This window comes from Elgaria multicarinata, chromosome 10 (genome assembly GCF_023053635.1).
Source record: "Elgaria multicarinata webbii isolate HBS135686 ecotype San Diego chromosome 10, rElgMul1.1.pri, whole genome shotgun sequence".
Taxonomy (NCBI): Eukaryota; Metazoa; Chordata; class Lepidosauria; order Squamata; family Anguidae; genus Elgaria; species Elgaria multicarinata.
In genome coordinates this window covers 4,348,746-4,409,693 of record NC_086180.1, presented here as the reverse complement: position 1 = coordinate 4,409,693, position 60,948 = coordinate 4,348,746, and the positions used below count along the sequence as shown (strand labels likewise).

At 48.9% G+C, this 60,948-nt stretch overlaps 1 protein-coding gene across 1 annotated transcript; it reads right to left on the bottom strand.

Annotated features, from left to right (window-relative positions):
• Positions 1 to 1,229: 1,229 nt before the first annotated feature.
• On the bottom strand, positions 1,230 to 45,986 carry CPXM1 (carboxypeptidase X, M14 family member 1). Its single transcript, XM_063135222.1, has 14 exons — positions 45,568 to 45,986; positions 33,819 to 33,917; positions 26,566 to 26,675; positions 25,966 to 26,105; positions 25,057 to 25,141; positions 18,094 to 18,244; positions 15,519 to 15,607; positions 14,577 to 14,700; positions 13,719 to 13,915; positions 9,735 to 9,914; positions 9,225 to 9,522; positions 5,345 to 5,484; positions 3,241 to 3,343; positions 1,230 to 1,879 (listed from the first exon to the last, which is right to left on the bottom strand). Exons 1-14 carry the CDS (start codon positions 45,899 to 45,901, stop codon positions 1,617 to 1,619), a joined length of 2,313 nt encoding a protein of 770 aa, XP_062991292.1. The 5' UTR covers positions 45,902 to 45,986; the 3' UTR covers positions 1,230 to 1,616.
• Positions 45,987 to 60,948: the final 14,962 nt, after the last annotated feature.

The following is a 60,948-nucleotide window of genomic DNA, read 5'->3' as shown; positions in this document are numbered from 1 at the left end:
ACCTTCCCTCATCTCTAAGCTCCCAAACCTTGTGTGTGGGTGCCACCATTTTGAAATGGGTGTTGGTGCCATCTTGGATTTCCCCCCACTGGTGGATTGTCAGCGTTTCCTCTCTCTTCTGGGATGCTTAACAGAGAAATACTGTAGCACTGAGTTAGAAGGACCCCCGGGCTGTAGCCTGGGTCGAGCAGACGTTTTGCATGCAGAAGGTGCCTGGTTCAGTTCTTGGCATCTCTACGTAGGGCTGGGAAGGACCCCCTGCCTGAAGCTCTGGAGAGCCCCTGTCAGTCAGTGTAGCCAATACTGACCTAGCTGGAGCGTGTTCAGAGGAGGGCAACCAGGATGATCAGGGATCTGGAAACAAAGCCCTAGGAAGAGAGACTGAAAGAACTGGGCATGTTTAGCCTGGAGAAGAGAACATTGAGGGGAGACATGAGAGCACTCTTCCAATACTTGAAAGGTTGTCCCACAGAGGAGGGCCAGGATCTCTTCTCGATCCTCCCAGAGTTCAGGACATGGAATAATGGGCTCAAGTTACAGGAAGCCAGATTCCGGCTGGACCTCAGGAAAAACTTCCTGACTGTTAGAGCAGTACGGCAATGGAACCAGTTACCTAAGGAGGTTTTGGGCTCTCCCACCCTAGAGGCGTTCAAGAGGCAGCTGGACAATGTCAGGGATGCTTTAGGGTGGATTCCTGCACTGAGCGGCGGGTTGGACTCGATGGCCTACTAGGCCCCTTCCAACTCTACTATTCTATGATTCTAGGCTGACCCTTGCATTTGGCGCAATCTAGACGTTTGGGGCGAAATCTAGACGTTTCCCCTGGCCTGTTCACTTTCTGTTTAACTGACCCCCACTCCTGGTAACTCACTGAAAACCCACATACAGACTAGTCTTTGGTAATTCAGTGCATTTGTTAAATATCGGCCGATCATCAGGAACTCGGCTGTTGTTGTTTTGTTGTTTTTAAATCAGAATTTCATATGACTTCAAGGGTCACTCAGCCTAGAATCGGTTTTCAATGCCGGAGCTCAACCCCTGGGATATGTGAAGCAATAATGAAGGGAGTTTCTCTGCGCCCAAGCAGAGTTCTTTGTAGTAGTCACCGAGGGACTACAGCCATCTCCCCACAACTCCAGAGAGAAGGGCCTCTGGGGAAATCACATCTGTGTGTGTGTGTGTGTGTGTGAAATATGAATTCATAGAGATGCTTAAACCCCAAACAAGTTTCTTGAGAAACTCAACACTGTTTTGGGCATGTTGATAATATGTCTAACTTTTACAGTGTTCAGATCTTTGTGGGCACCAACCACCAAACCAGCCAAGTAGGCAAATCCAGGACCAAATCCTATCAATAATATTTGCTTCAGGTGCTTAGGATGCTGGAAACAAAATCTCTGGACAAATACTGGGGGCTGATAGAGCTATACCCATACCTTATTCTCCCCTGAAGCCCAGAAATCACTCATTGGGTTTTGGCCAACGATGCGTCTCTCAACATATAACCTGAAACGCTCGGGTCGAGGAAGGAAACTGCTAACTGGGAAGAAGGGAACCGGGCTTTGACGTCACCTTCCTCCTTTGGGAGAAGCGTGGAGGGGAGGCCGTGGTCCCCCTCACTGGGCCCGTTTCTGGGCCTGCAGTTTGCGTTGCCTCAGCTGGCGGAGGCGCAAGACCAGGTCTTTGGGCACCTTCCCTCCTTTGGCCAGGATTTCCCTCAGCCGTTGCTTGGGCGTCTTTGTCAGGCGGAAGTCACAGATGGTGGGGTTGTCCTCGTAAGAAACGTGGCAGGTCCGGGTGACGGGATGGTAGCCCTCAGCGGCAGCGGTGACCTCGTATTCCCCGGGGTTTAGCAGGCGCCAGTAGTCCCCGTCGAAGGCTACCGGGAGACGCGGAAAAGCGGAGTTAAGGGCCGCTACACGGATCAGGTGCCTCAAGTCTTGGAACACAACACAAGGCCGTCTCTGAGATCCTGTTATGTGACCACGTGCAACAGAGGACAGAGTTCCTCCTATAATGCGCACACTTTATTTATTCTTTTATTTACAATATTTATATACTGCTCCATATCTAAAATAGATTCTGGAGCAGTAAACGTAAGAAATAGAAGAGTAAATAAAACAGTTGTGTGAGAACTCATTTTGGCAGGATGGGTTTGTTATTTCAGATATGAGAAAAGAAGCACAAGCTAAAATGAAAGCTGCAGGAACTCTGTTGACTCTGGTGTCCTTTGGGTAGGGGGTAGGGTGACCATATGAAAAGGAGGACCGGGCTTCTGTATCTTTAACAGTCGTATAGAAAAAGGAATTTCAGTGGGGTCATTTGTATGCATGCATGTGAAATTTGCTCTTCATCACAACAGTTAAAGCTACAGGAACCCTCTTGTATTTGGTCATGCTAGGCAGGGCTCCTGCAGCTTTAACCGTTGTGATGAAGAGGGAATTTCACCAGGTGCTGCATGCACCTTGGATTACTGTTATTGCTTCTTTTAAATTTTGTTTTAACTGTTTTCATTCTGTTTTTATTTTCATTTTACCTTGTACACCGCTCCGAAATTTTTCAATGGGGAGCGGTATATAAATATTCTAAATAAATAAATAAATAAATAAATTCCCTTTTCTATCCAACTGTGAAAGATACGGGAGCCCTGTCCTCCTTTTCATATGGACACCCTAAGTAGGGGGACAACCCTCTATTTTGGGAAGGTGGGGGGACGCTCTCCTTTTTCCTTGCTTTGAGCTCTGATGCTCCCAGCTTTAGGTGCAATCCCCCCCAAAAAAATTTCTGTTCCATTAAAAGGAACAGGGCCTGTGCAAGAGCATGTCTGGAGATCAGCCATATGTTTCCCAAAATGCATTGCTAGGGTTAATTGACACCTGCAACAACTTGCCCTTGGCCAATTCATTCAGACTGCAAATCTCCGTTTTGAGACTGGACCTCTCTATAACAACACAAGAGGAGCCCTGCTGGACCAGGCCGAGGGTCCAGCTAGTCCAGCACTCTGTTCACGCAGGGGTCGACCAGCTGCCTGTGGGAAACGCCTAAGCAGGACAGGAGCATAATAGCAGACGTCAAGGCCATAACATCTGACGAATTGGTTTGGACTTCGTTTCTTCCCCCATCCCCTCCTCTTTTGCCTGATGAAGAATTCGGGGGAACTCGAAAGGTTTGCACGTTTTTCTGGAATTATGGGTGGTCCTAATGAAGGTACTGCTTGGCTCTCTTTGGGGGTTCCTGTACCTGTTCTGATGTCGTGGTTGATGCCATCTACCGAAATGATGGCGTCCGCAATGCCTTCTTCTGTGTCTTTGTCTCGGATGATGCCTTTGATGCCTCTGCGGGTCTGTAATGATATATCTGGTTAGCTAGGGTGACCCTATGAAAAGGAGGACCGGGCTCCTGTATCTTTAACAGTTGTATTGAAAAGGGAATTTCAGCAGGTGTCATTTGTATATATGGAGAACCTGGTGAAATTCCCTCTTCATCACAACAGTTAAAGCTGCAGGAACTATACTAGAATGAACCGATTTAAAAGAGGGCAGGGCTCCTGCAGCTTTAACTGCTGTGATGAAGAGGGAATTTCACCAGGTTCCCCATATATACAAATGACACCTGCTGAAATTCCCTTTTCAATACAACTGTTAAAGATACAGGAGCCTTGTCCTCCTTTTCATATGGTCACCCGACCTAAAACCCTGCGCCCACTCATCTGCCCTGCTAATCTGACATAGGGAAAAGGTTACATAGGGTGACCATATGAAAAGGAGGACAGGGTTACTGTAACTTAACAGTTGCACTGAAAAGGGAATTTCAGCAGGTGTCATCGGTATGCATGCAGCACCTGGTGAAATTCCCTCTTCATCACAACAGTTAAAGCTGCAGGAGCCTTGCCCCCTTTAGCTAAAGTGACCAGATACAGAAGAAGGCCAGACTCCTACAACTTTAAATGTTGTGATGAAGAGGGAATTTCACCAGGTGCTGTAGGCATACAAAATGACACCTGCTGAAATTCCTTTTCTGTGCAACTGTTAAAGATACAGGAGACCTTCCAACTTTTCATATGGTCACCCTAATATACTCTTCCCCCAAAACCGTACTGTTCCAACTTTGAAGAAAATAAACCTAACTGGAGAAATTAAACTTAACCAGGGAATGAATTTTAACTGGAGAAATGAAAAACCCCAGAACTCCTTTATTACCTTGCTTCAGAAAGTCTCAAACCTTCACATACCCAAATAACCCTAATGGATATGATGGCTTGAATTTTCCTCCTATGTTCTGTTCAAGAGCTAATGTTAACACATGTCCCATTCTTGCTCTGATCTTACTCCCTTTTACCTTTGATTTTTATGTATTAAAATGTATTACTAATGATACGTTTTATATGCTTAGGTTATCTTATTGACCTTTTGCTTGCAATAACCGTACCTTTCTTTTTCTGGTCTATTGACTGTAAATAAAGGATTGATTGATTGAACCCTGATGGATTAACAAGTCACCCTTGATGTGAGGCATTTATTTCTTACATTTCTCTCTCACCCAAGAACTGAAGGTCTCTGGGCTGCTCACAACATGTGGGGTGCTCATTTGGAAACGAAAAACAGAATGTAAGGCAGGCAGTAATAATAATTAGGGCTGTGCACAGACCCCCCCTGATCTGCTCCGGTTCCCGATCCACAACTTCCGGATCAGGTCTGCTCTGCCCCGCGTCAATCTGCCTATGGTTCGCTCTGCTCTGCTGCAGAACTCCGGATCCGAATCGGAGCTCCGTGGCGCCGCTGCTGCTGCCAGTTAAGGCCCCCCTACCCCCTCACAACTTACCTGCCTCCATCGTGGTCCGGCGGCAGCTTCAACTGAGGCCGAGGACTCAAATTGGAAGACCAGGCCACAGCTGCGGCCAGGACTTCCGGTTTGAATCCTCGGCCTCAGTTGAAGCCGCCGCTGGATCGTGATGGAGCCAGGTAAGCCACCCTGCCCCTTACCTGGCTCTGCCGCCGTCGCCACACGGACTGCAGCAGCGCCAGGTAAGCCCCCACTTACCTTTTTTTCGGAGCTCCGGATCGAGGCGAAGGATCTGCTTGGTCTCGATCCGCAGCTCCCCTGACCCGATCTGTCTCCGCCTTTGTCAGAGGCGAATCAGGCCGCCTCGCTATCGCTTCTCCGATCTGAAGTGAAGCGGAGCACAGCCCTAATGATAATAAAAAGCACTATGAAGTCCTCAGTGTAACAGCCCCTAATCTTTCCACTGCTGCCAGGATCCACCCCCTTAAGACCTTGATGCTAGTTCATTAACTTTGGTTGAGTTGTAATAATGGAGGTCCCTGGTCCACCAGTCCGCTCTTACCTGCTCCATGAAGAGCAGCAAGGATTCTCTGTTGTTCTCCCATTCCTGGGGCAGCTCTGATTCATGTGGGAACTTGTCGCAGGACAATTCCACCGTGACCTCAAAGCAGTTTGTATGAAGGTAGCTGAAGTCATTCATACCTGCGGGTGTGGAGAGACAGACCAGAGGTAGCCACTAGGGGGCGGTTTCATCACAATACAGACCTTCCATCGACACCTGATGGAGAATATGTGTGTGTGTGTGTGTGTGTGTGTGTGTGTACGTACGCGCTCCTATTTGATCAGTTGAATACGGGGTTTGACATGGAGAGGGCCATAACAGATGCATCATTATTGGTATAAAGAAAGTCATTGGTTCAATGCAGTGATTACTAGAAGCCAACATGGATTTGTCAGGAACAACTCCTGTCAGACTAATTTGATCTCATTTTTTGATCGGGTAACCTCCCTTGTGGACTGTGGAAACGCTGTGGACATCATATATCTTGACTTCAGCAAAGCTTTTGACAAAGTACCACATGACATTCTGATTAACAAACTAGCTAAAAGTGGGCTAGATGGAACAACTATTAGGTGGATTCACAGTTGGCTACAGAATCGGACTCAAAGAGTACTTATCAATGGAACCTTCTCAAACTGGGGAGAGGCAACGAGTGGGGTGCCGCAGGGCTCAGTCCTGGGCCCAGTGCTCTTCAACATTTTTATTAATGATTTGGACAAGGAGGTGCAGGGAACACTGATCAAATTTGCAGATGACACAAAATTGGGTTGGAGAGCTAATACCCTGGAAGGCAGAAACAAACTTCAAAGTCATCTTGATAGGCTGGAGTGCTGGGCTGAAAACAACAGAATGAAATTTAATAGGGATAAATGCCGAGTTCTACATTTAGGGAATAGAAACCAAATGCACAGTTACAAGATGGGGGACACTTGGCTCAGCAATACTACAAACGAGAAGGATCTTGGAATTGTTGTAGATCACAAGCTGAATATGAGCCAACAGTGCGATATGGCTGCAAGAAAGGCAAATGCTCTTTTGGGCTGCATTAATAGAAGTATAGCTTCCAAATCATGTGAGGTACTGGTTCCTCCCTATTTGGCCCTGGTTAGGCCTCATCTAGAGTATTGTGTCCAGTTCTGGGCTCCACAATTCAAGAAGGATGCAGACAAGCTGGAGCGTGTTCAGAGGAGGGCAACCAGGATGATCAGGGGTCTAGAAACAAAGCCCTATGAAGAGAGACTGAAAGAACTGGGCATGTTTAGCCTGGAGAAGAGAAGATTGAGGGGAGACATGATAGCACTCTTCAAATACTTAAAAGGTTGTCACACAGAGGAGGGCCAGGATCTCTTCTCGATCCTTCCAGAGTGCAGGACACGGAATAACGGGCTCAAGTTAAAGGAAGCCAGATTCCAGCTGGACATCAGGAAAAACTTCCTGACTGTGAGAGCAGTACGACAATGGAATCAGTTGCCTGGTGAGGTTGTGGGCTCTCCCACACTAGAGGCCTTCAAGAGGCAGCTGGACAAGCATCTGTCAGGGATGCTTTAGGGTGGATTCCTGCATTGAGCAGGGGGTTGGACTAGATGGCCTTGTAGGCCCCTTCCAACTCTGCTATTCTATGTTGAATTAAATGTCTGCTTCCAGTTTAACCCTCGAGAGGGGCAGTTTCAAATGGCTACTTGGCCACAAAGCTTTTAGAACCTAACAATGTATTTGCCTGCACCCAATCTTGTATGAGGCTTTTAGTCCTTCCTGATGAGTTTGCTGGGAATTGTTACATTTTTATGGCCTTGTGGTTTCCCTTTTTCTGTTTGTAAGCCATTTTGGAAAGTTCTATTTAAAAGTGAGATAACATTTTAAAAAATTAATTAACAATGAAACAAATTTAGACAAGATTGTGGCAATGTGCAGTTGGATCACCTATCTCTGTCTTTCTTTTTCAATCACCCTCCCTCCCTCCTGCTCTGCAGTGCGGGACTTCGTCACTTTCCTCTTTTCCTGATGTAAATCACTACACAGTCACACGCAAACAACTAGAGCTGCTCTTTGCCTACTTAGGGGAAACCTGTGATGACCCATCTACTCTAGTTTGGTCTTTATCTGCCCACATTTGATACTGGAAAGTAATTCTGCTTGGAAAACGCTAAATGTTTTTATAGCACAGTAATGAGCGAGAAAATATATATACTTCTGTGGAACCTGCTTACATCAAAGTTCACATCTTACAAAATTCTGACAGACATCCGTGTGGCATCCCTGTCTAGGTGTTTATCAGGTATGATTACATGCAGATGTTTCCTTGGAGTGCAGATATGTTAAAACAAGATTCTCTATGAGAGGCAGATGAATATGTATCAGAGACCATCAGCTTGTATGGCTCCATGCCTACACAGGTTGGGACCACACCTGACGGAACGCCTCTCCCGACATGAACCTACCCGTACACTACGCTCAATATCTAAGGTCTTCCTCCGAGGAAAGCTTGGAGGATGTCAACAAGGGAGAGGGCCTTTCAGTGGTGGCCCCCCAATTATGGAATGATCTCCCTGATGAGGCTCACCTGGCGCCAACATTATTATCTTTTCGGTGCCAGGTCAAGACTTTTCTCTTTTCCCAGGCATTTAACAACGCTAAGTTTGTTTGTTTTTTAATGGACCCCAGAACTGTTGTTTTAAATGGATACTGTTGTTTTGGATGGTTTAAAATTTTGTATACTTTTTAATGTTCACTGTTTTTAACTTTTGTAAACCGCCCAGAGAGCTTCGGCTATGGAGCGGTATATAAATGTAATAAATCAAATCAACTGTGAAATACTCCATCCATCGTAAGAACAGGAGAAGAGCCCTGATGCTGGATCAGACAAAGGTCCATCTAGTCCAGCATTCTGTTCACACAGTTGACCATGGACCCACAAGCAGGACATGAGTGCAACAGCACCCTCCCAACCATGTTCTCCAGCAGCTGGTATACGGAGACATGATTTTGTACACCTCTATCCCCTCTTTTCTAGGCTAAATAGTCCCAGGTCTTTTAACCTTTCCTTGTAGGGGAGTTGCTCCAGCCCCTTGATCATTTCGCTTGCCCTTTTCTCCACTTCTTCCAACTCTACAATAACCGTTTTTGGGTGTAGTGACCAGAATTGTACACACTATTCTAAGTTTGGTCGCACCATAGGTTTGTATAAAGGGAGTTTTATTTTTCACTTCCTTTCCTCATTATGCTTAACATGGAATTTGCCTCTTTCGCAGTCGCCGCACACTGGGTTGCTATTTTCATTGAGACGTCCACCACAAACCCAAGATCTCTTCCTGGATCAATCATCACCAACTGAGATCCCATCGGCATCAACATAGCTAACCCTGTAATGAGGGCAGAGGGCAGTGATGCAGTTAGGCTCTGGACATAATGGTTTTATGGGAGGCCCCCTCATTAGATTCTCTGCATTTGAGGGCCCCTCCTTCTCATCCTAGAGCCTCGTGTGGCGCAGAGTGGTAAACAGCAGTTACTGCAGCCGAAACTCTCCCCACGGCCTGAGTTCGATCCCAGCGGAAGCTGGTTCTCAGGCAGCCGGCTCAGGTCGACTCAGCCTTCCATCCTTCCAAGGTCAGTAAAATGAGTACCCAGCTAGCTGGGGGAAAGGTAACCACGACTGGGGAAGGCAATGGCAAACCACCCCCCTACAAAGTCTGCCAAGAAAACGTCAGCGAAAGTCAACGTCCCTCTAGGAGTCAGCAATGACTCAAGTGCTTGCACGAGAGGTTCCTTTCCTTCTCATCCTACTGAGTAGGGCCCGGGACATCTGCCCAGAAGTCCTACCTTGGCACCACCATGGACAGCAGGGTTCCGAAAAGAAATCCCGGGGCCTCCCCAATTCACTTACTCCCAGGCACGGTGTGCCAGTCAGCCCCATTGATGATGTTGCCACCCTTCATGAAGTCATCGTAGTGACAGCGGCGCCGGTCGTCGTCCACCATGGCCAGGTTGGAGGTGGCGTAGACGGTGGCAAGCCAGCGGAAGACGGCGTCGTCGGCCGTGGGCGTGAGCTCCTGGGCTTTCCAGTAGGTGCGTGTCATGTCGAAGGGGTACGTCACCACCAGTTCGCCTCCGTGCAGGTTGGCGCTCAGCATGAAAGGGTAGCGTTGCATCCAGCTGATGACGGCCCGGGTTTCGGGGGCGACCTGTGGCAGCGGGCAGGAGGGAGGGGGCAGGCTGAGCACTTCTGGGGATCAGAAGGAGGCATCAGCGCTGGAGCCAAACGAGACCGCCAGCTAATGGAAGACCCCCGGGGGCTGGCTGGAATCTCCTGGCTTTGCTACTGCTTGTCATGCCTCCCCCAGAGTCCTCCTCTTCATCAAAAGGGGAAGGGGAAACTCCAGGCATGGGCACTCACCGTGGCATTGGGATACGTGTAGATCTCTGGAATGGGGATGTAGTGGTTGGGGAACTTATGGGGCACCATTTCGTTGTCCTCTGCATCCCACAGGGGCGTGTTGAGGTCGGCAAAGTTGTGGTTGAGGTCAAAGCCTTCGTAGGTCCATCGGCCCAGCGCCCAGCCGGACAGCTCGGAGCCCTGCACAGGGATGAGACGAGCCACATAAACAGAGGGAGCACCCTGCCCTCCCGATCACCCCGTCCCGACTCTCCTCGGCTCCTCCTCACTGGCCTCCTGGGAATGCATTTCTGGCTCAAGCTACGGCTGTTTGCACAAGTAATGAGGATGGTGCAATTTCGTCTCTGACGAAGTGTCTTTTCTTTCGAACTGTGAACCCGGATCATAGAATCATAGAATCATAGAATAGCAGAGTTAGAAGGGGCCTACAAGGCCACTGAGTCCAACCCCCTGCTCAATGCAAGAATCCACCCTGAAGCATCCCTGACAGAGGGTTGTCCAGCTGCCTCTTGAAGGCCTCTAGGGTGGGAGAGCCCACAACCTCCCTAGGTAACTGATTCTATTGTCGTACTGCTCTAACAGTCAGGAAGTTTTTCCTGATGTCCAGCCGGAATCTGGCTTCCTTTAACTTGAGCCCATTATTCTGTGTCCTGCACTCTGGGAGGATCGAGAAGAGATCCTGGCCTTCCTCTGTGTGACAAACTTTTAAGTATTTGAAGAGTGCTATCATGTCTCCCCTCAATCTTCTCTTCTCCAGGCTAAACATGCCCAGTTCTTTCAGTCTCTCTTCATAGGGCTTTGTTTCCAGACCCCTGATCCTCCTGGTTGCCCTCCTCTGAACACGCGTCCTCCTTGAATTGTGGAGCCCAGAACTGGATGCAATACTCTAGATGACGGGAGATGACCGCCTTGAGTGAAATTCCTTTGAAATAGGCCTTCCATCCCAGTGATCTTGATAAACCTTTGTTTTTCTGTTCTTGCTAACAGTCAGTACAGATTTTTAAAATTATTAATATTATTATTATTAGCCAGATAAAAACGTCAGCCTGCTGAGATGTGGATTCTCTGGTATTAGGAACTTGTGGAGGGCATGGTATCGTTAGTAGGGTAAAGTTTCCCAGAATAGACACTGCGTATCTGTTGACACAGCATTTGTAAGGCATCAGAATTTGTAAGGGCGGGATAAATGCAGAGGAACGAGAGAGAGAGAGAAAAGTATTGAGCCAATGGATGAAGAAGAGGAAGCCGCAGAGATTTAAGAACTCATTGCGATCAGTGCTGGGTAAGACACTCTCCATGGGACCCCTTCTCTCAGTGACTGGACCTTCTCACCATTATTGTTATCACCTGCTCCAGCTCCTCCTCCTCCCTCTCTCAATATACTAGAACCCGGGGTCATCCCACGAAGCTGATTGGTGGGAGATTCAGGACAAATAAAAGGAAGGACTTCTTCACACAACGCAGAGTTAAATTATGGAACTCACTGCCACAAGATGAAGTGATGGCCACCAATTTGGATGGCTTTAACGGGGCTGGATAAATTCCTGGAGGCAAAGGCTATCCATGGCTACTAGCCCTGATGGTTGTGTGCTATCTCCAGTATTCGAGGCAGTAAGCCTGTGTGCACCAGTTGCTGGGGAACATGGGTGGGAGGGTGCTGTTGCACCATGTCCTGCTTGTTCATCCCTGGCCGATGGCTGGTTGGCCCCTGTGTGAACAGAGTTCTGGACTAGATGGAGTCTTGGTCTGATCCAGCATTCTGTTCACCCCTCTGCTGCTAAGATCATCTTTTTGGCTCGCCGCTCTGACCATGTAACTCCACTTCTGAAATCTCTTCATTGGCTTCCAATTCACTTCAGAATCCAATATAAACTTCTCCTGTTGACCTACAAAGCTTTTCACTGTCTAGCTCCTTCCTATCTCTCCTCTCTCATCTCACACTATTGCCCCGCACGTGCTCTTCGCTCCTCTGATGCCATGTTTCTCGCCTGCCCAAGGGTCTCTACTTCCCTTGCTCGGCTTCGTCCATTTTCTTCTGCTGCCCCTTACGCCTGGAACGCTCTTCCAGAACATTTGAGAACTACAAGTTCAACCGCAGCTTTTAAAGCTCAGCTAAAAACTTTTCTTTTTCCTAAAGCTTTTAAATCTTGATTTTGTTCTGACTTTATACTGTTAGTTTTACCCTACCCAGTGCCTGTTTACCCTACCCTGTGCCTGTTTGCATTCTCTTCCCCTCCTTATTGTTTTATTATGATTTTATTAGAATGTAAGCCTTTGCGGCAGGGTCTTGCTATTTACTGTTTTACTCTGTACAGCACCATGTACATTGATGGTGCTATATAAATAAATAAATAAATAATAATAATAATAATCAGGGCTCTTCTGATGTTCTTATGTTCTCCTCTCTGTTCCTGCCACTTGCTCGCTCGACAGGCAGAGAGCCAATGAGCAGGACTGCCGAGGTATCTACATCTCCTTCTCACCACCTCTGTGGGTTGGGCCAAATTGAGAGGCAGCTGAACCCGCTGCAACAGTGAAGATGAGGGGTTCTTCTCAGTAGGGGTTCTTCTCAGTTGTAAAAGGACACCAGTCCTTTTACAACTTCATTGGCTGCCAGTCCAGGTCCGGGCCCAATTCAAAGTGCTGGTATTGACATTTAAAGCCCTAAACGGTTTGGGGCCAGGTTATCTGAAGGAACGCCTCCTCCCATATGTACCTACCCGGACCTTAAGATCATCTACAGGGGCCCTTCTCCGTGAGCCCCTGCCAAAGGAAGTGAGGCAGGTGGCTACTAGGAGGAGGGCTTTCTCCGCTGTGGCACCCCGGTTGTGGAACGAGCTCCCCAGAGAGGTCCGCCTGGCGCCTACACTTGTACCCCTTTCGTCGCCAGCTGAAGACCTTTTTATTCACTCAGTATTTTAACACTTAATTTTAACTTAAATTTAAATTTTACTGTTTTAACTCTGTATTTTAATCTTATATCAACTTTGCTGTGTGGTTTTATCCTGGTTGCGCTTTTTATATTGTATTTCATAATTGTGTTTTAACCTGTTGGGTGTTTTACTGTGGTTTTAATTTTTGTGAACCGCCCAGAGAGCTTCGGCTATTGGGCGGTATAAAAATGTAATAAATAAATAAATAAATAAATAAATAAATAAATAAATAAATAATAGGCCCCTGCTGGGGTGGGGGGGTGGGCCCTTGACAGGCTCCTGACCAGGCCTACCATTGTTGCTGGCCCTGATGACAACATAAGAATAGTCCGGCTGGTCCAACATCTTCTTTCCAGCAGTGGCCAACCAGATGCCTCCAGAAAACCCACCCAAAGGGCTTGATGGCAACAGTTCTCCCCTGGTTTTACTCCCCAGCACCTCGACTATACAGGCAGACTGCCTCTGAACCTGGAGGTTCTATTTGTAAAATGCCCAGAGATCTTTGGCTATTGGGTGGTATAAAAACGCAATAAATAAATAAGAGTAGCATGGCTCATCAGGTATTGATGGACCACCTCCTCCTCCATGAATTTGCAAGGGTGCATAACCCAGTGGCCACCACATCTTGTGGCATGAAATTCCAAACGTTAATGACACATTGACCGTAGAAGGACTTTCCATTCTCTATCCGACACCCACTGCTGATCAATGCCATTGGATGACCCTCTATGCAGGGAGGGTGGGCAACTTGCAGCCCTCCAGATGTTGCTGGACTGCTGCTCCCCACCACTTACAGAAACCTAGGAAGCGACCTTCTCACGAGCCTGACCATTGGTCCATCTGGTCAAGTGACCATAATGCTTCTGCCCCATCTCTCTTCTCTTCACCACCAGGCTACCTTCCTCCATCCACAGACCGCTGCAGAAAAGGCGCAGGTGGGGATGTGGCCGGGCGGAAGAGATGGTGGCCCCGAAGGGGAGGTCTGGCAGACCAAGGGCCCCCCCACCCCCGGCCCAACTGACATACACCCCGGCGCCTGCATTCAACTCACCAGCTTGTAAGCCCTCTCGTAGCCATCGGGGTTCATGGAGGGCAGCAGGTGGATCCGGGTCTCGGTGACCAGCTGCAGCACGCGAGGATTGCCCTGCTTGTACTCGTGGCACAGGTATTCCATCAGGTTGAGCACCAGCTCCCGGCCTAGCGCCTCGTTGCCGTGCATGCCTGCCACGTAGCGGAACTCTGGTTCCCCTGCAACGGGCGTGGAGAACAGAGCAAGGTGGCTGTCCGGAAGGGTCTATTGCACTCCCTGCTCTAGTTTTCTGAAAAATCAGAGTTCCCAGAGCACAAGCCACTCCCAGAGTTGTGGTGGTGATTCCATGGTTCTCTCTTTCTCTCTACACACACAGAGATAGTGGAGGCTGGTGTCTCCGATGTCACTGGGGTTTCAGGCAGAACCAGGCAGAACTCTAAAGGAATTGCCCAAGGTGCGAAGCTACTTTATCGTCCTGACTGGTTCAGACTGAAAGCGTGGAGATTTTGTTTTGATGCAGCTTTCACGGTCAGCTCCCACCTGAAGCCTGGAGGGGTGCAGTCCAGGTTGGGCACCTCAGTAAGAAGCAGGCCTAAGACAGAACCATTGTTCGTTGAAACGGGCGTGACGTGGACTCCCTGATTCCTCGTTTTAGGCGCACCTTTCATAACAGGCATCGGCTCAGCCTCCCCCAAACCCCACCTGAAATGGTAACTAAGGCTGATAAAAGAGTAGCGTTGAAAGGTGACGTGCAGCTTGTCTGAAGCCAAGAACTGAGTTGCTTGTGTTACCCTGCAACCCCCCATTTCTAGCATCACACCCTAACAAGCTCTTATTCTTTCGAAACTGGCATGAACAGGGCTTCCTGACGTCACTCACCTACTTCATGCTGCCCGGGGTTGTCAGAAATCTCCATGACGTACATTTTCAGGCCTAGGTAGCTCTTCCCGATGCTGTACACCCGAGTGATGTTGGGGCACGCGTCATTCACTTTCTTCATCAGCTGCAGGAGGGGAAATTTCACACCTCGGTTTCTAAACTTGGGACCAGGATACCTGAGAGAGCGCCTTCTCCCTTACCAACCTGCCCGGTCACTGAGGTCATCCGAGGGCCTGCTCCTGGTGGTTCCACATAGATCCATCCTCCGATTGGAATCCACCAGGGGAAGAGCCTTCAGCGTGGTGGCGCCCCTCCTGTGGAACTCCCTGCCTCTGGAGGTCAGGCAGGCGCCAACCTTGTACTCCTTTCGGCGCCTCCTGAAAACATCTTTATTCCAAGAAGCCTTTCTTTAGCATGCAGCCTTGGATTTCTGTTTTTGCTTCTTTTAAATTTTGTTTTAACTGTTTTATTCTGTTTTTATTTTCATTTTACCTTGTACACCGCTCCGAAATTTTTCAATGGGGAGCGGTATATAAATATTCTAAATAAATAATAATAATAATAATAATAATAATAATAAATAAACAATCGCTGTGTCACGTCCTAAGGCCAAGCCTTCAAGGTGGGTCAACCTTATTTCACTTGTTTCCTCCAGAAGCTTTCCCCCATTTGAGATAAGGGTGGCACGTAAGATAGAGAAACATGGCAGATAAGATAGATAAGTGTGGCAGATATCAGATAAAGGATGGGAAGCAAGATAGATGGGGTGGCACGGGGGGCACTCTCCTCTCATTGCCTGCGTGCTAGTCAGAAAATGGGGAATTATATGCCCAGCTTCTGTGGTCATTTTTGAGGAGAGGAAGCAGCTGGGAGTGCTGGAACTCTGTGGCTCTGGACTGGGTTTCCTTCTTTACCCGTTTTCAGGCCGCAAGGGAGACCCACCTTCCTCATTTCCTTGTAGTTGTGATGCCTAAAATCCAGTTTATCACTGGTCACTGGTGCGTCGTCCCACAAATAGATGTTGTTGGGGTCTGGAAAGAAAGAAGTAGAGGAGAAAGTCAAAGCCGGGTACGTGCTGGTGATGTAAAAACTAGAATGCCCGTTTCCCCTGACACGCAGACACACATCTTGAAACACATTCAGAAACGTGTGTACACACGCGTCCGCACATGTATACACGCAAGCACACACACCTGCACCCCCTCTAGGACACCTCACCAGGAGCCCACCTGAAGACACCTGGAAAAGGTGAATGGGCACATAAGCCAGGGGGGAAGAAGCTGGATGTCCCTCAGTAGAAACTCCATTTACCCCCCTGCAAGGGGCACGTAGGTGACGTCCAAGCCCCTTTCTTGCTAGTCGATGTTGATTGAGTTAATCCTGCCGAATGCACTCCACTGATTAACTGCCTGGACAACACTGTAGGTCAGTTTCAAATGAAACTGACCAGTCAAACCCAGCCAAGTCCTTAGGACTGCCCCCTCGCCACATCACCAGTAGGGGAGGGGCTACAGACGCAAAGCACATGGCAATTTCAGCTGCAATTCCCCTTCTGACCACTGCATGGAAGTATATAAGCTATTGTCCTGTCTCAGCGCCGTGTGACCCGGCCTTTGCTGTGTGAGCGCCAGGTCATCACCTATTCTCAAGAATAGACGTTTCGTGCCCAACGTGAGTGTCTCAATATTGGACTTGGATACACTTGGATTAGGCATAGAGGAGGGCAACCAGGATGATCAGGGGTCTGGAAACAAAGCCCTATGAGGAGAGACTGAAAGAACTGGGCATGTTTAGCCTGGAGAAGAGAAGATTGAGGAGAGACATGAGAGCACTCTTCAAATACTTGAAAGGTTGCCACACAGAGGAGGGCCAGGATCTCTTCTCGATCCTCCCAGAGTGCAGGACACAGAGTAACGGGCTCAAGTTAAAGGAAGCCAGATTCCGGCTGGTCATCAGGAAAAACTTCCTGACTGTTAGAGCAGTATGTCAATGGAATCAATTACCTAGGGAGGTGGTGGGCTCTCCCACACTAGAGGCCTTCAAGAGGCAGCTGGACAGCCATCTGTCAGGGATGCTTTAGGGTGGATTCCTGCATTGAGCAGGGGGCTGGACTGTATGGCCTTGTAGGCCCCTTCAAACTCTACTATTCTATGTTTCTATGATTCTATAATTTATGCAACACTGGCATTTGGTTGGGACAAGCCATTCTGCTGAACCAGGGGCAAGATGGAGGGAAAAGAAGCGTTTTTTTTGCTATCTAATGAATAAGGAGGCCTCAAGCCACCACTTCCGAGCCAAAGTAGACCAGCTGGATGTGTATCTTTGCAACTGCTAGGAAATATTTATTCATTTCTCCTGTTATATCCTGCCTTTTCCTCCAAGGAGCACAAGGTTGGCATAAAAGATCCTGCTCCCCGCCATTTTATCCTACGATGAACTTGTGAGGTAGGCTAGGATGCAAGTCATTGACTGGCTCAAAGCCACCCACGGCTTATCTATGTGCCCTATATATAGTGGCTGTGCAGTGGCGGTGCGTTCTTTAGATGACGCAGCCACTAACTCACAGCCACACTGGGGCTTTACCTTCAAAACTGCACTTTCTTACGGCATCCTTTTACTGTGATTTTTCTGTTTGCTCCAGTGCCACCATGTTGTTTCTCCCATCTATCAGTGGTGGCTTCGGTTCGGGGGTGTTCGTAGGGGTGGACCCAAGTGCAGGGAAAGCCTGGAAACACAGGGCATTGGGCGGGCTTGAGGAGCGTGATGGCCGTCGGATAACCCATGCTCCCTCCTGCCATCTAGATTTAGAATTCCCAACCCATGGCAGCGATGCAGCGGTGTGGTTTTTTTTTGGGGGGGGGGGGAAGCAGCTGCGAAGTGGCAGGGTATAGACAACCCTCTTTCCCAGTCAGCTTCATGGATGAGTGTGGACTTGAACCCAGCTCAACACTCTAACCAGTGTGTTGCACTCTAATCTGCAACATCGATGCTTTCCTGGTCATGACGGAGAAGTGTGATACAAGCATCCTTAGAGGGTGATGGCCAAGCAGGGCGGGTGCTGAGTTTGGTAAGACTGGGCACCTGCCGAGGCCCCCCCAGTTGCAGGGGCCCTGCTGCCAACCTCAGAGCCCCCTAGCCTTGTGCCACTGCTTCCTTGATCTCCCTGCCTGTTCCCATGTTTTCTTTAAAGCAGCCTTCCTCAACCTGGGGCGCTCCAGATGTGTTGGACTGCAGCTCCCAGAATGCCCCAGCCAGCTCGGCTGGCTGGGGCATTCTGGGAGCTGCAGTCCAACACATCTGGAGCGCTCCAGGTTGAGGAAGGCTGTTTTAAAGAAGTGAGCAGGGACAGGGTGATGGAGAAGGAAAAGCAGCAGCAGCCTTTGCCTGCCTGGTCCTCTCCCTGACAGCCGCGAGGAGGGGGAGGAGGAGGGGGGGGCTCCCAGAAGGCCTTCTGCACAAGGCTCCCCCAAACCTGGAGCAAGCACTGCCCAGGAGGGGCCCAGCCCCAGGGACCTACCTGGCACGGTGCAACCCAAGATCTCCGCCCTCAGGCAGATTGTCCCGTTCTCGAACCACGTCTGAGGGTTGATGCGGATGTATCGAGCCACCACGGGCACGGGGAGCAGGCTGAGGGCTGGGGTCTCCGGATCTTTGTTTCCAGGAAATGTCTGGAAGGAGAGGAAGAGGGAGAAGTGGCACAAGGCAGAGCGCCTGGCAAAAAGAAGCCTGACGCTGGCATCGGGTCTCCCAGGGAGAGAGAGTCCCTGCCAGCAGGCAGTGGTGGAGACCCTGCTCTGCATGCAGAAGGCCCCAGGCCCAGCCTGAAACGCTGCACAGCCGTTGCTGCCTGCCACCATCAGCGATGCGGAGCCAGATGGACCACAGGCTTGGCTCAAGATGAGGCAGTTTCCATGGTTTCATATCCTTCCTTCCCTTCCTTCCTTCCCTTTCCCTGCCTCCTTTCCTTTCCTTTCCTTTCCTTTCCTTTCCTTTCCTTTCCTTTCCTTTCCTTTCCTTTCCTTTCCTTTCCTTTCCTCTCCTCCCCTCCCCTCCCTTCCCTTCCCTTCCCTTCCCCTCCCCTCCCCTCCCCTCCCCTCCCTTCCCTTCCCTTCCCCTTCCTTCCTTCCTTCCTTCCTTCCTTCCTTCCTTCCTTCCTTCCTTCCTTCCTTCCTTCCTTCCTTCCTTCCTGAGTTTCAGTACACAGAACTCAGGAAGATGCCATGTAGCTGGCTAGACTCTTTATCCATCTAGCAAAGAACTGCAACTTGATCATTTAAATGGGGGGTGCCGAGGATCAAACCTGGGACATTTTGTATGCAAAGCAAACATTCTGTCTTATTATTATTTAACTTCCAAGTTATAGGAAGCCAGATCCTGGCTGGACATCAGGAAAAAGCTCCTAACTGTTAGAGCGGTACGACAACGGAACCAGTTATCTAGGGAGGTTGTGGGCTCTCCCACACTGGAGGCCTTCAAGAGGCAGCTGGACAACCATCTGCAAGGGATGCTTTGAGGTGGATTCCTGCATTGAGCAGGGGGTTGGACTCAATGGCCTTGGAGGCCCCTTCCAGTGCTACAATTCTATGTTTCTGTGATCATTATTAGGCAAGTGTCGTCCTAGCACAGGCATGGGGATCTCTGATGTGAGTTGGGCTTTGCAACTGAGGCTACTCCTTTAGAGGTCTGCCTGGTTCTGACTGAAACCTGGAGCAGCTTCACCAGCCCACTGACATTGGAGCAGACACCAACTACTGATTTTTACCAATGATTTGGTAGTTTCTCAGCTGTTGTGTCCAACCCCCACTCTCCAATTTCTAAAATGTTGAAGAACGCCTCTTCTAAGGCTTAGTTACTGGTAGAAGGGGCTTTAGGTTAAAATAGGCTGGTCTTTTTGGTGGTTTGGTGCCACCCATTTTATTTCGGCCCCACCCACCACTGAGAGCTTCCCTGGAAAGGAATTCCATTCCTGGGCTGGAAGAGTTTTCCCCATGCTTGTCTTGTAGCAGCTGTGTTAAAAATATCTGCACTGTTCCAGAAGGCTGCTAAAGCAGCCTTCCTCAACCTGGGGCGCTCCAGATGTGTTGGACTGCATCTCCCAGAATGCCCCAGCCAGCTGGCTGGAGCAATCTGGGAGTTGTAGTCCAACACATCTGCAGCGCCCCAGGTTGAGGAAGGCTGTGCTAGAGCAAGAGTCTTGGAGACAGCCAGGAGTAAAGGGGTCTAGATGGCAATGCATAAGCCACGGGGGAACCTAATGAACTTGAACATTTCATAGAATCATAGAATAGCAGAGTTGGAAGGGGGCTACAAGGCCATCGAGTTCAACCCCCTGCTCAATGCAGGAATCCACCCTAAAGCATCCCTGACAGATGGTTGTCCAGCTGCCTCTTGAAGGCCTCTAGTGTGGGAGAGGCCACAACCTCACCAGGCAACTGATTTCATTGTCGTACTGCTCTAACAGTCAGGAAGTTTTTCCTGATGTCCAGCCGGAATCTGGCTTCCTTTAACTTGAGCCCATTATTCCATGTCCTGCACTCTGGGAGGATCGAGAAGAGATCCTGGCCCTCCTCTGTGTGACAACCTTTCAAGTATTTGAAGAGTGCTATCATGTCTCCCCACAATCTTCTCTTCTCCAGGCTAAACCTGCCCAGTTCTTTCAGTCTCTCTTCATAGGGCTTTGTTTCCAGACCCCTGATCATCCTGGTTGCCCTCCTCTGAACACGCTCCAGCTTGTCTGCATCCTTCTTGAATTGTGGAGCCCAGAACTGGACACAATACTCTAGATGAGGCCTAACCAGGGCCGAATAGAGAGGAACCAGTTTATGGCATTGTCCTTAAAAAGCCCTCCTGTGAGCATGCAAAGGATGAAAACTCCCGATACATGCGGATGCCACGGCAAAGCCACCTGGAATGTAACTTGAATTAAACCACCCTCCCCCAACCTTGTGCCCTCCATTGGGTTTGCACTACGACTCTCATCATCCCTGACCATTGGGGCTAATGGGAGTTGTAGTCCAAAACATCTAGAGGGTGTCCTATTGGGAAAGGCTGAACTAGCTAATCTGTAGCCAATATCCTCACTTCCAGGTAGATTATTAGGTCAAAAACCTCACCAGGTTATCCCTTGCGGTGCCTTTTGTTCTAGAGATCTCTGCCTGGTTGTCTCTGGGATGCATTGGCATTTGTAGTTGACCAGCCAAAATGCCATCATACGTGGGAAGGGACGTCTCAGGAAGGTTTCTGTCTACTCTCAGAACCATGCTATTGTATATTTTCCTTAATCACAACCCTAGCAGGACCAAAGTCATTGACTGGGTTCACACAACATGATAACCCATGATGGGTCTGTTGGGCACCATGGCTTAATTTGCTCGCCTACAGAATTGCCCGGCAAGATGGGATCATATAGCTGCCACCACTCGATAAGCCCTTGAAGGGACCACACTTCATAGGCAACAGCATCTCGTTGGGAGGCCCCTGATCCACCCTTCAAAATCCTGTGCAATTTCACCCAGCACAGGGAAAATCCCGGGTGCACCAAATAGGTGGTGGCACAAACAAACCTTTGGAAAATAAGCCAAAATAAAGAAAACGGCCCAAAATGTGCACACGCCCCATAGCCTAATGCGCACAATGGCACAGGGGAAAAAAATCACACCAGTGCGTATTTGAGCAAAAACCACTGGGCAAATTACCAGTGCCATTAACAGGGCCGGCACGAGACTTCTGGGTGCTCTTGTGCATGGTGTTGCTGAAGGCCCCTGCTTCCTCCTCCTCCTCCTCCTCCTCTTCCTCCTCCTCTTCCTCCTCCTCCTCCTCCGCCCTTCTTTCACTGCTGCTGTTCACCACCTTTCTCGCCTCCCCCCTCCCTCTACCTCCCCCCAGTTATAAAATGGGAGCTGTTGGCTTTGTGGGTTATAAGTTGTGCAGTCCTGCTCAAAGTGCAAAGACCAGAGCTGAGAGGCAGGATGCATGAAGGGCCTGTGGCGAGTGCCCCACTGAGAATCAAGGGGCCATTATAAGCGGTTTGGCTCCTGTTTCCGACCCGTTCTAGTCCCCTCTTGGCTGCTTACCTAGGGGAGGGAGAGCACGGGTCTTGGTTTGCAGAGGGGCACCTGGTTTCCCTTGGCAAAGGGGCGCAGAAGGAATGGATTCCTCTTTGATTGGCTTGGCCCAGGCCCATCCCTTTGGCCCAATCACCATGTTGAGGTTGTTGCTCCTATCCTGGAGCCAAGATCCAACTGAGTTGCGCTGTTGTCCTTTTTCTTATTTAAGGAGCGGACAGCAGCCAGGCAGGACGGGAGAAGGGAGTGAAAGGAGGGGTAACTCCGCACCCTCTTAATGAAATGGAGCTCTTTAGGCTTCACAGGTTGCCAGCTTCGGGGAGAATGCCAGAAATCGGACAGAATGTGGGTATTCTGAAAATCTCTGCTTTCAATGCAATTAAAAACAAGTTTCTATCCCTCATGGCTGCCAAGGAAACATACAAGACATGCCTAAGGCCATCTTAATTAGAAATTGAAGCCACTGTTAATATTTTCTTTTTTCTATTACAGCAACACAGAGGAACCAAAGTAGCCTTTAAAAAAACAACAACCCGAACATGCGTCTTCTTAATTCACAGCCTCACCAAAGCTTTAGTTGATTAATCTACCAATTAAAGTTTGCAGCTCTTGCAGCTTGCGGCCAGGGTATCTCAAGGATAACTGGTCCGATATGAGCCTGCTCCTCCATGTGCAGGTCCTGGACCAGTGCTTAGACTCAGTAATGGGCTGGATGAGGGCCAATAAACTGAGACTGAATCCTGGCAAGACGGAAGCCCTGTGGGTGAGTAGTTCCCGAGTCCGGGAGACAGGCTCATTGCCTGTTCTGGATGGGGTTGCACTGCCTCTGAAAGAACAGGTTCGTAGTTTGGGGGTAACCTCAAGATTGGATTACTGCAATGCGCTCTATGTGGGGCTGCCCTTGAAGCTGCTCCGGAAGCTGGAGCTAGTGCAGAATGCTGCAGCTCGGCTGTTATCTGGAGCTGCCCCTTTCTCACCAGGTGCTCCAAGGGGCTAAAAGCACAAGTCGTTGCACTAACGTGTAGACCAACTGTTTTGTAGACCAGGATTCGATAATTTTTGTCCGTCTCTTCTGCCAAGACTCTTGTTCATGCATTGGTTATTTCTCGGCTGGATTACTGCAACCTTCTTCTCACTGACCTTCCTTCTTCTCACATCAGTCCGTTGGTTTCTGTTCACCACTCTGCTGCTAAGATCATCTTCTTGGCTCGCCGCTCTGACCATGTTACTCCACTGCTGAAATCTCTTCATTGGCTTCCAATTCACTTCAGAATCCAATATAAACTTCTCCTGTTGACCTACAAAGCTTTTCACTGTCTAGCTCCTTCCTATCTCTCTCCTCTCTCATCTCACACTATTGCCCCGCTCGTGCTCTTCGCTCCTCTGATGCCATGTTTCTCGCCTGCCCAAGGGTCTCTACTTCCCTTGCTCGGCTTCGTCCATTTCCTTCCGCTGCCCCTTATGCCTGGAACGCTCTTCCAGAACATTTGAGAACTACAAGTTCAACCGCAGCTTTTAAAGCTCAGCTAAAAACTTTTCTTTTTCCTAAAGCTTTTAAATCTTGATTTTGTTCCGACTTTATACTGTTAGTTTTACCCTACCCAGTGCCTGTTTACCTTACCCTGTGCTTGTTTGCATTCTCTTCCCCTCCTTATTGTTTTATTATGATTTTATTAGAATGTAAGCCTATGCGGCAGGGTCTCACTATTTACTGTTTTACTCTGTACAGCACCATGTACATTGATGGTGCTATATAAATAAATAAATAAATAAATAATAATAATAATAATAATAATAATAATAATACACCGCTCCGAAATTTTTCAATGGGGAGCGGTATATAAATATTCTAAATAAATAAATAAATGAAGATCGTCCGCAGAGGCCCATCTTGGGGGGTCCCTACCAACTGTTGTTAAGCTGGGTTTGGACAGAGAGTTAGGTCTTCTCCGTGGAGGCTAGTGGCTCTGATGTTAGTGGGGCAGTGAATCCGGTCCAGGTTTCAGCCAGAACCAGTCAGAACTCTAAAGGAGCCATTCAAGGTGCTTTGCAGATTCCTGACTGGTTCTGACTGAAACCTGGACCGGATTTACTGCCCCACTGACATTAAGAACATAAGAACATCAGAAGTGTCCTGATGCTGGATCAGACCGAGGGACCATCTAGTCCAGCATTCTGTTCACACAGGGGCCAACCAGCCATCGGCCAGGGATGAACAAGCAGGACACGGTGCAACAGCACCCTCCCACCCATGTTCCCCAGCCACTGGTGCACACAGGCTTATTGCCTCGAATACTGGAGATGGCACACAACCATCAGGGCTGGTAGCCATTGATACCTTTGCCTCAAGGAATTTATTCAACCCCTTTTTAAAGCCATCCATTGGAGCTGCCAGCCTCTAGTGGCCTTCTCATGAGTGACACCCCAGGTCTAGAGTACCCCCGCCAAGATTTCATTTTGCTGGATTTCAAAGTTGGCAGGCATTGCGGCAACCAGATTTGTGGGATTAAAAGAGCCCAGCTTTTCAAAGAATCATAGAAGAGTAGAGGTGGAAGGGGCCTTCGACGGAGTCCTCCTGTTTCTCCCTGCAAGCATGTGAATGAAAAGGCGCCCTATGGCGTTACCCACATTTCTATTCCCTCAGGTATGTCTGCATGAGTATGTCTAGAGAGTGCAGAATGTTGGGCTGAGTGGGTGTGGCTGGTGATGCTGTGGAAAGGGGGAGGAGTCTATATAGGGGGGAGCTGAGTGGTCTGAGGGGTTCAGTTGGTGATTGGGTTTGGAGGGTAGATCATAGAATCATAGAATAGCAGAGTTGGAAGGGGCCTATAAGGCCATCGAGTCCAACCCCCTGCTCAATGCAGGAATCCATCCTAAAGCATCCCTGACAGAAGGTTGTCCAGCTGCCTCTTGAAGGCCTCTAGGGTGGGAGAGCCCACCACATCCCTAGGTAACTGGTTCCATTGTCGTATTGCTCTATCAGTCAGGAAGGTTTTCCTGATGTCCAGCTGGAATCTGGCTTCCTGATTATAGTTCTGTTTTGTTTGTAATGTTGTGACGTTTCATAAACGTATAATTAACACAGAAACGAAGAAATATAATTGTGTATGTGTCCATGTTCTGGATCTTTTGTTTATGTTTTGGACCTTTTCAAATCACCTTAATTGGTCTAGAAAGATGGCCTAGAAATACTATGTATACATATGCCATAATTCATTTTGATCACGGAATGTTAATGTATGGCTGTCAACCTGTGAACTGCAGGTGGGACCTTTGTTTTCTCCATACAGGTTACGTTGCCCAGGTGTCATCCCCTTTGATCATGCACTGAATGGCAATTCCCACACACCTGCAAGTCCAGCCAGTCCAAGGCTGGCATCTCACCCTGATGACTGTTGAAGACCCCGGGGACTCACCGCTTCCTCACTCCCATTCTTGCAAGGCTGCCAACTATGGGTGTCATTGCTGAACTGGATCTTATACGAAGTCACCCAGTCATAGCTGGTGAAAGAAAAGAAGATAGAACATTTGGGAATGCAAACAAACAGAAGAGCATCAGAAGTACCATGCTGGATCAGACCCAGGGTCCATCTAGTCCAGCACTCTGTTCACACAGTGACCAACCAGCCATCGGCCAGGGACCAACAAGGCAGGACATGGTGCAACAGCACCCTCCCACCCATGTTCCCCAGCAACTGGTGCACGCAGGCTTACTGCCTCGAATACTGGAGATAGCACACAACCATCAGGGCTAGTAGCCATTGATAGCCTTCGCCTCCAGGAATTTATCCAACCCCTTTTTAAAGCCATCCAAATTGGTGGCCATCACTACATCTTGTGGTAGTGAGTTCCATAATTTAACTATGCAGTGTGTGAAGAAGTACAAATTAATGGAAGGGAGGGAAACCTTTTACGGTCCTGCCCCAGGCTACACAGTTTCCCCAAGATGTTCTCCTACTTCAGCTGGGAAATGAAAAGAAAATAACATTCAAATAGAAGAGGATATATGACCATCATTCTGAGAATTCTAGATCCAATTTTTAAAAGGGAGGTTTCTAGTCCTTATGGCTGCAAAAACAAACAAACGAACAGAAAAGGCTGAAAATGAATGGGCAATGTCCAGTGAAATTTCACAAGCGAATAGGTAGGTATAAAAGTGAATCGGGGAATTCTGGGGTCAGGGGATAGGCAGAGTTAATGAAGCAGAAAGAAAAAAAACCCAGAACGTATGCTAATTTGGATAACAGGCCACAGAATTTGAAGAAGAATCTGGGGTTTTTAAAGGTTTTTTTTTTTTAATGGCGTAGCATCTCCGTGGCACTCACGTCCAGATAGAATTCAGCCCTTGCGTGATGACCCCGGTGAAACGCGTCATCCGCCTGGCGTCAATCTCCAGCCACTGCTTCTTGTCCTGATACCCAGCACACCAGCCCCCGTCAAAGAAATCGCCATCATTGATGCCAGACTGGAATAGGGGCAAGCAGAAAGGAGGAGGAAATTGATTGATTTATTACATTTTTATATCGCCCAATAGCCAAAGCTCTCTGGGTGGTTCACAAAGTAGGTCGAAGGTGTTGGCTGAGTGAAAATGGGTATCTGTAAACCAGCCATTCCCGAATTGGTGCCTTCCAGATGTTTTGGAGTACAAGTCCCATCAGCGCTGACCATTAGCTATGTGTCCTGGGGTTGATGGAACACATCTGGAAGCTTGCCACATTGGGAAAGGCTGATGTGAATAAATCTGGCCTGACATGACTTGAAGTCCCACCATGACTTTGTCCTGTTCCCAGTGGTTCCGGTGCGTCTTGGTGCAAGAGGAGTTTTCAGCGAATCGTGTCCAAGGGCTGTGAGCGGAGGAGTTCCCCCGCTGCCCACCCAACCGCTCCCCCTGTTGGCGAGTGAGCATACTGCGAGGTGCAGCTCACCTGTATGTTGAGGCGTCCGCGGTGCGGCCCGAGGCCGTCGCGCTTGATACTGGAAGCTCGCAGCTGGGAATCCCTCACTCTCAGAGACTCGAGTCCCAGCGGGGGGCATTCTGGATTGAGGTGGTGGAGGAGGAGGGTGGTGGGACAGGGTGGGTGAAAGAGAGACAAAACCAGCTGAACAAAATACGTGGTCTACTTCCTCCTCCCTCGAGTTACCTGCTTCCCCCTTGAAGACTCATATAATCATAGAATCACAGAATTGCAGAGTTGGAAGGGGCCTACAAGGCCATCGAGTCCAACCCCCTGCTCAATGCAGGAATCCACCCTAAAGCATCCCTGACAGAGGGTTGTCCAGCTGCCTCTTGAAGGCCTCTAGGGTGGGAGAGCCCACAACCTCCCTAGGTAACTGATTCCATTGTCATACTGCTCTAACAGTCAGGAAGTTTTTCCTGATGTCCAGCTGGAAACTGGCTTCCTTTAACTTGAGTTAAAGGAACACATATGAACACATATGTCATATGAGAACACATATGTCGGGGTAAAGGGACCTGGGCCTTCTATACCCTTCGTAGCTGCCGTTTCAGCCAGTATCTGTCATTTTTCTCTTGCCTGCATAACACACTTCGGTGGCCCACTTTCCTTCTTTGCACCTGTGCTTGCTCTCGCAGCAACCTTGAGAGGTGGGCGGCTGTTAGTCCCTTCTACCAACTTCGGAGAACACTTCTCCCATGTAAAAAGCCAGGCGACAGGACCCAGCGAGGACTGGGAAGAATTTCCCCCGAATGGATTCCTGTGGTCCGGGTCACGGCACCCTAGGAGGAGAGGAGGGTTCCAGCCCTCCTACTTAAGTGTGGCCGGGCGGTTGCCAACTGGCAGCGCTCCTTGGCCTATAAAAGTTCAATGAGGAGCAGAGACGGAGCCAAGGAAGCTTTCCGCTTCGCTTCCTCCACCACGCCAGGAAACATTCTGGATCTTGGGCTGCTTTTAAAGGCCCAGCAGTTCTCGTGGGCTAAAAGTCTGGCGACCCTGCAGCACTAAACCAAGAGGGCAACAGTATCCACCACAGAATCCATTCAGACAACTTACAATTTATGCATCGGGGGCGATGCTGTGTGTTTCACAGCACCAATGTTCAAACGGGACCCCTGTATGGATTACTGCTAGAATTTTTTTTCTTTTACAAAAAGTAGCCGTGGGTATGGGGAGGGATGCATCTAGGTTTGGACATTGTTATGGGGCACATAGAATCATAGAATAGCAGGGGCCTACAAGGAAGGGGCCTACAAGGCCATCGAGTCCAACCCCCTGCTCAGTGCAGGAATCCACCCTAAAGCATCCCTGACAGATGGTTGTCCAGCTGCCTCTTGAAGGCCTCTAGTGTGGGAGAGCCCACAACCTCCCTAGGTAACTGATTCCATTGTCGTACTGCTCTAACAGGAAGTTTTTCCTGATGTCCAGCTGGAATCTGGCTTCCTTTAACTTCAGCTTGTTATTCTGCGTCCTGCACTCTGGGAGGGTCAAGAAGAGATCCCGGCCCTCCTCTGTGTGACAACCTTTGAAGTATTTGAAGAGTGCTATCATATCTCCCCTCCATCTTCTCTTCTCCAGGCTAAACATGCCCAGTTCTTTCAGTCTCTCTTCATAGGGCTTTGTTTCCAGAGCCCTGATCACTCTGGTTGCCCTCCTCTGAACACGCTCCAGCTTGAATCGTGGAGCCCAGAACTGGACTCAATACTCTAGATGAGTCCTAACCAGGGCCGAATAGAGAGGAACCAGTACCTCACGCGATTTAGAACCTATACTTCTATTAATGCAGCCCAAAATAGCATTTGCCTTTCTTGCAGCCATATTGCACTGTTGGGTCATATTCAGCTTGTGATCTACAACAATTCCAAGATCCTTCTCGTTTGTAGTGTTGCTGAGCCAAGTATCCCCCATCTTGTAACTGTGCATTTGGTTTCTGTTTCCTAGAAGTAGAACTTGGCATTTATCCCTATTAAATTTCATTCTGTTGTTTTCAGCCCAGCGCTCCAGCCTATCAAGATCACTTTGAAGTTTGTTTCTGTCTTCCGGGGTATTAGCTATCCCACCCAATTTTGTATCATCTGCAAATTTGATCAGCGGTCCCTGCACCTCCTCGTCCAAATCATTAATAAAAATGTTGAAGAGCACTGGGCCCAGGAATCATTCAGGCCTCAGGGGGCGCATTGCCCTCCCTGCCCACATAAGTGTGCACAAGGGGTGTGCCGGGTGTGCCTAGGCACACCCTAATGTCTCAAGCATTAAGCGTCTCCTCAATCCTCCCCTCACCTGCAATGGCCCTCCCACAGTCAGGCAAGCTGAACGCGTAGTATGGCTTCAGTGTCTACAGTGTTTAATAAATAAATGAATAAAAAAAGTCCTTTATGATTGAATAGTCAATAAATGTTCACCTTTAAAGAAACATCCCTAGGTGCACACCCTAATGAAACACGCTATGCCTGCAACACTCTCTTGTTGCCAGATGTGGCCACCACGGCTGAAATCCCAGTGATTCTAGGAATGGCTGGGACTTCAAGGGCAGTGGCCCCTTTCTAGGGCTGCAGAGCAAGAGTGTGGGCCCCTGAAATGGCTATGGCAGGCCACATGTGGCCCATGATGTAAGAGGAGGAGGGTTTAAACCCTCTTTTGCTGCCACGTTCCCACTGAAAATCACCCCCCTCCCAAAGCTGTGATTTACCCCAGTTAGAAAAAATATGCCCCCCCCCCCCACTTAAGAGCGGCTCATCGGATCAGGACAAAGGGAAGTCCTTCTTCACACAGCTGTCTTGTGAAATCCACTGCCCTGTGATGACGTGAGAACACCCACCAGCTTCCGGCTCAGCCTTTTGCAATGTGTTGGACTCCAACTCCCAACTTCCCCAGCCCGTGTGGCACAGGGCCTTGGTGGCTGTGGACGAAGAGAGCAGTTGTCCTGCTGTCACGTGGGCTTCCCAGAGACATCTCGCTGTTTGCTTTTGGGAAGCAGACGGTTGAATTGTGTGGAACTTTGGTGCATTTTTAAAACTATTCGTACCCAGCCCAAGTCACAGGGGCAGAAGAGGGTTCAAATGCGGATAGATAATGAAATAAAACAAAGGGTTGGAGGACAAAGTGCTCTTTTCCATGGTTCCAGCCGGCCATGCCCTGTCCCACAATACTCCATTCCTTGCCCCCTCCAAAACACTTTGTGGTCACATGCTTCATTTTCACAGGGCTGTTTTGGGACACCCCCCTTTTAGGGTTCCCCCTATAAAAACCCTTGGTTCTCTCTCACCCTCTGGATGGCGCCTGGCCTGCTTTAACTGCAAAGAATCCATGCTGGGCGAATAAAATGGGTATTAGATTATAGCAGCCTTCTCCACTCTTGTGCCTCCAGATGCGATGAACCACAGCTCCCAGCATCCTGCAGCCAACACGACTGGCTTGTGAGGGGGGGGATTGTAGTCCAACACACCTTGTTGGGGGAAGGGAAGGCTAGTTTATGGGCTGTCTTGACATGGGGAGGTGGAGGAGACAGTCAAAGTCTCTCTCTCTCCCTCCCTCCCTGTGTGTCTTCAATTGTAATGGGATCGTGGAAACCGCACACGGCTGTTTCTTGCATGAGTCTTGGGTGAGTCAACGCTTCGGAGGAGATCCTAGGCAGAAATGGGATGAAAAGTCCAACCGCACTCTTGGGGAAGAAGCTGGCAGGAGACACGTCTTCCAGGGTCCCTGATCCTTTTCCATAGCGCAGCTGCTGGAGGAGGAATTATGCAGAACAAGCACATTTCGGCAATCTTTGGAGGGGGTGGAGTGGGGGAGGCAGGGCTGTTGCAGCCCTCAAAGCTGGGCAACCGGCAAGAACGGGCTGCCCACTGCGGCACCTCTGTGCCGGGAAAAGCTAGAAGCCTGCGTGTCACACGGGGCCTTGGTAAAAGTGCAGGAGCCCAGCCCGTTTAAAAAGCCAGCAATTCCAAGGAAGAGACACCCTGACATTGCACAATTAGTTCCAAACGCAGGACGTTCTGTAGAATCGCCATGTGTCATTGTGGTGGCAGAGGCTGAATCTGGATTTGGAAATGTGGGAGTGGGCTTGTATGATTGCGCATTTTAGCACATGTCTCCCCTCCCCTCCCGCATTTCCGTGAAAGGGCTGCACCAAGACCGGGTCCTGATTGCAGCCTCTTCCTTTGGGATTGTAGCTGCCGTCTTTCCCAAACGCTTCACTCCAGCCCCTTTGCCAAAGCCTCCCTTTGCTGGCTTTGTGAGTATAAATTAGGGCTGTGCATGGACCCCCCGAACCCCTTCGTGGCCTGATCCAGAACTTTTGGATTGGCCCGAACCGCTTAGGGTCAATCCGACCCTCCCCCGCTCCACTCCTCTGAGCAAGATCTGGAGGGGCGGATTGAGATTTTGCCCCCCTTCCCTATTTACTTGCCTCCGCGGTGGATGGCAGAGGCAGTTAAGTGGGGAAGGGGGGACAAAATGGGAGCCGAAGAAGCCCCTTCCCCCTGCCCCCTTACCTGGCTCCGCCTCTGTTGCTGCATGGATTGTGGTGGCAGAGCCAGGTAAGCCCCCCCTCACTTACCTGCCTCCATCGCAGTCCGTCACAGGTTTCAACTGAGGCCTGGGCCTCAGTTGAAGCCTGTGCCGAACCGTGACGGAGGCAGGTAAGCCCCCTTCCCGCCTGCCCACTTACCTGGCTCCATCGCCGTCACCGCATGGACTGCGGCGGCAGTGCCGCCGCCAGGTGAGCCCCCTCCCCCCACACTTACCTGCATTTGGAGCTCCGGATAGAGGCAAACCGCTTCACCTCGATCCGCAGCTCCCCGACCCAATTCGGATCCGCCTTTGGCAGAGGCAGATCGGGTCGCTCCGCTCTGGATTCGTCATCCGAATCGGAGCGGAGCACAGACCTAGTATAAATGTGTAAAGACATCTGCATGCTCTGTGCATGCCGCTAATCCTCAAGGCCATTGGGTTTGGTATTTCAGCACCAACCAGTTTCCAACCAATGTAGTATTCGGCGTGTTCGGCAAAGAGAGAAATACGCTTTACAGTCCATCATAGCTCTTTGGCCTTTCAACAAACTTTGAATCCAAACATCGCCAGAGCCCCCCTTTCCAAGGGCGACGGTGTTGTGAATTTCCACCCTGCCCTCTGTCTGACACTGGTGTTCTTGGGTGCGTGTGTGAATGGCGCATTTCTCTTTGCTTCTCGCTCAGCAGGAATCGTCCCCCCGCCCCCGCCGTCCCAACTACCAGCAACCTTTCAGGAGGCTTTGCCACTGAGCAGGGAGGCCGTGTCCTGCCAACATTTCGTCTGGCGACAGCACAGCAAATCTCCCAGTGCCACATTAAACCTCAAAAGTCTGAAGAAAAGCAACAGCTGTCTTTCCAAGAATAACGCGGAGCCCCAACTGGCCTCTGGGAGTTCGGAAATCCAAAGCTCCTTTTATGTAAAAGGCTAAAAATTAGGGCCCGGCCTTGCCAGCGTGTCTCAAAGAAATGTCTGTCCTGTGTCGATGCACGTTGTGCGCAGGTGGGAGCATTCCCCCCGCCCTGTGTGTGACATTTACAATACGTGAGGTTCAGGGCTCCCTCCAACGCTGGGCTTGTGCTTCCTCTGGAAAACACTTGCGTCTGTGGCTTGCACACCAACCAGTGGTCCTGGCATGCTTCACAGTACTGAACCGAAAGCTGAATGCTGCACATGGCAGCGCATGCCCGTGACATGCTAAGAGTCAGCACTTTCAGGAGCTTCCTGCGGCATCAAAGCTCCGACGTGATCATGCCCCAAGACCCTAGTCCTCATGACTACAAACAAAGCCTGACATATTTCGTGTGTGTCTGCCGAAGTCTGACAGACCGAGGAACCATTTCTATTTCCAACCCTTTGTGTGGCCAAGTCGCTGTTTATTTCTCTTTACAGATCACCCCTTGGGGTGTGAGGGCTTCACCTTTGCCTGCTAAATAATCTTCAACTAGATGTAGGGACAGAAGGCAGCTACTTTACAGAAATCGTGCCCCCTGAAATGGAAGACTGCACTCCTTTGACTCACAGTTGTAAATGGAAGAATGCTATTACTACTGGTACTACTACTACTACTGTTGGTATAACTGGTACTACTACTACTACTACCGCTACTATTGGTATTATTAGTACTGGTATTACCACGACCACCACTGCTACTATTGGTATTACTACTACAGGTACTACGGCTACTATTGGTATTACTACTACTACTACTACTAGGTGTACATGTTATAATTCATCAGTAACCCCAGAAACACACTCTTTCCTCCCAGCTCACTCGCTATCTTCTTCACTGTCACGCTCCAAAAATCACTTAGCAGATATAACAGGCCTGTTCAGTTGTCAGAGCAATTCACATACGTTCTTCTATCCTGTAAAGCCGGTACTTTTGATCCTATCTAGAGGTGTGGGGTTGTGGCTCGGGGCTTGTGTACCCCCTAGTGCAGACTCCCTAAGCCTGCTGTGCTTCTGATGTGTTGAATTACAACTCCCATCATTTCTAGCTAGCCCGGCTGGCAGGCTGGGATCAATGGGAGTTGTAGTCCAACTCACCTGGAGCTCACCTGGTTGGGGAAGGTTGCTTGAGTGGATTGGTGGCTGCTGTGAGGTCTGAAATGGAGGTTCCAACCAAGCAGTGGTGTCACAAAGGCAGAGCTTGTAGGGGCACCAGGCTGGCAATTTTTGATTAACTGGGACCCTGATGGCAGCCATCCCTACCCCTTACCCTGGCTCAGACTTCCCTGTTCCTCTGAGCTGAGCTGCAACTGGAGGGAAATGAATTTTCGCAGCAGCAATGTATTCTTCCCTGTCCTACTGCAAACTATTTTGGGGGCCGCTTGGGCAGTGAAGACCACTTAGCGTTAAAAGAGAACTGCTCCAAGCGGAGATCAAAGTGCTAGAACTGGCGTGTTGTTCTGGACCAGCCTTCCTCAACCTGTTGGCGCTCCAGATGTGTTGGACTACAATTCCCAGAATGCCCCGGCATTCTGGGAGGTGCAGTCCAACACATCTGGAGTGCCCCAGGTTGAGGAAGGCTGTTCTGGACCAACACAGCTGCCGGCATTTTTAGCCGCTCCTTGGGGACGTGGCTATGGGGACCGTTGTGATGGGTGCCTCTACTTCAGAACTAACCCCCTACACCACCGTTTGCCAGTTCTTGGGGTTCCCCACGCTGCTCCTGGCACGAACAATGGTGGGGTGCAAGACTGGATACCTACGTGACGCCTCTTCCGTGGCTGTTTCCGGGGCGGAAGGCTTGCCTTTCTTCTTCAAGACCTTCTTCTTGATGACTTTAATGCGGACAGATTTGTTCAAGGCTGGAGAAAAGGCAAAACCAGAGACACACCCGGTCATCCCCTTTTACGTTTCCTCATCAGGACGCGGCAGGCAGGCTAGTTTGGTGGGTGCAGTGCGGGTGCAATGGAGAGGCAGCACAAGCGAATACCCACAGCGAGGGTGGCTGCAGACACTGGGCTGGAGTTGGGCGCTGGGACACTCTCTCCAAATGCTGTGCTCAACCACGAGAGGGGAAAGGCATGGCGCGAAATGGACAGATGCAAAGTAGGGTCCAAACCCTAAACGGTTTGGGGCCAGGTAATTTGAGGGAACGCCTCCTCCCGTATGTACCTGTCCGGACCTTAATATCATCCACAGGGGTCCTTCTCCATGAGCCCCTGCCAAAGGAAATGAGGCAGGTGGCTACTAGGAGGAGGGCCTTCTCCGCTGTGGCACCCCGGCTGTGGAATGAGCTCCCCAGAGAGGTCCGCCTGGCGCCTACACTGTACTCCTTTCGTCGCCAGCTGAAGACCTTTTTATTCTCTCAGTATTTTAACACTTAATTTTAACTTACATTTAAATTTTACTGTTTTAACTCTGTATTTTAATTTTATATCAATTTTGCTGCGTGGTTTTATCCTGGTTGTGCTTTTTATACTGTATTTTGCATTTGTGCTTTTAACCTGTTGGTTGTTTTATTATGGTTTTAATTTTTGTGAACTGCTCAGAGAGCTTCGGCTATTGGGCGGTATAAAAATGTAATAAATAAATAAATAAATAAATTGCTGATTCATTCATTCATTTATTGCATTTATATCCTGCCTTTTTTCCTCCAAGGAACCCAAGGCGGCATACATAATCCCCCTCTTCCTCTCTATTTTATCCTCACAACAACAACCCTGTAAGGTAGGTTGGGCTGAGAGTCTGTGACTGGCCTAAAATCACCCAGTGGGTTTCCATGGCCGAGTGGGGACTAGAACCCGGATCTCCTGACTCCCAGTCCAAGACTTTAACCACTACACCAACTGGATCTTGTCAGGGGTAGAAATGGCAGATGCCACCAGCAGGATAGTCCTTTAGGAAGTGGGAACCTGGTCTATACCACCTTCCAGTGGAGGCTGGTGGCTCTGACGCAAAGCACCTTGCTTGGCTCCTTTAGAGCTCTGACCGGTTCTGACTGAAGCCCGGAGTGAATGTGCCACCCCTCTGAAATTGGAGCCACCAGCCTCCATTGTCCCCTTCCCTTATATTTTATACTCTGTTTGGTATCGAAGGCCTACATCAGCCTTCCACAAGCTCGCATTTTCCGGATGTGTGGTGGACCACAAGTCCCATCATCCCTGGCCTGCAGGGCCCATGAGCCTGAAGGGAGATGTAGCCAGATGCAGCCGGCAGGGTCTTGCTATTTACTGTTTTACTCTGTACAGCACCATGTACACTGATGGTGCTATATAAATAAATAAATAAATAATAATAATAATAATAATAATAATAATAATAATAATAATAATAACAGGTTTGGGGAATCATAGAATCATAGAATAGCAGAGTTGGAAGGGACCTACAAGGCCATCGAGTCCAATCCCCTGCTCGATGCAGGAATCCACCCTAAAGCATCCCTGACAGATGGTTGTCCAGCTTCCTCTTGAAGGCCTCTAGTGTGGGAGAGCTCACAACCTCCCTAGGTAACTGATTCCATTGTCATACTGCTCTAACAGTCAGGAAGTTTTTCCTGATGTCCAGCTGGAATCTGGCTTCCTTTAACTTGAGCCCGTTATTCCATGTCCTGCACTCTGGGAGGATCGAGAAGAGATCCAGGTCCTCCTCTGTGTGACAACCTTTTAAGTATTTGAAGAGTGCTCTCATGTCTCCCCCCAATCTTCTCTTCTCCAGGCTAAACCTGCCCAGTTTTTTCAGTCTCTCCTCATCGGGCTTTGTTCCAGACCCCTGATCATCCTGGTTGCCCTCCTCTGAACACGCTACAGCTTGTCTGCGTCCTTCTTGAAGTGTGAAGCCCAGAACTGGACGCAATACTCTAGGTGAGTCCTAACCAGGGCCGAATAGAGAGGAACCAGTATCTCACGTGATTTGGAAGCTATATTTCTATTAATGCAACCCAAAATAGCATTTGCCTTTCTTGCAGCCATATCTCACTGTTGGCTCATATTCAGCTTGTGATCTACAACAATTCCAAGATCCTTCTCGTTTGTAGTGTTGCTGAGCCAAGTATCCCCTATCTTGTAACTGTGCATTTGGTTTCTGTTTCCTAGAAGTAGAACTTGGCATTTATCCCTATTAAATTTCATTCTGTTGTTTTCTGCCCAGCACTCCAGCCTATCAAGATCACTTCGAAGTTTGTTTCTGTCTTCCAAGGTATTAGCTATCCCACCCAATTTTGTGTCATCTGCAAATTTGATGAGGCTTGTGTCTACATGATCTCTTGACTCGGAGGATGTCAAGAATCTCTAAAGGCAAGAATCTCTGAGTTTTGCTCCCAGGAAAGTTTTCCGGATGTGAGTATCTGGAGTTTTGTGCTGTGCGGACAAAGCCGATGTGCTGCACTCGGAGATGTGGTGGAAACACAGGGCCCGCAGCACCTGACACTTTCTGATGAGCAGGGACCACCTCAGATTCCCCTGTTCCTCTATGCTTAGCTGCAAACCTCACCATAGATGGGAGGGAATTAATTTCCCCAGCAACAATGAATTCTTCCCTTAAGCATTGCAATGTATTTCGGGGCGGCTCGGACTGGAGCGGGCCATTAGAACCTCGTCCCTTGGTGTAGATAAAAGTGCCAGAACTGGTGTGTTGCTGTGGATCAACACCTCGGCTTGCATTTCTGGACTCTCCTTGTGGCTAAGAGGTCTGTCGTGATGAACGTCCCCACTTTGAAATGTACCACCACACCACTGTTTATGCTCAAAGAGCTCCATCACACCTACTTTTCCCCCCTGGTATGCATCTGCGATTTCCACCTCCGTTTCATTAGCGCGTCAAGTGCTGGTCACTTCCACGTACGGGCATTCTTGCACTATTTCACCTTGTTTCCCTTTTCCCCTGTGCCGGCTCGCGCTTCCTGGAAGCACCACTACATTCGCCCCACCCTGCCCCCTTTCCTTCCCCTTCCAGTTCGTTGGTTCTTGTGGTTGATGGACATTGTGATGGATGTGGGTGCTTCCCCCGCTTTGGTTTTGTTGCCTACTGTTTTAACGATTTAGCGTTTCATCAATTAGGCGCCGTTTCTGCCTTTCGAGGGGGAGAAATAGCAATGAGAGACGGGTTGGAGCAGGGGAAGTTCATTCGAGCAACTCAGCACGCCCTCCTCTTTCATCCGCAAGACCGCCCTTCAATGCAGTCGCCCCCCAAAAGGGAGGTTCTGCGACATAGCGCGAGGATGGCAATACAGGGGGACGGAAGGGCGGTTTTATCCCACATGGAGAAAAAATGCTGCACTTTCCCCGCCCTAGAAAAACGCGGAAGATGGAGGGGAAGGGGCGAGATGACTGCAGGACAGGGATGACGTCGTGAGAGGGTCACGGGGCAAAACGGTAAACCAGACTGTGTGATAAAACCCTGGTGTGATGGAGCTCAAAGTTGGAGACGCAGCTTGTTGAATAAGATGGTGGCCACATGTTTGGCTGAGAAGTGGAGGGCCTTTCCAGACGTTTCTTCTCAAATGATTCATTTGGACTGTTACGAAAGATGTGTCTATCCACTTCTAAAGTGAGGCTTCTTGTGGGGATGGTGTGACCAGCATAGAAGAGCTGCGTTTCTTGTTCAAAAGTGGGCGGACCACACGATCGAGAGCAAAGGCTACATGGCAGGACAGGCACTGAAGAGACCCGAGTTCAAATCCCCTCACAGCCATGAAGCTCAGTGGCTGACTGGATTAGTCATTCTCTGTTGGGCTAACCTACCTCACAGGGTTGTTGTGAGGATATAATGGGGGAGGGGAAACAGTGTACTCTGCCTTGAACTCATTGGAGTCATAATAAATTTACTGTTGTTTTGATTGTTGTTCTCTGAGTTGTTTGTATATTTCCAGCAAGTTCATGTACACAATTTGAAGGCAGAACCTGAGCGTTGAGCTCCAACCCTGACATGGGGGAAATTCCATGAATGAGACAGGGCGATTGCAAATAAAGCCCCGTCTGGCAGCAGCTCTGGACAGCCAGGGTTTCCCCCGTCTCCCTGCAACCACCCTGGCTTTGAATTGGCGATGCCGGGGATCGTGGTGCAGGGGCGCCACTCCTGAGCTGCGGCATCTGGGCCCCACCTGGCCTTATTTTTTTTATTATTTATTTATTTATTTATTTATTTATTTATTTATTTATTTATTTATTTTATTACACTTGTATACCGCCCCCATAGCCAGGGCTCTCTGGGCGGTTTACAGAAATTCTAAAATTAAGATAAAAACGAGTATACAAAATTTAAAATTCTAAAACACAGAACATACACACATAAAGCATTAAAAACCGTTAAAAAAACACTAAACATGTGGGTGATTAAGATGTGCCACCATATGCCTGGGCAAAGAGGAAAGTCTTAACCTGTCGCCGGAAAGATAGCAGTGTTGGTGCCAGGCGAGCCTCGTCAGGGAGATCATTCCAGAGTCTGGGGGCCACCACCGAAAAGGCCTTGTCCCTCGTTGCCACACTCCGAGCCTCTCTCGGAGTAGGCACCCGGAGGAGGACCTTAGATGTTGAACGTAGTGACCAGGTATATTCACGTCGGGAGAGGCGTTGCGTCAGGTATTGTGGTCCCAAGCCGTGTAAGGCTTTATAAGTCAAAAGCAGCACCTTGAATTGGGCTGGGAAACATACAGGCAGCCAGTGCAAGCAGACCAGAGCAGGTGTTATATGGTCGAACCTTCTGGTTCCCGAAATCAATCTGGCTGCTGCATTTTGCACGAGCTGCAGCTTCCGAACCGTCTTCAAAGGCAGCCCTACGTAAAGGGCATTGCAGTAATCTAACCTGTGTCTGCTTAAACCTCATGAGACAGGAAGGAAGAGGGATGTGCCGTGTCATGATCGGCAGCGAACGTGGGGTCAGGTGTGTTAGAAATCAGCCCTCCCCAACCGGGGTGCCTCCCCATGTGTGGGACTACAGCTGTTGGCAGCGTTTGGCCATGCTGGCTGGAGGGAACCGCTTGTTTCTGGAAGGAGGCAGGTAAGTGGAGGTCCCATAAGGGCGCTCCGTCAACCTGCCTCCTTCCAGAAAGGAGGGTTTCTGCTCATTTGGGGGCTTCCCTTCAGAAGAGCTGAATCTCCCGAGTAAGCGTGGGTCCGGCTTGCACAAACCGGAATTGCAGGAGCCACCACTTTCAGAAGGGAACCGGAGGGGGTGTAAATGACCCACTGGATTCTGCTCAAAGAACCCTAAGAAGTGGGGAGGAGGGCAGAGGGCACATAAGAATAGGGTGACCCTATGAAAAGGAGGATCGGGCTCCTGTATCTTTAACAGTTGCATAGAAAAGGGAATTTCAGCAGGGGTTGTTTGTATATATGGGGAACCTAGTGAAAGTCACTCTTCATCACAGCAGTTAAAGCTGCAGGAGCTATACTAGAGTGACCAGATTTAAAAGAGGGCAGGGCTCTTGAGGCTTTAACTGTTGTGATGAAGAGGAAATTTCACCAGGTTCTCCATATATACAAATGACACCTGCTGAAATTCCCTTTTCTATGCAATTATGAAAGATATAGGAGCCCTGTCCTCCTTTTCATAGGGTCACCCTAGACTAGCTGGAGGATTCTGTTTGTCCTATCTGAAATGTGGTTGCACAGGCATCATGGGAACCTATTGGATAGTGCCTGTGACATCCCAACTGACCTGGGATGCAACACCTCCCTTCCATTTCAGCCCCAAAGGCATTCCTGGTAGAAAGAAGCAGGGCAGAGAGCAGAAGGATGTCAAGACCTATATTTTGTAGCATGGGTAAAGCCACTGTGTCCTCTTCATCTAAAGTGCACTATAGAGAGAGATTATATAGAAAGTGTGTCTGACACTTTAAGAGAAGGAAGCTTTCACTCAGCAAATGGAAAGGAATAGGAGTTGCTCTTCAGAACTTAGCACAGGCTGGATTATGTAGGGTGACCCTATGAAAAGGAGGACAGGGCTCCTATATCTTTAACAGTTGCATAGAAAAGGGAATTTCAGCAGGGATCATTTGCATATATGGAGAACCTGCTGAAATCCCCTCTTCATCACAACAGTTAAAGCTGCAGGAGCTAAACTAGAGTGAGCAGATTTAAAAGAGCGCAGGGCGCCTGCAGCTTTAACTGCTGTGATGAAGAGGGAATTTCACCAGGTTCCCCATATATACGAATGACACCTGCTGAAATGCCCTTTTCTATGCAACTGCTAAAGGTACAGGAGCCCTGTCCTCCTTTCCATATGGTCACCCTACATAAGAAGGGCCCTGCTGGATCAGACTGAGGGTCCATCTAGTCCAGTGCTCTGTTCCCATAGTGGCCAACCAGCCGATGGAACAACAGCACCTTCCCACGATGTCATGCCCCTACTTGAGGAGTCCTCCTCAGAGGAGGAGCTAGAGGCCCCAGAAGCCAAAGCCCCAAACCCAAGACCACCATCAGACCCGCAGAAGCCTAAGCCCTCAGGGTAGGTAGTTGCAGGACCATCCCTGCCAGGAGAAAGGGACGGCTGAGCACCCCCCTGACCCCCGGGAGCAACGTCGCCTCAAGCGACAGGCGAGTAAGGCTCCTGTGCGGCGGAGAGCTTGCTTGCAGAGAAGGTCTCCTCAGGGAGAAAGGGTCTCCTCAGGAGTAGCTCTGAAAGGAGAGCTTTGATTGCTGCAGCTGAGCTCTGGGTGGGGCCCAACAGGCTCTGGGCTTAAAAGCCTGCATTTGGAATCAGCTGGCCTTGATGGACCAACAACTTTGGTCCATTGTGCCTCGTACCCTGAACCTTGCCTTTGTCTGATACCCTGTTTACAGACCTTTTGGACTGCCTACCGCCTCCGCCTCCAGAATGTGTAAAGTACTGATTGTTGATGGTGTTTTGACCTTTGCTTATTTATTGTGACTAGTCCTGTTATTAACGACCCTCTTGACTTATTGACTGCATGTGCTCTGACCTCAGCTTGGATTGATCGTTCCTCTGTATATTCCTGATCTGCACGTAGAGCATCCTGCAGCCCAAGCAGGACACACCCATGTTCCCCAGCCACTGGTGCACGCAAGCTTACTGCCTCGAATACTGGAGATAGCACACAACCATCAGGGCTAGTAGCCATGGAGAGCCATCTTCTGCAAGGTGCACCTGGACAGTAGACTGAGCACACAACTCTCACACTTTACTCCCCCATTAAAGCCAGATGTATTGTATTTCTGCTTAAATTCCTTTGTGTGATTCGCTCCAAATGTGCATCTCTACATATTAATTAGCATATGCAAATGTCATGCAAATCTGTGCCTTCGTTTGTCCTCTTTTCCTTTTTGGCCACTCTCGCTGCCCTCCATCCCCTGGCAGCTCCAGAACTTGCAGCTGACCTCAGCGACTCTGGGCTGGAGAGAAACGAACGCATTCCGGGCAAGAGGGCAACTTGCACATAGATCGTAACATGCATGCAGGTTTCTCACATGCATGGATAGATGCATGCATGCATGCAGAAACGCGGCACTCATGTCGCCGCGGAATTCCGTGCAGGATTTTGTAACGGGTGAAGTGGCCTTCGACGGAGTCCTCCTGTTTCTCCCTGCAAGCACGTGAATGAAAAGGCTATGGCGTTACCCACATTTCTATTCCCTCAGGTATGTCTGCATGAGTATGTCTAGAGAGTGCGGAATGTTGGGCTGAGTGGATGTGGCTAGTGCTGCTGTGGAAAGGGGGAGGAGTCTATATAGGGGGGAGCTGAGTGGTCTGAGGGGTTCAGTTGGTGATTGGGTTTGGAGGGTAGATCATAGAATCATAGAATAGTAGAGTTGGAAGGGGCCTACAAGGCCATCGAGTCCAACCCCCTGCTCAATGCAGGAATCCACCCTAGAGCATCCCTGACAGATGGTTGTCCAGCTGCCTCTTGAAGGCCTCTAGGGTGGGAGAGCCCACAACCTCCCTAGGTAACTGATTCCATTGTCATACTGCTCTAACAGTCAGGATTTTTTTCCTGATGCCTAGCTGGAATCTGGCTTCCTTTAACTTGAGCCCGTTATTCCGTGTCCTGCACTCTGGGAGGATCGAGAAGAGATCCTGGCCCTCCTCTGTGTGACAACCTTTCAAGTATTTGAAGAGTGCTATCATGTCTCCCCTCAATGTGTTTAGCTGTGTGAAGAATGAGTGAAAATAAGATCATGGGGACTAAGGATTGTTATTATTAGATTTGTTTCTACCAGTATTCTTAAGAATAGGCAGGATTTCAATAGAATTCGAAGGAACTAAGGACTGTAAACTACAATAAACATTTTCTTTATTTTGCAACCATAAAGCCACGTGTCAGTTTGGCTGTGTCTCCTGCTCTATTAGTTCATAAATAAACACATTACATTAACCCTTCAGCCTGCCTACAGTCACAGAAAAGCCTTTTCCAAATCTCCTTACCTTTCCCCTCTGCTATAAGGGAACGGTTATATTTTTTCTTTTTACCCCTTCCTCAGGTATTTGAGTGGTGGTGCTTAGCCTGTGGGAGGTGGGCGCGTCAAAGCCTTGTGTGTGAGGGGGTGGCGGTGCACCCCTTTTCTTCCCTTCTCTTCCTGCCAGCCACTATGGAGCTCTAGGAAAGCGTCGTGCTGCGGAACAGGATGCGGGAGGCCCCCAAACAGTGATTGCTCTGTGCCGGCCTGGCCTGGCTCCACCAACCCCGGCTGCCTTCCTTTGACCGCTGTGCGGAACAGGGAACTGAAGTGCAGAGCTGGCCAGCTCGAGTCTGGAGCACCAGGCGCAGCGTGGGAGCCTGGAAGAGGCCGGCGCGGCCCGTAGAAGGGGAGGCCTTTCTAGGAATATGCCCCCCCCTTTTGCAGGCAAAGGCAAAGGAAGGCACGGGGTGGGGAGGAGGGCCAGGTGGGTGCTTAGAGGGCAGGAATGCCGCCTTGAAACCCAGGCAGGCCAGGGTGTGTGCGCCCCATCCCAGGGCAAAGAAGCAGGACTACATTTGAGGGGAGGTTGCAACTTTAGAAGACTTCTGCTGCCGGGGACACCAGGGGATGGGAAGTTCCGCAGAATCATAGAATAGCAGAGTTGGAAGGGGCCTACAAGGCCATCGAGTCCAACCCCCTGCTCAGTGCAGGAATCCACCCTAAAGCATCCCTGGCAGATGGTTGTCCAGCTGCCTCTTGAAGGCCTCTAGGGTGGGAGAGTCGGCAACCTCCCTAGGTAACTGATTCCATTGTCGTACTGCTCCAACAGTCAGGAAGTTTTTCCTGATGTCTAGCCGGAATCTGGCTTCCTTCAATTTGAGCCCGTTATTCCGTGTCCTGCACTCTGGGAGGATCGAGAAGAGATCCTGGCCCTCCTCTGTGTGACAACCTTTCAAGTCTTTGAAGAGTGCTCTCATGTCTCCCCTCAATCTTCTCTTCTCCCGGCTAAACATGCCCAGTTCTTTCAGTCTCTCTTCATAGGGCTTTGTTTCCAGACCCCTGATCATCCTGGCTGCCCTCCTCTGAACACGCTCCAGCTTATCTGCATCCTTCTTGAATTGTGGAGCCCAGTCATAGCGATCCAGGCCGTGTGTCTCCACGCCAAGTGTGGAATGAGCAGGGCAGAGGTGGGATCTCTTGGCATTGCAGTGCACACTGACCCCGCTGCAGGACCTCAGCTGCACCACCCCAGGGCTCTGAAGCCATCTAGTGCCACAAGAGCCCTTTTCGGAGTACCACAACGCAACCTGGAAAATCGCAAAGCATTTAGCAGCTAGATCAGCCTCAAAACGCCACGGCGCCCTGCCCCTGAGTGCCACGAGATGCAGTCAGCAGAAAGAGCTGTTCCATGCAACATTGCCAACTTGGGAAGCACACACAAAGTGCACAACTTGTCACGGATAAGTGTAAAATATGGGGCACGCGTGCGCATTACAACAGTTGGCACAGCGTGCGAAACGCGTCCAAAGCGCAAGGTGTAAACCATACTAGCCAGTCAGCTGAGGAACCCACGGAGTGCTGCGTGGTCCATATATGCCAGAGCACATCCGCGCACTGCCAAACTCACAACACAGACTATGGGGAGAACTGGAAATATTGCTATCAAAGGGAGGCATATACATCCTTTAAAGAAAGAAATAAATAAAACTGTACAGCTCCAGGCCACATAACCGTCACAGCCCATCAGCGCACCGGACAACTCCTCGCAATCTCGCTGGCGCATGCGTCAGCCTGGCACAGGACAAAGCGTCCAGTCTGGGCTGCATCCATCGCGCATCCAAAGACACAATGCACACCCCAGAGAATGCACATGAGGCACAGGCAAGGCTCCGGAACTCTACAAGTACTGACACAAGGGAGAAGCCGTAACTCAGTGGTTAAAGCCCCTGTCTTGCATGCCAAAGGTCCCGGTTCGATTCCCGGTTTTTCCAGGCAAGGCAAGGCAAGAACCCTGCCTGAAACGCTGGAGAGCCGCTGCTGCCAGTCAGTGTTCACAATACTGGGCTAAATGGACCAAGGGTCTGACTCTGTGTAAGAGGCAGTAAGCCTATGTACACCGGTTGCTGGGGAACGTGGGCGGGAGGGTGCTGTTGCACTCATGTCCTGCTTGTGGTTTACTCATGGGTGGCTGGTTGGCCACTGTGCGAACGGAGTGCTGGACTAGATGGACCCGTGGTCTGATCCAGCATCAGGGCTCTTCTGCTGTTCTTGTATTCTTATTAGGCAGCTTTCTGTGTTCCTCTGTTTCTGAGAGTCCAAAAGGGGCAAAGGGACCTTTTTGAGGGCGCAGGAGAGAGAAGGCCCTCATCCAAAATGATCACAGAGCATAGGCCAATACAAAGGGCGTGTAATTGCACACACAATTCACAATACAGCATAACAATGACGACAAAGCAACAACCCCAGCGCCCACGGGACACACACACACACACACACACACAGACAGACAGACAGACAGACAGACAGACACCTTCGCATGTTCCGGGTTCCAGCGCAAAAAACCACGCCAGAGAGTTAAACTTATCATGTGAATGGCCACACCAATAATCTTTTGTTCCCTTTGGGGGTACGTGCATCTCTGGGACTCCTTCCTCCAGAAGGAGACAAGCCCACACCTGCGGCAGACGCCCAGAGAACCAATCTGACCCTTAAGCAGCCATTCACACACCACGGTTTACGCGGGGTTCACCCCCACCCCCTGAATCCAGATTTCCGGACTGGACTTTGGGGCCAGGTGATCCCGTCGTTCCAGTGAGCCGCATTTGAAATGTTTTGTTTTCCTTTGCTGATTTGCTTCTCCTTTTGGGGAAAATAAAGGCAGGACCGTTGCTGCCAGCCCTCGAAGGGGAAGCTTTGCCCTCGAAAACTGCTCCCTCCTAGCTTTGCAAACATTCGTGCCTTTGCGAAATGCTTGCTGTGCATAGCGCATGCAGTGCCTGTGGGTTTGCTTGCACACCCATGGATGCTTGACATCCATGCACACAAATCTCAAGATTCGAAAAGAGCAACGGACGAAGCTCGGCTCAGCCATGCCCAGCACCCACTCCACGCCCCCCACCCCCCACCCCACCAGCCGCTGCTCCTGTGCCCAAGCGGGTACCTTTCTTGTCCACCTTCTCCTCCTCCATGGAGGGTCTCCTAGTCTTGGCATCGTTTGTGGAAAGGGGCTCTTCCAGGTCCTTCCGGCCAGCGGGGACGGTGGTCTTGGGGTTGGCGGGGCTCGTGGGCCTCGGGCCAGCCGTGCCGCTTACCTGTTTGGTCCTGGGGGTGGCGGGGGAGGCAGAGGCAAGCTCAGGCAGAGCTGTCACCTGGCTCATGGTGGTGCCCGGCTTCTTCTGCAGGAGGCTGGGGGTGACCGTGCGGGGCGCCCCATCCACCGAGGGGGACCAGGCGGCCTGGGAGAGGGCCAGGAGCACCACAGGGAGACCCAGCATTTTGGGGAGGGGGCGACAGGCCAAGCGCGGCTGTGCTGGAGCACCCTTCAGCTTTCGTCTCAGCCTCTGCCTGCTTCGCTCCCTCCCTCCTTCCTGCTCTCTGTCTCTGCACTCGGGATGCTGGCCCCTGGCCTTTATAACAATCCCCTCCCCTCGCACATTCCATGCCATTTCCATACATGTACCGCATTGTCAGGAATAGCTGTGACCCAGAAAAAGGCTGCGGCTCGTTCTGGCTTCACTTTGGCTGGTTCCATTTCTTCTGGGCAGGGCATGCCGGCTCTCCGGGTGTCCCTTCATAGAATCATAGAATAGCAGAGTTGGAAGGGGCCTACAAGGCCATCAAGTCCAACCCCCTGCTCAATGCAGGAATCCACCCTGACAGAGGGTTGTCCAGCTGCCTCTTGAAGGCCTCTAGTGTGAGAGAGCCCACCACCTCCCTAGGTAACTGGTTCCATTGTCGTACTGCTCTAACAGTCAGGAAGTTTTTCCTGATGTCCAGCTGGAATCTGGCTTCCTGTAACTTGAGCCCATTATTCCGTGTCCTGCACTCTGGGAGGATCGAGGAGAGATCCTGGCCCTCCTCTGTGACAACCTTTCAAGTATTTGAAAAGTGCTCTCATGTCTCCCCTCAATCTTGTCTTCTCCAGGCTAAATCTGCCCAGTTCTTTCAGTCTCTCTTCTTAGGGCTTTGTTTCCAGACCCCTGATCATCCTGGTTGAAGTTGTGCAGGTACTTCGGCCCTCTCCTTGATCCTCTGATTGTTGATATCACAGCCATTTTCATGCCGGCATGAATTCTAGCTGTCTTCTTCTGAGACCAGGATTTTAAGCCTGCTTGAGGGTCTTGGTTGCTCCTGGAAGAGAGGCAGCCCTTTGGGGTGGGGGGTGGGAATGACTCACCCACCCCCTCACTCACTCTACTCCACAGGGTTGTTGTGATGATAGAATGATGGGTGTGGGGAACCATTCATGTCCCCCTTCAATTGCGGGAATGCAGGATAGAAGCCAATGCATTAAAGGGTCCTTCCTCAAAACACCAGGTGTTTTGGGGCCAGTTAAAAGTGTTTTTGGGCCAGTTCAAATGGGAAGATACGTTTGGTCTCTCTCTCTCTCTCTCTCTCCTGTTCAGCTCTTCCCCAACCTTGTGCCCTCCAGAAGTGTTGGGCCACAGCTCTTCCCAGCGAGGCTGAAACAGAAGAACACGGGACCACGTCATGCATGTGGGAGTAGCGGAGCACAGTGGTCTTAGCCCTGTGTTTGGCTCCAAATATCACTAATTTCAGACAAAGGCAGTGGTGTGGCAGAGGCAGGGCTCACAGGGTCGAAAAATGCCAGGACTTCTGGACTAGCAGGGACTCTGAGGTCACCGGCCAACCCCCCCCCCCCCCCGGGCTTCCCTCTTCCCTCTGAGCCTAGCTGCAATCCTCCCACTAGCGGGGGTGGGTGGGAGGTGGAGATGGAAGGGGGGCAACCATATACGCAGACAAGGTGGAGCGTGTTCAGAGGAGGGCAACCAGGATGACCAGGGGTCTGGAAACAAAACCCCATGAAGAGAGACTGAAAGAACTGGGCATGTTTAGCCTGGAGAAGAGAAGACTGAGGGGAGACATGATACCATTCTTCAAATACTTGAAAGGTTGTCACACAGAGGAGGGCCAGGAGCTCTTTTCGATCCTCCCAGAGTGCAGGACACGGAATAACGGGCTCAAGTGACAGGAAGCCGGATTCCGGCTGGACGTCAGGAAAAACTTCCTGACTGTTAGAGCAGTACGACAATGGAATCAGTTGCCTGGGGAGGTTGTGGGCTCTCCCATATTAGAGGCCTTCAAGAGGCAGCTGGACCACCATCTGTCAGGGATGCTTTAGGGTGGATTCCTGCATTGAGCAGGGGGTTGGACTCGAAGGCCTTGTAGGCCCCTTCCAACTCTGCTATTCTATGATTCTATGATACTGTTCCCTGTTGCAATGCAAATTATTTTGGGGTGTCATGGTCTGGAATGGGCAATTAGGACCCATCAGTTTCCAGTTGGAGGTGAAAGCTGCTCAAACTGGTTTGGTGATATGGATGAACACAGCGACCTGCATTTTTGGCCCCTCCTGGGGTGTGGCTATGGGGACCAGCCTGATGAGTGCTTTGCACTTCAAAGTTTTCCACTGTGCAACTTGAGAGAGGGCTGTTGGGACACACCCACCCCTCCGCCCCAGCGCTGTTGGCCAAACCCTAATGCATTCTCTCTTGGAGTTCAGCATTCTGGGAAAGAACACCTTATTCTCCATTTGGCTGCTCTCTGTCCCAAACTACAACAGTCAGAACTCTAAAGGAGCTATAAAAATATAAGAAATAAGGAGAGCCCTGATGCTGGATCAGACCAAGGGTACATCTAGTCCAGCACTCTGTTCACATAGCGGCCAACCAGCTGTCAACCAGGGACTCACAGGCAGGACACAGTGCAACAGCACCCTCCCACCCATATTCCCCAGCAATAGGCTTATTGCCTTTAATACTATCCAAGGCGCGAAGCTCCTTTAGAGTTCTAACTGAAGCCCGGAGTGAATTCGCCGCCCCACTGACATCGGAGCCACCAGCCTCTACTGGAACCTACATCATTTTTATTTTTTAAAATGGCAAGCTTTTCTTCAGAAAAATCTTTACATTTATGTTTTTTTAACTGACGTTTTCAAGAGCGACCTTCTTCAACAGGGCAAAAACGTATTCAGCATAGCGCAAATAACAGCAGTTGTTTGAACGGTAAAAGAATAGCGCTTGGCATTTGTGTTGTACTTTCGTGTATGCGACATTGTTTGTCTGCCTTACTTTGCAATCCATACAACGACCCTGTCAGGTAGGTCAATATCATTATCCCCATCTGAACTGGGGGGCTTCCTGATTTGTAGCCACTGTCCTCTACCAGGTCTCCGAAGGAAGGCACCCACTGTTTTCTAAAAAAAAGCCCGTTTTAAAAGCACTGCATGCAATGTTCAGTGTGAGCCAGATGGGTCCTTGGTGGACAGAAGAGGGTAACCAGGATGATCAGGGGTCTGGAAACAAAGCCCTATGAAGAGAGACTGAAAGAACTGGGCATGTTTAGCCTGGAGAAGAGAAGATTGAGGGGAGACATGAGAGCACTCTTCAAAGACTTAAAAGGTTGTCACACAGAGGAGGGCCAGGATCTCTTCTCGATCCTCCCAGAGTGCAGGACATGAAATAATGGGCTCAAGTTAAAGGAAGCCAGATTCCAGCTAGACATCAGGAAAAACTTCCTGAGTGTTAGAGCAGTACGACAATTGAATCAGTTACCTAGGGAGGTTGTGGGCTCTCCCACACTAGAGGCCTTCAAGAGGCAGCTGGACAACCATCTGTCAGGGATGCTTTAGGGTGGATTCCTGCATTGAGCAGGGGGTTGGACTCGATGGCCTTGTAGGCCCCTTCCAACTCTGCTATTCTATGATTCTATGATTCCTGGTTGCAGGAGATAAGTCAGGAGATGGCTAATTTGAGACGGGGTTTGGATCAATTCCAGGGGTTTCCCCCTCCTGCTTTCCTTTTCTATATTTTTGTTTAATTCTGTGTGTCTGAGCTTTATCACACCAGCGTTACACTGTGCACTCACTGCGAATTGCTTGCAAAGGACTCAGAAGTTTTCCACGTTATAATCTGCTTTGATTGTGAAGTACTATCATGCATCCTGCCTTAATTGTGCAATAAAGCAAAAAGATTCGCCGTATTCAGCCCCTACTCTTTGAGCGTATCTTTCGAGCCACCGCTGGGGCGCAGGAGCAGGATTTTAAAGAAATGCTTACATCTGCGTAAGCTTTAAAGATAAAGACACCAAAATTGGCACAGTGATAGATATTAGGGAGCGCTTTAAGCATACCAGATTTGAATTGAATTGGGTCATCCGTTGATTTTTTAATGATTTTTTTACATTTCCCCCCTTAAACTCACTTCCTGGTATGCAAAGGATCTCTGTCGCCCGCGAAAGCTTAGTGCTATGGGGATAATCCGAGGAAAGCAGGTACGTGGGTTGAAGCTTTCCATCTCTCTCCGACTGTGTTTCCTAAAGACGCTTCATTGACATTTCAGGCAAGAGCTGAGCTTGCCAAATCCAAATAAACCACGTCGCAGGAAGGGCTCAACTCCACTGCGAGCGAATTGCCTTACAGAAGCCATATAGAACCTGAGCTGCTGGATCAAATCAGAAAGGTGCCCTGAAGGCATCTGCTGTTTGTTTGTTTAAAAATTATAAAATCTCCCTTCTTCAGTTAAATGTCAGGGCAGTAAAGAAGACGAAAAATGGTTGTGTGTCATAGAATATATCACAATCATAAAAATACAAATTTAAGACAATTCTTAAGAGATGTGACAGATGAACTAACTATACTGGCCAAGCACAAAAAAAGATTATGCCCCCCCCCCCCCGGGAGTTCCTGAGATGGCCCTCTCCCTTCCTTGGCCTTTCAAGCATGGACAACTTTTCAAGTATTTGAAGAGTGCTATTATTTATTTATTTATTACATTTCTATACCGCCCAATAGCCAGAGCTCTCTGGGCGGTTCACAAAAATTAAAAACATTCAAAGTATAAAACAACAGTACAAAACCATACTATAAAATACAATATAAAAGCTCAACCAGATAAAAACAGCAGCAATGCAAAATTACAAATTGAAAACACCGTTAAAATTTATTTATAGACTGTTAAAAGGCTGGGAGAATAAAAAGGTCTTCACCTGGCGTCTAAAAGCATACAATGTAGATGCCAAGCGAACCTCCTTAGGGAGCTCATTCCACAGCCGGGGTGCCACAGCAGAGAAGGCCCTCCCCTCAGTCTCCCCTCAGTCTCCTCTTCTCCAGGCTAAACATGCCCAGTTGTTTCAGTCTCTCCTCATAGGGCTTTGTTTCCAGACCCCTGATCCTCCTCCTCGTTGCCCTCCTCTGAACATTCTTCAACTTGTCTGCATCCTTCTTGAAGTGTGGTTCCTAGAACTGGATGCAATACTTAAGATGAGGCCTAACCAGTGCTGAACAGGGGCACTTGGTGGTTGTGGTGGCAGATAACTGTTGTCGCACCAGCCAAGATTAGGTTCAAACACTGCAGGAAGCTTAGCCTGGAGACCAGAACTACTGAAGTCAGAATCATAGAATCACAGAACAGCAGAGTTGGAAGGGGCCTACAAGGCCATGGAGTCCAACCCCCTGCTCAATGCCGGAATCCACCCTGAAGCATCCCTGACAGATGGCTGTCCAGCTGCCTCTTGAAGGCCTCTAGTGGGAGAGCCCACGACCTCCCTAGGTCATTGGTTCTACTGTCGCACTGCAGGTCCTGCTTGGTGGTGGCACTTGCTAACTTCTCTGGTTTCATTTCATCGTCAAGTCAAGAGATGATCTCATTCAGGAAAATGTTTCACAGCTGCTGACATTTTAATGCTGATGTTAAAAGTTCTGCTAAATATACTGATTTTAGACTTGCAATTTATGGCTGTGGCTATGGCTATTGCTTTAAGTGTGATGGATCCCCCCCCCCCCTGAATGGCTGTTTCATGGATGAATTCGGGCCCATACATTCCTTTGGGTACTTTGAAAGTAGAGAATGTATATTTTATACCTGAATACCTAAAATAAATAACCTGAATGCATGGGTCAACTTTGTGGGATTTGTGGGAAATACACACACACACACACACACACACACACACACAGAGAGAGAGAGAGAGAGAGAGAGAGAGAGAGAGAGAGAGAGAGATCACTTTCATCCCCAGGAAGAGGAAGTCTTCAGAATCAAGGAAAGAAAATAAACTCCTTTTGGACTTCATTTTGCTGGATTTCAAAGTTGGCAGACATTGCAGCAACCAGATTTGTGGGATTAAAAGAGCCCAGCTTTTCATAAAATCATAGAAGAGTAGAGTTCGAAGGGGCCTCTAAAGCCATTGAGTCCAACCCTGCTGCTCAAAGCAGGAATCCCCCTTAAAGCACCCCTGACAGATGTCTGTCCAGCTGCCTCTTGAAGGCCTCTAGTGCGGGAGAACCTACCACCTCCCTAGGTCATGGGTTCCATTGTTGTACTGCTCTAACAGTCAGGACGTTTGTAGAGTTCATTGGCTGACTAGTGGTGAATGAAGCAAGATGCATGATAGAGCATGAAAAGCTTAAGAAAGTCATTGTGGCTCCGTGTTAGAACTCCTGTTTTGCATGCAGAAAGTTGCAGTTTCGATCCCCGGCATCTGGATGGGAAAACTCTCGCCTGAAACCCAGACGAGCCTCTGCTACCAGTCAGTGTTGACAATACTGGCCTAGATTATAACTGTGGAGTAAGGCTGGGGTAGACTTCAGGCTTGCAGGAAGGACTTTTATCTTTTGCTAGAACCCTGAGATCCACCAACCTGGAGCCTGGTGCAAAGGACAGGCACTTAGAATAAAAGAATTCTGAGCCCCAGAACTAAATGGCCTTTATAGTACTTACACACACACACACACACACACACACAAAATCCACTCCTGGCTACCCCAAAACTCTCTTCGTTTCAGCAGGATGTTTTAGCGTGGGAGGGGAGACATTTTGTTTTTCCTGTGTTAAATAATTGAGAGTCCGAAATTCTTGGTGATCTCCTGTAAATCACCAGTGATCTCCCAGTGGATACCAGTCTAGTTTCTGCTCACGCGTGGAGTACGGATAACATTGCTAGGTAGATATGTGGAAAGGACGGGGTTACTGGAGTCCAGCAGATAACAAAAAAGAAAAAGAAAAAATGAGGGCATCTGGAATTCATTTGCAGCTGGGCTTCCTGTTTCTTTTGCCTTCCTTTCCAACACAAAACAATATCCTTTTCTCTACCCTTACGCAACTTCAGAATATTTTAGGATTCTTCTGCCCCTGACCCCCAATTCCTGCATCACTGTTATCTTTTAGGCGCCAGGTCAAGACTTTTCTCTTCTCCCAGGCATTTAACACCATTCAACAACGCTAAGTTTGTTTTTTAACGGACCCCCCAGAACTGCTGTTTTTAAATGGATACTGTTGTTTTTATACTGTTGTTATTATGGTTTTAAATTTTGTATACTTTTAATGTTTACTGTTTTTAACTTTTGTAAACCGCCCAGAGAGCTTCGGCTATGGGGCAGTATATAAATGTAACAAACAAACAAATAAATAAATAAGTCACAAAACGTCCAGAATCCACACGCAATTTTTCCTTTCTAGCAAGTCAGAAACTGAGACGATCATATTCAGACTTTTGAAAACCCGGCTTAATAGAGTTAAGCACAAAAAGTGCATCTAAGCCAACTCTTAATAAGGGGGAAAGAAAAAGAAAAAAACAACAACCCAGCAACCCATAGGCATTCCTGGAGCTGAGACAGACCTAACATGTCCTAATTTTCCAGACACCCTAAAAAAGCGCCAGCTGCTTGCTTTATTTCACACCTTGCTTTTAAGAGGTTTTCCATGTGGTCTTATTAGGGGAAAATCTTTCCCTGAAGAAAAACGGAGGAGATTCCCTATAAAAAGAACAGGCCTCCCCACATGGATTCCTACCTCTCTGTCATCCTCAGAATTGAGTTGAACATGGGAAGCGGTCTGCTGGTAAGTCCATCAAGCTCAGCATAAACTTCCTGATTAGACTACTGCAATGCACTCTACGTGGGGCTGCTCTTGAAGACGATGCGGAAGTTGCAGCAAGTGCAAAATGCAGCAGCTAGACTGCTGACCGGTACATCTCACAGAGACCACATAACACCGGTCTTAAAGGAGCTGCACTGGCTGCCTATACGCTTCCGGTTGGAATTCAAGGTGCTGGTAATGACGTTTCAAGCCCTAAACGGCTTGGGACCTCGATACTTGAGAGAGCGCCTCTCCTTATATATGCCTGCCCGAGACCTTAGATCTGTTGGAAGAGCCCTTCTCCGCATCCCACCAATGCAACATATACGTTACGATAGGACAAGGGAGAGGGCCTTCTCTGTGGTGGCACCCCGACTATGGAACGCCCTCCCCTTGGAGGCCCGACTGGTGCCAACATTGACTGCATTTCAACGCCAAGTAAAAACATGGCTTTCTAACAAAGCCTTTGATGGTTAAACTCACTGGCACATTGTTTTAACTGTTTTAACTGTATCTATTGCTTTTAAATTATATATTGTTTTAACTTGGATCATGGTTTAATTTGTTTTTAACTGGTTATAATTATTGTTTATATAAATAAATAATCTACACCAATCTTTCCCAACCTGGTGCCCTCCAGATGTTTTGGACTACAACTCCCATGACTCCAAGCCAGCATGGTGAATAGTCAGGGATGATGGGAGTCGTGATCGAAGACATCAGGAAGGCATCAGGTTGGGGAAGGCAGGTCTTTGAGCTCAACGAATTCATGGAGCTTGGGTCTGTCTATAACTATTGGTTTAGGATGGCTCCACTGTCCTTCCTTGTGCAGGGATAGAAACCAGGTATGGAGGACAATGGACATACAGCAGGGAAGGGGGGTGATGGCCTTCATGCCCTTCTTTGTGGAATTCCTGGAGGTATCTGGCTGTCCTCGGTTGGAAACTGGAAGCTGAGTTAGACGGACACTCAGTCTGATCCAGTAGGGTTGGGAATAGCCTAGAAAACTTTGGCGAGGGGGTGGTGTAGAAATGTAATAAATGGAAAACAAAATAAAACAGGCAGGGCTCTCCTTGTGTTCTCTCCCTGTTGGCCTTTCATTTAAAACAGAGATGGCGAAAGAATGGCCCATAGAGGTTCCCCATTCTGGCCCACAAAGACTCCTTGGTTTCCTGCGGGCAGCAAAGCTGGTCGCCTGGCCAAAATGCTGGTCGGAGCTCCAGGTGGCATTTCAACTAGGGAACGGATGACAGCAGGGAGCATGGCCACACCCCCTGATGTTATTTGCTCTGCCCCCAACTGTTCCTCACTTTGGGTTTAAATAGGGTGACCATATGGAAAAGAGGACAGGGCTCCTGTATCTTTTAACAGTTGTACTGAAAAGGGAATTTCAGCAGGTGAGATTTTTATGCATGCGGCACCTGGTGAAATAATAATAATAATAATAATAATAATAATAATAATAATAATTTATATAGCACCAACTATGTACTATAAAGTACAGCTAAAGCTGAAGGAGCCCTACCCTCGTTTGTATCTGGTCACTCTAGTATAGTTTCTGCAGCTTTAACTGTTGTGATGAAGAGAGAATTTCACTAGGTGCTGCATGCATACTAGCCTGGAGAAGAGAAGATTGAGGGGAGACATGATAGCACTCTTCAAATGCTTAAAAGGTTGTCACACAGAGGAGGGCCAGGATCCTTTCTCGATCCTCCCAGAATGCAGGACGCGGAATAACAAGCTCAAGTTAAAGTAAGCCAGATTCTGGCTGGACATCAGGATTCTATGACACCTGCTGAAATTCCCTTTTTATTGCAACTGTTAAAGATACAGGAGACCTGTCCTCCTTTTCATATGGTCACCCTAGGTTTAAAGGAATTAGATGCAGGCCACCTCTGCATGGTTAGGGACTCTTGTGTCGCCACTGTTACATTTCCCAGAGACTGATGAACCTCTCAACCTGCCATAGAATGCAACGGATTGAGAACCTAAGAACGCAAATAGGCACCACGCTGAATGGATAAATAATGAAGTTTTGGTCTGCTTTTATTGAAACCTACACATAATCTCCTTTCTCCTCTGCCCCGAACATCGTATTTGATGGAATATTGATATTTCTATGCATGTACATTCTTGTTCTCCCCCCCCTCCTTTTCGTTTTTATGATTTGCTTTTTGTTTTGTTTAACTCACAATAAAAACAAAAAGAAATCCTGCCAGTTTCCAGGGCTCTACTTCAGGGTTGGGCATTGGGCGACCTCCTCTGCCCGCTCTATGCCTCCCTGGCGTCCCCAAAATTGTAAAAAAGAAAAGAAAAAAAAAAGGCCTCTGGAGAGGCTATTTGAAGGTTTTTTTGCGGGGGGGGGGGCATTTTAATGTTCGGTAGTTACAACTGAGTACCAAAGAGTCAAAATTACTTTTAAAAGAAGCTAATTCAGACCCTTTTGGTGTTCCGTAGCTGCTCTAGGTGCCATGTTTAGAGTCATAGAGTTATAGAATAGCAGAGTTGGAAGGGGCCTATAAGGCCATCGAGTCCAACCCCTTGCTCAGTGTAGGAATCCACCCTAAAGCATCCCTGACAGATGGTTATCCAGCTGCATCTTGAAGGCCTCTCGTGTGGGAGAGCCCACAACCTCCCTAGGTAACTGATTCCATTGTCGTACTGCTCTAACAGTCAGGAAGTTTTTCCTGATGGAAGAGGAGGAGGGAAACCTTTGCAATTGTGGTACTGTGGTAGGGTGACCCTATGGAAAGGAGGACAAGGCTCCTGTATCTTTAACAGCTGTAAAGAAAAGGGAATTTCAGCAGGTCTCATTTGTATGTATGCAGCACCAGGTGAAATTCCCTCTTCATCACAGCAGTTAAAGCTGCAGGAGCTATACTAGAGTGACCAGATTTAAAAGAGGGCAGGGCTCCTGCAGCTTTAACTGCTGCGATGAAGAGGGAATTTCACCTGGTGCTGCATGCATACAAATGGCACCTGCTGAAATTCCCTTTTCTATGCAACTGGTGGGATTATTGTGCAACGCTAAGTTCACACACTGGGAGATCCTGCGTTTTTCAGATATTATCACATTGAGCGTCATCATGTGGGGGGAAATTGTATTTGCTTACCGTCGCTTCTCTGCTCACGTGTTTGTCCCTCATTACTTCCCTTTTTGAAAGAGGATGTAAACAATGTGCACGTGGCCCGTTCAGTGGGCCGTTTTGATCCCGCTGCTTCTCCTGCACAGAGGAGGAGGTAGCAGCAACTTCCATCTTTAAAAATAATTCAGACTTACCGAAGGGGGGGATGATTGTCATGCAAAGAAGGCTAGAAGGGGCAGGAGGTGCGCGGGAAGCAGATATTGCAATGAGAGGGACCTGTGAAAATCCGTGAGTGCCCAGCAACGAGCATGCAATAAAAAGCTAGTCTGATGGAGTTCATTATCTGTCGGTCTTTTAAAAGCGGGATTTCCAGGGGATAGGGTAGAAGACATCCTGGTTGTTGATGATGTCGTGCAATGGACCCACAAACTTCCATAAGTGGCCAATCACGAACTAATAATAATAATAATAATAATAATAATAATAATAATATCCAAAATAGTTAGAAAAAACAAGTAACGGGGCAAAATTTTGCAGAAATAAGGCACAGGGAAGTAGTAACCAATTTCAGGATTATCAACAAGGTGTAGTTCTTTCCATATTTGTAAGTACCTGGACGCCTCTAGCTGGTTGCCAGAAATACTGAGCAAGAGGGAACTTGGTTTGATCCAAGGGAAAACACTGTTAAAGATTAAGCATTTTTTTTAAAAAAAGATTTAGGGTTTTAGAAGTAGCTTTCAGGCTTATGTTTACCCCTTCTTAGGTTCCTGATTACCCTTTTGATGTAATGTTTGATTTCTATTGTCACTTCTTCTTTTGGCTTCTGGCCGTTTCCAAAGATTGGAGGATTTCCTAGTGCTCTTTGGAGAATGCCCAGCCTCACAACCATCACAGGACCGCAAATGTGTCACGGGAGGCGTCCGAGGCTGTGGGATCCTCTCCAAAGCAAACACGTTGGCGACGGGCCCAAAGCCCGCAGGGCAGCCAGCCAGGACAACTGCCAGTCTTGACCGCTGCTCCGTTCGGAGGCCCCAGGGAGGATGCTGGCTCTTGCTGTTGTTGGTTCAGAGGATGAGAAATGTTGCAGAGGTACAGAGGGAATCTTGCAGTCGGCGGCCTGAGTCCGATTGCCGACATTAAGTCCCTTGCAGAAAGCAAAAACAAAGTCAGTGGATTCATGTTCTCAGATCAAAGTGGGTCGGGATTCCCCGGAGAAGATTAGCCAGAGCTCTGCATGAACTGCTTATAAAGAAACACCATGGCAACCTTCTCCAACCTGTGGCTCTCCAGATGTGTTAGATCACATGATCCTCACATTTGCCTTTCCTACTGGGAGAGCACCACCGGCACAGCAGCCACAGTGATGGAGATTTCAGCTGCTGGTCAAGTGCACCTCTCTCCCTCCCTATGCAGAAGGATGGCAGCAGAAGCTCCTTAAGAATTCTGACTGGCTGTCACTGAAAACAATAAAACTTGAACTTGTGAACAAGAAACAGTTAAATCATAGAATCATAGATTTAAATCATAGAATAGCAGAGTTGGAAGGGGCCTACAAGGCCATCGAGTCCAACCCCCTGCTCAATGCAGGAATCCACCCTAAAGCATCCCTGAAAGATGCTTGTCCAGCTGCCTCTTGAAGGCCTCTAGTGTGGGAGAGCCCACAACCTCACCAGGCAACTGATTCCATTGTCGTACTGCTCTAACAGTCAGGAAGTTTTTCCTGATGTCCAGCTGGAATCTGGCTTCCTTTAACTTGAGCCCATTATTCCGTGTCCTGCACTCTGGGAGGATCGAGAAGAGATCCTGGCCCTCCTCTGTGTGACAACCTTTTAAGTATTTGAAGAGTGCTCTCATGTCTCCCCTCAATCTTCTCTTCTCCAGGCTAAACGTGCCCAGTTCTTTCAGTCTCTCTTAATAGGGCTTTGTTTCCAGACCCCTGAAAACTGGTTGCCATCCTCTGAACACGCTCCAGCTTGTCTGCGTCCTTCTTGAATTGTGGAGCCCTGAAGGCACAGGAGCCCTGAAAAGCCTCAATAGTGCTTTTATTTATTTATTCATTTATTTATTTATTACATTTTTATACCGCCCAACAGCCGAAGCTCTCTGGGCGGTTCACAAAAATTAAAACCATGAAGAGCATAAAAACAACCAACAAATTTAAAACACAAATACAAAATACAGTATAAAAAGCACAACCAGAATAAAACCATACAGAAAAAATTAATGTAGGTTAAAATATGAGATTAAAACAGCAAAGTTTAAGTTTAAGTTAAATTAGGTGTTAAAATACAGAGAAAATAAAAAGGTCTTCAGCTGGCGATGGAAAGAAAACAATGTAGGTGCCAAGCGAACCTCTCTGGGCTTTGCCTCTCCATGCTGGATGCCTTAGGCCTTGAATTACATTTACTGTATTTCTTCGATTCTAAGATGCACTTTTCCCCCCATATAAACATTCCTAAAAAAGGGGTGCGTCTTAGAATCGTGGGTGTGTTTATTATTTCTTAGAATCAAAGCTTTTTTTCTGTTGGTGGTACTGAAATTAGTGTGCGTCTTACAGTCGATGGCGTCTTAGAATCGAAGAAATATGGTAATTGCCCCTGTCCCTAATTCTGCATAAATCAAGTTCAAAAAATCACAGCAGGACAAAAGAGATAACGTTGGACTGCAACTGACCAGTTTCCCAGTGTCCATATTAATTTGTTCTGCTTCTTCAAGGCCAGGTGATGCTACTGCAAAATTCTGCCCAAGATGTGTGTTGAGAAGTTGCTCACAGTCCCAGCTGCTCTATTTTGCCTAACTGGGAAAGGTACAAAGAACAATTATCAAAACCATCGCTGAAGTGTTGAATGAACAGGTGGAGAAAGTTTTACACCATTGTCCCAGAGATGGGGAGACTTCAGGCTTGCAGAATCAACTGCTCTACCACTTTTTGGCTCCTCCCCCCAAAAAGAAGAAGTGAAGACACCTGCAACATTTCAGAAGGAAAGGAGAGGAAGTCTTAGAATTTGGGGGAAGGGGTGTTTCACCCTCCATGGTAGGGTCTCTCTCTCTCTCTGTGTGTATGTCTGTGTGTATGAAAATTGCATACGTCATAAACGTGGTCCTGGCAAGAAACGTGCAAAATTTCAGCAGGATAGGTGCAGGACCTGGGGAGATACAATGAATGAAAAACAATTTAATTAAGACTTGTTGTTTTCTGCTCAGTACGCCCTAAAGTCAGAGAAAGCAGCACACATCCCTGCAACTTCACATGCATATAGCATGATAAATGATGCCAGAACACCCCTACTCCACCAGCCCCAGGGACTCAGCAGCCAGGTCCTCAGGCATCCTGATAGGGGTTCATATCCCTTTGCTGCTAGCAATCACTATTTTTCAGCACCACACAAACAAAGCCAGCATGTTGTACCCTATTTCTTTGATTCTAAGATGCACTTTTCCCTCCATATAAACATCTCTAAAAATGAGGTGCATCTTAGAATCGCAGGTGTGTCTTAGGTTCTTTTTGTTTTGTTGGTGGTACTGAAATTAGTGTGCGTCTTACAATCGATGGCGTCTTACAATCGAAGAAATATGGTAGTTCTCTGAACAGAGCACCTGTACAGAGCACACCTTCTCTACATAATAAATAAATAACTCTTGCTGCCTTATCAGGGGGGCTTTCTGTTTCCTGCATTCTTTCTGGGATAGTGCAGGCCAAGAAGAAGGCCAGATTGGTGCTGGGAGGGGCTGGAGGAGGCATTTCCAGAAGTGCGGAAGCGCGTACTTCAAGCCCCTTTCCTGTGTCGATCCAGGCTTCTTTGTGGCTGGCACAATGGCATCAGCCAAGAAAAGGCCCAGATGGCCACATGTGTGTGTGTGTGTGTGTGTGGCTTGGATGATGCAACTTTCCCAGATATTCAAATAATTTTTGAAAATCTCCCCCGGACCCCGGTTTGGCCCCACATTTTCTAGAACTGTCCGGGCAAAATTGGACAGCTGGTCACCCTAGATGGAGCATAGAGTGGCAGAGACAGAAGGACATGAAAATCCAGTATTTTCATAGCAAATGCTCGGTATTGTACCCTTTACCACCACCCTGGCCCCATAGATGCCATCAAACCTCTTTTAATGTTCCTGCTCCTGGGAGAGAGAACTAGCAAAGAGTATTGAATGAACATGGAATCAGTGTTCCTGGGATATATTACTTCAACATCCCTTCCCCAAAGCACTGGGATTGGAGAGTCCTGGTAAAACCATACATTGTGATTGGAAGCTAGAGCTGTCCATCGCAAACTACATCCCCTACTCCATCCCACCCCCCACCCTGATATGCAGAGCTTGGGCGGATACGTATCAATGTTTGGAGACTGACTGTGTCTC

Coding starts and splice junctions, on each gene's coding strand:
- CPXM1 (XM_063135222.1), bottom strand. CDS start 45,901: ATGCTGGGTCTCCCTGTGGTGCTCCTGGCCCTCTCCCAGGCCGCCTGG. Junction 14,701..15,518: donor ACTACAAGGAAATGAGGAAG/GTGGGTCTCCCT, acceptor CCCCTCCTGCAG/CTGATGAAGAAAGTGAATGA. Junction 3,344..5,344: donor TGCTGCTCTTCATGGAGCAG/GTAAGAGCGGAC, acceptor ATATCATTACAG/ACCCGCAGAGGCATCAAAGG.